This window comes from Balaenoptera acutorostrata, chromosome 3 (genome assembly GCF_949987535.1).
Source record: "Balaenoptera acutorostrata chromosome 3, mBalAcu1.1, whole genome shotgun sequence".
Lineage (NCBI taxonomy): Eukaryota > Metazoa > Chordata > Mammalia > Artiodactyla > Balaenopteridae > Balaenoptera > Balaenoptera acutorostrata.
This window is the reverse complement of record NC_080066.1, coordinates 162,944,416-163,016,504: the sequence shown is the minus strand read 5'-3', so window position 1 is coordinate 163,016,504 and position 72,089 is coordinate 162,944,416.

Genomic DNA, 72,089 nt, shown 5'->3' with positions numbered 1-72,089 from the left:
GATGAGGCAAAACACAAATCAAAATGTTTTATTCTTTATAGCCCATAGAACTGATAGGAACCTCAACTGGCCTTAGCTTTTACTCATTACTCAGTGCCGACATTCTTTGGGAATTATGTCATACAACACTGAGTTGTTACAGAACTTTAGGTAAAAGACTGTTTAGTATTTTTAGTTAGATTAAGCCAGTTGTACTGAAAATAATAAAAATATAATAAATGAGCATTGGTTTTTAATATGAAACTCATTCAAATATGATTTCTTTGTTTAGGGCTTTGATCTACTAGTGTTAACGTAAGTATGTTACATTACATATAAGATAAGCATGTGATAGTAGCAGACAGTGGAGTGGAGTCAATTGCTCTGGGCAGCTCTCTTGATTGATATATTCCAATGTTCAGTACATCCAAATGTAAAACGTCAGCCACCAATCTCTACATATGCTCTAACTGTCAAATCTTTCTTTGGCTCAAAGCAGATAGCTCCATTTGTTTATAGGCTCAACTAACCAATTTTAATTTATTGGATTCTTCCCAAATTTGACTTACTGGGAAATGGTAAAAATCGAGCCCTTATACTAGGACAATATTCAGAATTGAAAAAATGATAAAAGTAAAAAAATAAAAAAAAACAATTTCTCTGTTTAGGCCAAAGTAATCTAGTAATGTCTTTGTCCTACACTCAGATCCTTTAATTGTAATTAACAGCTTATTCTCCTCACTCCATCCTTACTTCCAAATAAATAAATAAATAAATAAAGCATCGTGACCATCTAGTTTCAATATAATCCTACTATGTAGGCTGACATATTATGTCGTAAGAGTTTATGAAAGAATGAGAACCTTTCATTTTTCTGTAACCAGACGTTTGGTCTACTCTATTCCAGTAACCAGATTGTGGGCTAGATGTTTCTGCCATTACAAGCTGTCCCATCATGTTTAGGAGATTGAAAGGTCACATTGTCTTGAACAGTATATATACCAAAGAGTGTTCATGGTCATTGATCATCATCATGACACTGATATTTAAATCAGAGAGAAGTCCAACCAGTAGGTAAATTACAAATCTTGTATACATCACCTTACATACTGAGCGAATAAGGAACTCATTCATGTTCTCAGAAGTGATGGCTACAAGATATTACTGTATCTTTTGGGTCTGACTGAAATATAAAGGCCTTTGCATTTAACATTTTTGGTTTTATTTTTTTTTAATTTATCAGGATCTTTTTGGAGTTCAAGAATCATGGTATCTCATTCCTCTGTTTAGCTCAGAGAAAGGTGATGGGTACATTTACTTCCGAGCTCTTTGACTTCCTGAGAAAGTCCAACTCTTACACATAATAAAATTGGTCATTGTATAAATAAACAAACTGTATAAATTGTGGGGTTATTCCTTCTGATCGTTTTCCTGGCTTCATTTGAACACATCCCACATCTTAATTTAAAGCAATTAGTAGGATCGTGTTAGATGTCTGTGATAACAGATTGTTATTAGTATCAGTGTTGCATCGCATGGAAGTTTCTACTAAGGATATTTATTATAAATTGCCATTCAGTTTGCAGGCTAAAATAACTCACATGTTTTTATTGATTAAATGAGGTATATGTAGCATATTTCAACAGCAGTAAATCTTTATATTTTGTGAGAGTTTCATAGTTTATAAAGCATTTTTATGTGAATTAACTCATCAGATTGATGCTGACATATCTCACATCTCTAGAAGATATGAAATTCCTTTTAACAGGGAAGTGGAAAATAGGGTGTGAAGTTGAATTTAGAAACTAAGGGAAAAAAAGGTGGCAGGAGATTTCTAGAATAAATGCAGAGTCAGCTACAGATGAAGGGCAGAGAAAGCAGAAAGGACCAAATCCAAGTAGGAACTTAACATGGGAACGAGAATCCAAGGCGTGATCTGAGGGCAAATCTGACAATATTCAAAAAAGAGGCAAAGCTGGCCCTCCTACTCATTAGCCACTTGAGCCTGGGAACTGCAGATTTAAAGTGTTGATGCCTCAGTTTCCTCATCTGCAAAGTGTCAGTGATAACTGTTATGTTCATCTCATAGAATTGCTGTCAGTGCACCTGGGGCCCGGGGCAAAGGGTAATTTAAAAAAAAAATTTTTTTTAACGACAGCATCAAAGTTTCTCTTGTAGAGAAACTGAACTGGATGTAGAGAAAGTCCTTAGTAAACTGCTTTCATGGTAGCTGATGGAGTCCCTAGGGAATGATCTGGAATCAGATGGCCAAACAAGAGAGAGCTAGGTGGCTTTGAAAATGACTTTAACAGGCATTGGGGATGAAGGTTAGAGATAAGAAAGAGGAGCAGAGATTAAAGAGGAAAGAGAGGATGAGTATCACAGCAGAGGCTGAGCCTGAAGAGAGAGGCAGCCTCTGAGATACTCCCGGTGGTAATACAGCTAAAGGATTTCTAAAATATGCTGTACAGTATTAGATTTTAAAGTGTTTATGGTTCAGCGATTTAAAACTCGTATGTTGTCTTGATCGTGGAAGCATGATACCCACATTTTTGCTTATAGAGGTGTTCTATCGGGAATATAAAAGGGTCAGAAGGATATTCAATATGGATTTATGCACATAAACACTGGGATAATACATTAGAAAAGCAATTTTTTTGCTAGACATTAGTTTAAGAGATAAAATCTCCTGTAAGAATTGTACAGTTATTATCAAAGATATTGTGTTACCTGCTGGAAGTGGCAAGAGTTTTGAGATTAATTTTGACTTTCAGTGTGAGGGTAACCTCAGTAGTATCTTGGTTAGATGATATAAAGAATTTTTTTTCACCACCTCTGGCGTATAATAAATGATAATGATGATCATCAAAATCATAATTTTATAATTAAGGGTTGATTTCTCTATATCCAAAGCAATTTTATTTTGTAGAAAAGTAGGATTCTAACCATTCTGAAAAGTCAGGTCCCCAAAACTAACATGTGATACTCACAACATCTCTGTAATACAGGTATTATTTCCTATGCTTTATAAAGCAAAGAGATCCTCCAGGATTACAGATCTTGAGTAGCAGAACCAGAGCTAAAATTGTGGTCTTTTTATTCTTGGATATGAGGTACATCTTTAGAAATATTCTATAATGAATAGTAAGTACATATTTAGCTCTAGAAATTAAAGAGTCATAATAGTAATAATGAGTATAGGAATTAAACTATTTAACTGATAATAAAGGCAAGTATGCTGTAATTTTGTTTGTGCCTGTATGGAGATATAAAATAGAACCAATGTTTCAGAATAAGGGAGTAGCTTTCATAGTACTAGTTAACCACAGGTCAGTCAAAATGATGAAGTCAGTTAGGTGGTAGCCATGATCCAGACAGTCATGTTTATTTGGTGACTGGTTCTGAAAATATGTGTTTATATGACCCCATGTCTTAAGGAAAGAAGGGTTCTCTTTGGTTTTCAATGGACTTTCTTCTTTAAAAAGCATTACATTTCCTCAGATTGGTTGAAGTTGCCTCATTAGAGTAAAAGATTTCCAGATTATTTAAGGGTCATTCAGTTATAACGATGTACCTTTATTTTATTAAAGCTATATCTAAGATAATGTTGGATTGCTTTTCAGTTACTCATTTTGTGAAAAATGGACAACATTAAATTCAAACATTAATTCAAATTTTTATTTTCAGAACAACTAACTGATAAAAATCATGTATCATTTGAGGACAAATGAAAACAAAAATCTCTCAGAGAGCAGCATGAAATGCTATTCAAGTAGCTTTAATTTATGTAATTTTATGACATAAAATTGCCTTTCACTTCAGCCATCATTTTGTTTGTCTAAGTTTATTTGGTTTTGTTTGTAGAGTTCATAAATTTGATCGTTCTCCCAAATGTGAGTTAGGACATATCTGTTAAACTCATTGTCTCAGCTCAAAAATACAATGATACTCCCATTTTTTTTTGTTTGGTTTCTGTTTTTGTTTTTTTGCATTCAAGACTGTTGTAGGAGTCAAAGTGCATTAAGAGGTGCATAGCAGTGTAAAACTAAGAAATAATAATTGTGCTGATCATAATGGTGCATGAAAAAATCATATTAATGTTATATGCATGCAGCATTTGTAAGCAACACTCCAGATGTGCAAAAGCAGATAGCATGACTCTTTAACCTTACAGTGATTAGCAAGCCAGAGAACAAAATCTTTTACAAGCTGCCAGCTCTGATCTTTAAATGGAGAGCCATTTATGTGGCCTCAACACAGGATGACTGTGGTTTTTGCTTTCTACTGGGAAGGATGAAAGTGTTGTGCTGAGTTTGTTGATTTAGTCAACAAAGAAACCTGCCTCTTAGAATTCAAAACACTCAAGTACAAGCAATCTCACACCCTTCCTTATATATCCAGAATCACTTCTTCATGGAGGAAAAAAGTACATAGTTTTTTTAAATTTTAAATAAAGTAATGATTAAGCTTTTGCACAGCAAAGGAAACTATAAACAAGACGAAAAGACAACCCTCAGAATGGGAAAAAATATTTGCAAATGAATCAATAGGCAAAGGACTAATCTCCAAAATATATAAACAGCTCATGCAGCTCAATATTAAAAAAACAAACAACCCAATCCAAAAATGGGCAGAAGACCTAAATAGACATTTCTCCAAAGAAGACATACAGATGGCCAAGAGGCACATGAAAAGATGCTCAACATCACTAATTGTTAGAGAAATGCAAATCAAAACTACAATGAGGTATCACCTCACACCAGTCAGAATGGGCATCATCAGAAAATCTACAAAGAACAAATTCTGGAGAGGGTGTGGAGAAAAGGGAACCCTCTTGCACTGTTGGTAGGAATGTAAATTGATACAGCCACTGTGGAGAACAGTATGGAGGTTCCTTAAGAAACTAAGAATAGAATTACCATATGACCCAGCAATCCCACTACTGGGCATATACCCAGAGAAAACCATAATTCAAAATGATACATGCACCCCAATGTTCATTGCAGCACTATTTACAATAGCCAGGTCACGGAAGCAACCTAAATGCCCATCGACAGACGAATGGATAAAGAAGATGTGGTACAATAGGCAATGGAATATTACTCAACCATAAAAAGGAATAAAATTGTATCATTTGTACAGATGTGGATGGACCTAGAGACTGTCATACAGAGTGAAGTAAGTCAGAGAGAGAAAAACAAGTATTGTATATTAACGCATATACGTGGAATCTAGAAAAATGCTACAGATGAACTGGTTTGCAAGGCAGAAAAGGAGACACAGATGTAGAGAGCAAACATATGGACACCAAGGGGGGAAAGCGGAGTGGGGGAATGAATTGGGAGATTGGGATTGACATATAAACACTAATATGTATAAAATAGGTAACTAATAAGAACCTGCTATATAAAAAAAATAAAGAAAATAAATTTCAAAATAAATAAAGTAATGATTAAGTGGAAGAGGGAAGCACTATTCTACAAATAATAGGTCAGAGGCTTAATTTTGATACTTTTTGTAGAAAGCTACTTTCACATTGTAATTGTTTTTTCCACATACTCTGTTAAGAGCTGGATTCTTGTGTGTTTAAATGAGGGGCTAATATAGTCTAATTTCTGGGTAGGGGTTTGTGGCTTTGGCTAAATTCCCAGTGAGACATACTTTAGCTGATTACATGTATTTCTCTTTCATTTAAAGGAAACATGGAACCCTCTGCTTCCTGTTTGTTGTACTATAATACTCTGAACAGCTATAACACATTTACATAGAGATGGCTGCTTTCAGTGCATGCAAGTTAATACCCATAATCATAGGCATTCAGAGACTTTTTAGCCTAAGACAATTATTGAGATTGATTTTCAATGAAAATCATGAAAAATATTTTACACACACTGCAGAATCTCTCAGAATTGAGCATAGAGCTACTTCATAAGTTCCAAAGCCTAATCAAATAAAGAAATAAAGGAGAATATACATTTTAAATACTACCCCCAAATAATGATCATGATAATTGCAAAAATTACAGAACCTCAGTTTTCTGGACCCTTTGGGTATAAAGTGTAGAGGAGTCAAATTTCTGGCTAGGGTTTCCTACTTGGTGGGTTAAAAAAATTACACATTTTGAGATTTTCTAAAATATATCATGTACTATTCTTCTTTCTCAAACTAAATGTGCTGTAAATAATTCAAAATTACACAATTTATATTTATTAACATTGTAGTCTGCTGTAATATGATGTTGCCTCCAATGCCATTAAGACTTGTATGCTGTTTTATTCCTGTGCTCAGTCATTCAGGAATTATACATTAGTTCAACGCACTGCCCTTGGCACTGAAGATGTCATGGTGAACCAGGTAACATCATTTCAGCCCTCATGATCATACAGTCTAGTAGGGGATTGGATGTTAATCATATGTATTTAGTAACCATATTTATTTGGTAATCACAGATACCATTAATACAAAAAAAAAAAAAAACCCTAAAAGGTATGGTTTCTCTGCTTTTGAAGTAGTTTGTTATTTGTAGTTTTCTATTTCTTCCTTTCCTGTCTATAGTATTACTGTTGTTTTATTTTTTCCTATGACTTATAAGATCAATTTTTCTATGCTTAGACATTGAAAATTAGACAAAAATGCTGGGCAGGTTTTGGTATGCAATACCAGGAAAACACAAATCTGATCATATTACCTTCCCCCAAACACCACTCAATGGTTTTCATTATCCTCAGTATGCATTCAAAATTCTTAATGGAGCTTACAAGGTCCTTTATGATGTGGGCCCAGCTTCTTTTTCCAGGTTCAGTTTTCAATACTTCTTACATTCTGTGCTTCCAATTTACTGACGTTCTTTTATCTACTAGTGTGTTTTGCTCTCTTGTCACTTAATGATCTTTGAACATGATCTTCCTTTTCTGAAATTCTCCCCTGTTCCACCTTCATGCCCTCTGCTAACCTGATAAATTCCCTCTTCTCTTTCCTGACTTTTTCCTTCCTCTATCCTTCACATATTTCAGATCATGATTCTAATGTCATATTTTCATAAAACCTTTTGACTCACCCCCTGCTGCTCCTTTCCAGTTAGCTGGCCTGTCTGTGTGTTCCCTTGAACCCTATTACTGAGTCTTTGATGGTATTTTAACTTTTCCAGTACTGTTTCCATTACTAGATTGAAAGTTATATGGAGAGAATACTTATCTTCTTCAAAGACCTATCCCCATCCCTTGCTTTGTGCTTCACACATAATGACACACTCATTAACCACTTGTAGAATGGAAATATCAGAAAATCTAAGATGATACTATCTTATTTATAATTATAATCCCCACTGTCAAGCAGAGAGTGGGTATTCAATTCATATTTGTTGAATGCATGAATATGCAAGTCTGTGGGGAGTAAGGGTCTTTGGGAGTTCTCTCTGAATAATTTATAGGAACTCTGATGACTGTCTGTGGTGGTCAGGAACCTGAGTACTTTTCTTACTTATCACTCATTCCTGGCTCTGTTATATTATAGGTGAGGAAGAAGAAGGCTGTAGGAAGGAAATAATTTTGTGCATGTTTACTAATGACATATATTTGATGTGTGTCTTTGCAGACGTTATCTCTTATAAACTTCAGAATAGCCCTGTGAGGAAGGAACTTGGTTGTACAGAGGAAAACATTAGGGTCCAGTTAGATTAAGTGGCATAGCTGGGATTCTCATTCATGTCTTGTCTCCTACTGTATCAAACTGCTGGTTACCTGTGTTCCGAAAGATAACACCATCTGTAGAGCACTGACAACAGTGGGGTTTATCCTCCATAAAGAAGGGTGGTGATCAGAGAACAGTCTTTAGAATAAAAATTAAATGGTATCTTTTAGTGTAATGTAGTTGCCTTAGTCTGTTCGGGCTGCTATAACAAAATACCATAGACTGGGTGGCTTATAAACAAAAAACATTTCTCTCAGTTCTGGAGGCTAGGCGGTCCAAGGTCAAGGTGCTGGCAGATTTGGTGTCAGGGGAGGGGCTGCTTCCTAGTTCACAGATGACGGTCTTTCCCCTATAACCTCACATGACAGAAGGGCCAAGTAGAGCTCTTTGGGGTCTCTTTTGATAAGGGCACTAATTTCACTCATGAGGGTTCTGTCCTTGTAACCTAATCATCTCCCAAAGGCCCCCATTTCCAAATATCATTACATTAGGGGTTAGGATTTAAGATGTGCATTTGGACACAAACACTCAGTGTACAGCAGTGGGCATCTGAGAGGTCATGATGAAGATGGCTTCCTGAGTCAGGGGTATCACAGGTCAAGGGTATTATCCCAAACTCTTCCAATAAAAAAAGGGCACTGGGTTTAGAGTTGGTAAACCTACTAACAGTCCCATCTATACATGCCATATTAACTTTAATAAGTTTTTTTCTATAGTTTCCTCAACAATAGCATTTTGATATTTATATATTTTCCTGTTTACCACATAAATTGTCTATGAATCTGAATTGAGATTTTTTTAAAAAATTCTAAAGTATTCTAAAAATTTTAAGTGTTATCATCTGTCTCAGAAGCACAACAAGACAAAATGGATTTTGGTTCTGCCATCCATCTCCTGTATGTATATCATAGGTCTCAAGGGGAATAAAGCCAGAAACTCTTGATTGATATGTACACGTGTATCACCATTACTTGAAAATGTATGCTCCACTAAAGGTGAACGAAAACTTGGTAGGCAAGAGGGAACGTGTACTCTTTTTTTTAAACTTTGGATTTTGAAAAAAAATATAGAAAATTACAAAGAAATGCATATGGAACCTTGTGTATGCTTCATTCAGCCACCCTGATGTTAATGACAGGGGTGACTAGACTGCAATATGAACACCAGGAAATTGACCCTGGTACCATCCACAGAGTTTATTGATTTCACCAGTTATACATGTAATCACGTGTGTATGTGTAAACCTCTATGTTAGCACATGTGTAGCTTTGTGCAACCACTCCACAATCAAGACACTTAACCATCACCACAAGGCCCCCTAGTGCTGCATCTTCATTGTCACATTCACCCCTGCCCCCCCATCCCTAGCATAATAACATCATAGTATAATTCTATAATTATTTTATACCATGAATGTTATGTAAATGGAATCATGCAGTGTATATCCTTTTGAGATTGGCTTTTTTTGCTCAGCATAATTTCCTTGAGGTTTATCCACGTTGTTGCATGTACCATTTGTTCATTCCTTTTTATTGCCAAGTATTCTTCCATGGTTTGGTTGTACCACAGTTTGTATAACCATTCACCCATGGAAGGACAGGAGCAGGTATTTATAGTTAGAGCAATTAGGAAATGATACATTTTGAAATTATCTCATGTGACCAGAATAATAAGACAAATCATCAGACCAAAATGTCATTGAAGAATCTTTTAAGCATCTCCACCATAGTTTTCTTCCCTCTGTATCCTTAAGAAAATATAAACCTTGAGCTCTATAAAGCATGATTCAATAAATTTATTTTTATAATTATGCACATATGTACACTTGATTTTATGAAGTGTACACTTTGAAATGCTTGATCCTGATCCATTAGCTTTTCGTTATTAATCATCCTGGTGTGTGTGTGTGTGTGTGTTTCCAAAGTGAACTCTTGGAGGGCAGGGGCTGAAGGAAACTCATCTCTACCCCCAGGGCCTGACACATTTTCTGGCTTCTAGATCACACTTAATAACTTTTGTTGAATAAAATACAACTCCAAAAGTCAAGTGCTCCTGACAGAAGCTATTCGCCACACCTCCATTAGATAATTAGGCAGGTGCTCTGATCCCAGGTTTCTACCCAGAGAAGTAGAAAACCTGCAAGTAAAGTGACTTAGTCAAGGCCCAGAGCTTCCTCCAGGGCAGGCTGTATTCCCCAATAAATTTTGCATACTTTCCCCAAGATTTCCCCACTGTGCTTTAAAAAATGGTTTATAAACTGATAAACTAAGAAAATAAATGTTTTATTTTTGACAGAAATAATAAAAACATAGTTGGTTTATATTGCTTCACTGGGGGGTATGGATATTTTAAAGACACTATCAGCTTTCTTTTTAAACAATTGCATTTAAAGAAGTAACTAACTACAGTTGTTGCCTCACAAAGTCCATTTTAGGGATAGAATTCTATTTCATTGGCATCTTGAAAATAACCAACTCCTTAGTCTAACAAGTACTCTTAATATATTCAGAGTTTTTTCTGGGCACTGTAGGAGTATTAAATGCCAATAAAACTGATATATCCAATTAGACTATTTTTTACATCTAAAGCCCATTACTCTTCTGGAGCAAAGAAAATTACCTTTCTAGATAAAAGGGCCTCATATGCTATATCCCAATGTTTTTGACCCAAACCATAGTGAAGGAAAGTTGTGCCATATTTGAGCATCTTAAAAATAACCAAGGCTACACTGAGGTATCACCTCATACCAGTCAGAACGGCCATCACCAAAAAATCTACAAACAATAAAAGCTGGAGAGGGTGTGGAGAAAAGGGAACCCTCTTGCACTGTTGGTGGGAATGTAAATTGATACAGCCACTATGGAGAACAGGATGGAGGTTCCTTAAAAAACTACAAATAGAACTACCATACGACCCAGCAATCCCACTACTGGGCATATACCCTGAGAAAACCATAATTCAAAAAGAGTCATGTACCAAAATGTTCCTTGCAGCTCTATTTACAATAGCCAGGGCATGGAAGCAACCTAAGTGTCCATCAACAGATGAATGGATAAAGAAGATGAGGCACATATATACAATGGAATATTACTCAGCCATAAAAAGAAACGAAATTGAGTTATTTGTAGTGAGGTGGATGGACCTAGAGTCTGTTATACAGAGTGAAGTAAGTCAGAAAGAGAAAAACAAATACCGTATGCTATGGAATCTAAAAAAAAAAAAAAAAAAAAAAAAAAAGGTCCTGAAGAACCTAGGGGCAGGACAGGAATAAAGATGCAGGCATAGAGAATGGACTTGAGGACACGGGTAGGTGGAAGGGTAAGCTGGGACGAAGTGAGAGAGTGGCATGGACATATATACACTACCAAATGTAAAATAGATAGCTAGTGGGAAGCAGCCGCATAGCACAGGGAGATCAGTTCAGTGCTTTGTGACCACCTAGATGGGTGGGATAGGGAGGGTGGGAGGGAGACACAAGAAGGAGGAGAGGGCTTCCCTGGTGGCGCAGTGGTTGAGAATCTGCCTGCCAATGCAGGGGACACGGGTTCGAGCCCTGGTCTGGGAAGATCCCACATGCCGCAGAGCAACTGGGCCCGTGAGCCACAATTACTGAGCCTGCGCGTCTGGAGCCTGTGCTCCGCAACAAGTGAGGCCGCGACGGTGAGAGCCCCGCGCACCGCGATGAAGAGTGGCCCCCGCTTGCCGCAACTAGAGAAAGCCCTCGCACAGAAACGAAGACCCAACACAGCCATAAATAAATAAAACTAAATAAATTAAAAAAAAAAAAAAAAAGAAGGAGGAGATATGGGGATATATGTATATGTATAGCTGATTCACTTTGTTATAAAGCAGAAACTAACACGCCATTGTGGAGCAATTATACTCCAATACAGATGTTAAAAAATAAAAGCAGGAATTTCAGCATTCTTTTGTGGCTGCTGAATACAGAGGCTACAATAAAAATGACCACTAACTAAAATTCTCAGAAAGCCTTTCCCAGTAGGTTTTGTAAAAGCTTGGAATAGTTTGAGAATGCCAGGCCTGAGTAAGTGGAGGGCAAAAAGTTTCGCTACTCCCATGCAACATTCTTAGTTTTATTTCATCCAATGTAAGAAATGAAATAACAGAAACTAGAGCATTATAGGTTTGCAATCTCCTGTTTCATCAGAGAGGAATATGTCCAAAACATAGATCCTTGGCATGCTAGAAATGCCAGGGCTGAAGGCTGGTGCACTGGACGACGTGCATTGCCAGGGTTTGCAGGCAAGTACATTGCGAAGAAAAGAGTGTCTGCAAAGCGTACTGTAGCAGAATAGGATTCTCTTATTGGTGACCTGTTTATTCCGTGCCTGATTTTTCTGCTACCCAGTAACCCAAAAATAAGGACTTTAACACTTTTAAAGCTACTGGAATATTGACACTTAGACTTTCTTGCCATACTCAAGACCTTTCTATATCTAAGCTTGCAAATTATGGCAACAGGATTTTTCAAGCTTTCTTTTCCTCCCTTCTGCCATCCTTTCACGAAGGTTTTTAACCCTATCCAAGCTGAGCTGTTATCTTTGATATTAACTCTTTCTTAAGTAACTGTTCAAAGGTTTTAAGTGTAAATGAATCACTTGGGTTCACATATGCATATAGATAACATTTTTCTCCAAAATAAATAACACAATTATGATTAAAGGATAAAAGTGTTTGGTTTACATTTACACAGGATGAGATCTGGTCCAAAATGCTTAAAACTAAGCCTGGCCACCAGCCATCTGACAAATTCACACAAGTTCTTCTATTTTAATTCAAAATTTCCTTTTATTGGCAAGAACTTTGGAAAAACTCTTTGGAATGAATTTCTATGAATGATTTGGCATGTTTTTGAATGGTGTCTATTGAATGGGGAAATTATATGAGTATAGTACATTGCACCTATTATGAACTGGCTTAAAAATACCATCAAGAACAGCATGTGATATAAAAAAAGCATTTTACTGAGTCGAAATGCAACTTGAGAAGATATAGTAATATTTACAATTAGTAAAACCGGAATCAAGCATGTGTTGGTATATTAAATGGAGTTAATTCATACAGGTCTAGGTCTATCAATACACCATCCTGGAACATATCACTTCAGATAAAAAGGAATCTTTTCTAAGGCCAAAACCCAATTAATGTCCCATAGCTGGATTTTAGATCTAATATCACCAAATAATTCTGAATAGTTATTCCAGATAGTGTCTATGAATAAGTGGGAATAGTTAACTCTGATTTCAATTAAGGATAGGTGATTGATGTTATTCTACAGGAAATGAATAATATATTAGGATTCTGCCCCATAGCTATGCCACATGGTACTTTCTAATTTGTCCTAAATTAAAAACATGATGAAGATGCATTTTATTAAAAGCTTAAAAGCCTTTTACATAATACAGCATTTATCTCTTGCAGATATGGAAGTTCAGATCCAAAAGGAAAATGATTGCTTGTGGGCAATCTCACTGTGTCCTAGCTGATCCTACATTCCAAACATTCTTCAGATCACTGCCTTTCTTTCCATCTTCTCTTCCACTGCGTTAATTCAAGCTTTGAATAATGTCAGAAGGATTACACCAGTAGCTTTCCTCTTCAGGGCTGCCAAAGAACTCTTTCTAAAATCAGATTCTGTCCCTCCCTGTATTACATCCTTCAGTAGCTTCTTCAACGTCTCCTCCAATATATAACATGTGGACTTTTTACCCTTTGATTTTTGGACCATGCCTATGGTAAACCCAATAATGTTCCCTCAACAATGCCCACATTCTAATCCCCAGAACCTGTGAGTGTGTTATCTTCCATGGCACAAGGGACTTTGCTGCTGTGATTAAGAAGCTTGAGATGATAACATTATCCTGAATTATCCAGGTGAGTTCAATGTAATCTAAAGGATCCTTACAAGAGAGAGGCAATAAGGACAAAATGAGAAAAAGGACATGTGACAATGGGACCAGAGTTTAGAGTGATGTACATCGAAGATGAAGCAAAGAGCCAGAAGCCAAGGAATGCAGGATGCTTCTAGAAGCTGGAAGAGGCAAGGAAATGACTTCTCTCCTGAAACCTCCAGAAGGAATTAAAGTGCTGCTAACACCTCAGTTTTAGACTTCTGACCTCCAGAACTGTAAAGAATAAATTCATGTTGTTTTAAGCAATTAACTGGTGGGAGATTTGTTATAGCAACAATAGGAAATTAATACCATACCTAAGGGTGTACTTGATAAATATCTGATACATAAATTAATGAAAAAGTAAATCAGTATTCATGAAGTCTTGTTTCTTTATGTTTTTCACGTCCATGTTGGTATAATATATTGGAAGGTAATCCTATGACCAGGATTACAATGACACAGAGGCCTCCATCCTTAGAATAATATGGGTTTCCACACTGCGATGTGAACTTAATATGGTAATGCGAGATTATTTATTCACCACAGAGGTGCACAAGGTACAGAAATGCAGCCTTGTGGAGAAGCATGCACCCTCTGGAGTCAGCCTGCCTGGATTCAAATCCCATCTCCACTGCTAACAGGCCATGTGACCCTACACAAGATTTTGCACCAAATTGTGTCCTAGTGTTTTCATCTACTTACTTCCATTTTGAGAAGGATTTTGTGAGAATTAAATAAAATAAAGCATGTAAAGAACATAGAGGTTAAAAAAAAAAAAAGGTTCTGAAGAACCTAGGGGCAGGACAGGAATAAAGAAGCAGATGTAGAGAATGGACTTGAGGACACGGGGAGGGGGACGGGTAAGCTGGGATGAAGTGAGAGAGTTGCATGGAGTTATATACACTACCAGATGTAAAATAGATAGCTAGTGGGAAGCAGCCACATAGCACAGGGAGATCAGCTTGGTGCTTTGTGACCACCTAGAGGGGTGGGATAGGGACGGTGGGAGGGAGATGCAAGAGGGAGGAGATATGGGGATATATGTATATGTATAGCTGATTCATTTTGTTATAAAGCAGAAACTAACACACCATTGTGAAGCAATTATACTCCAATAAAGATGTTAAATAAATAAATAAAGTTTGAAAAAAAAAAAGAACATGGATGTATGCCTGGCCTATAGTAAGTTCTCAATATATTTTACACATTTTTATTATCATTATTGTTATTATTATATGTTAGAGTTTGTTCTATAGGGCTCTAATCACAGATATAAACATTGAAACATCTTGGTTATTAAAAGTGTTAGGAGCTCAGTTGGTCTTATTCGGTGAATGCCCGCACTGGATGTGCTTTCATCTAATGTCCTGGCAGTTGCTTGTATATAGGCCGTGTTCTGATACGATGCTTTCAAAAGTAAAAGATAAAATTTTGACTTTTCCAATTTACCAGTTGCATGCAGTAAAACACGAAATATTTTCCTAGTAATTTATTTATAGTCTTTGTGGTGTGAATTATTCAAAGGAGAAAAACTTGGGTAAATCACAAAGCTAGCATTCATATCTAGTCTTACTGTCTCTGACCAAGTGTACTGACTCAGTGAAAGATTTTTAAATAAGAAGTTGTTTCAAAGGAAAATGAAACCCTTGGTAGTCACAAAGATTTCTTTTTTAAAATTGTTTATTTATTTTTTAAATAGTAATCTTTATTTATTTATTTTTATATTTATTTTTTGGCTGTGTTGGGTCTTCGTTTCTGCGCGAGGGCTTTCTCTAGTTGCGGCAAGCGGGGGCCACTCTTCATCGCGGTGCGCGGGCCTCTTACTGTCGCGGCCTCTCTTGTTGCGGAGCACAGGCTCCAGACGCGCAGGCTCAGTAGTTGTGGCTCACGGGCCCAGTTGCTCTGCGGCATGTGGGATCTTCCCAGACCAGGGCTCGAACCCGTGTCCCCTGCATTGGCAGGCAGATTCTCAACCACTGCACCACCAGGGAAGCCCAGTCACAAAGATTTCGATCAAGGAATCTTCTACAGACAGCTTTTCTTTTGATGAATACAGTGAGACAATATTTTTATTATTGTTTTGACCTAATGTTTGCGAGTTTGGGGCTTGGCAGTTTTCCTGACTATTGTTCTGTTTCTGATTGAAAACCTGGAATTCATCTGCTTTACATGAATTGTTCTATTCCAATATAACAGTCTCTGAAATGCTTGATTTTACTAGCTTAGGTCATTCACAGTGCTGCTGGTGGTGCTGGTATGGCAACATAAAATGAACACATGATTAACTTTTACTAAGTTACAGACATTGACAGTGAAATGGAAACCATTATATATATTACTCAGGTTCACTTGGTTAAAGAAGATCCTATAAAAACAGCTTGAGGTTGTCTGTTATATTTTGTTTTTCTTTCATAGAATAAAAACTTTTAAGAAATACATCAGAAGCCCTAATAGATATGGATATATTTTTGTGTACATATTGGTGTCCTTATGATTATTCTCTGGACCACATTGTAAAAAAAGAAATAGCTGTATCTAAAGTTTCCATATTTTTTAGGATAGAAGCAGAATCATTTTTTTAACTTCATGCACAGAGACTTAAATAGTCTGATATTTAATACAATACCATGTTTTCAAGGGTTATTATATCTATATACATCTGTTGATTAGTAGTTTATTTTTACCTAACATTTTTATAATCACATTAATTTATTCCTCATCCATTTATTCATTCAATCAGTCATTCATTGTTCACTGAACATTTTGGGGGCACTATTTGTTCCGGCTTCACACTAGATGTTAGACATCTACTGACAGTGATACAGAACCCTGAATTCAAAGATTTGGATATAAAACATAGTTCTTTTTTCACTTCATCACCAAAAGCATCATAATTGCTAAGTAAATTTTACTTTTGCTGTGCTGAATCATTGTGGGTCCCAGAGAAGCCATTTGGAAGAAAGTTGGATTAGAGTAATTTTAGGTTTTCTAATCTGCTGGGGACCGAACTATGGAAGACAATTAGCTCCATGAGTCCTGTATATTGTGGGGATATATTTGCCAAAGAAAATAAGCCAAGATGCTTGAAGAAGCAAATATTGTTCCAGTTATCACATTTATCAGCTTGAGATATATTTTGTTCATATTCTTCTCAGCATGAAAATATTCAATGTCCTCTTACTTCTTAAAAGATAAAGTCAATTAAGTTCAATAAACATTTATTAACATCTACTATGTGCAAGGCATTGTGCTAAGAGTTATTTGCCATGGTTACTAAATCACAGAGGAACTTGTAATCTATATGAAGGATTTTGAGGAGGAGTGGCATAAGAACAGTAAAGAAAAGGTTAAAAGGCAAGCTTAAGTAAAATGCTTTGAATTTTCAAATCATTTTTGGCTGGGAAAATCTGAAAAAGCATCTTAGTGACATGGGCCTTCCTGGATAATTAGCATCTTGATGATGGAGATAGGAAAATGTAGTAAATGGTATCATAGTAAAAATATTCACTGCTTCTCCCTGCTGGGCCAGTCCTTGGGAAATAATTATACTTCCCAACCTATAGATGTCAGATGCCGTCAAATAACTTGCTCTCATTAATAAAATGTACACCATTTCCAAGAAGAAGCTTTAAGAGTCATCACATGGTCTCACTATTTCTCTATGCCTTCTGCCAAGAGACTGTTGTGTTCTAGATTGGAGTTGGTCCATTAGCCTTGTTCTGAGAATGACATGGACATGACGCAAAACCACAGGCAAAACACGATGAGCATGAATGTGAGTGGGACATAAACCATTGTTGTTTTAAAACACTAAGATTTGGAGTATGTGTTACTAGAACAAAAATGTAGTTTTAGCCAACTGATGTAGGGACAAGCATCCTGGAAGATGGCACCAAACACACACAAGGCACAGAAACAAAAAATTAAGCAGAAGAAGATAGACTATTGAGTGCCAATTATTGTGAGCTTAAAATTCAAATATGATGGAGAGATTGGAAATGTCCAATAGATAATGGGATATGTAGGTTTGGAAGTGAGGAGAGATCCTACATCTAAAGATAGTGATCTGAAAGTTGAGATGTTGGTTGAACATGAAGCATCTGAGGTAGACTGAGACTTGCAGTTGAACATTTGGTGGGTTGGGGTGGGATGGGGAAGAAATGCATCTGAAAAGTTGTCAGACAAGCAAAAAGAAAAAATCCTGGACAATGGAGAACAGCACTTATTTTGTTAGCCTGTCACTGGGGAAACCAGGTGGTAGAGCCCAAAAATACCGCTTGCTACCATTTGGGTTCTGACACTCATAATCTTTGTGATTTGAACAAGATATTTAACTTCTCCCTCAGTGTCATCATCTGTAAAATAGAGAAAATAAATTGCATCTTGGTTGGGATTTTGGGGGAGAATTAAATGTCATAACTTACTGAAACCTCTCCCATCATACTTGGCACATAGAAGGAATCCAGTGTTGGTTCCTATCTGTAGCATTATTATCCAAACTTCGCTATGTCAACTCACTATACCAACAGTTATCTAGTGACTATATACATATACTTCTGAATCTTGTTGAAATCCTTTCTTAAGATCCAGTTCAAATCCCATCTGGACTATAAAATATTTCCTGACTGTCCTAGCCTTCTCCAAATTGCTGTATCTTAAATTGTATATTTCAGTCATGTGGCTCACAATTTATCTTTAATGTCCTGGTTCCTTTCCCACTTACAAGTCACTTGAGTACAGATATTGTCTTGTTTATTTTGATTTCCAGTACCTTTCAGTGTGTCCCAATTATAGTGGGAATTTAAAATATTTGTATTGATATTTTTAATGCACTAAAAATTCTCTCTTAGAGGTGAAACATATATAAAATGTAACATGTACACCTTACAGTTTATATCAACTTTAAACAACACAATCAGGAAGGTAGTCCTCAGCAAATAAACTGCAACATGGGTGCTGTCAATCTCCTCCAAGTGGTACCTGTGAGTGTCAGCTGAGTTTGAAGAGCTAAGACTGAAGTGTATAAAATATATAATAACACCCTCCATGTCATGGGCTCAGAGTTTCATCATGACTGTGGACTCCTCAATTTTTCCTAATCCCTGCCCCATATCCAATCAATATACATTTCTCTATTTTCTACTTCAGCATCCATTATCCTAATATAGACACTTGTTACCTGACTCTAACACCAACACCACTGCAGAGTGGCTGGACTCCCCACTTCCAGTATCTCCTTCTTATAGTTCATTCTTGACACTAAGGCTTTTTAAATCTTTAAGTACTAGAATTGGTACATCTTCCAGCTCTTCAGCATCTTCCTTGCTTTGAGAACCGGCCTGATACACTGACATGTTCGTACCATGTATCTTTGGACTCTGAGCCAAAGATGGTCGTTAGTTGCTCAAGTGTGGACTTTTGACTCAAACTGGGGTCATCAAGTAACCTCCCCAATATACTTAAAATTGGACAAAGCCATCACAATCCTGAGCCACTTGTGGATGTCATTTTTAATGACAGCCTCCTGGATGAGAAGCTGCACCAATGAAGGCCTTCAGTTGAGACAACCAAACCTGTCTCATTCCTGCTCTTTACTAGGCTTAGTTCTTCAAATCTTCATTTTTTTTTCTCTTAAGGTAGCTAGAGCCAATTTCTGCTATTGCAACCCCCCAAATACTAAGCATTTGTTTATCTGAATAACACAAACATAGTTTTAATGGTGGTGTTCTCATCAAAGGTGTTAAATAAATTTATTGTTGTCTATCTTTAAAATTCCAAATTCTTAGCCCAAATATCGAGACCATCCATCCTCTTCATTAAATCTTTTTTTGTGACATTATACCCTCATCCACCTTCATACATTTCCATTAATCATTATGATGTGTAAGTCTAATATGTCCACTCTCGCCACTATTATTCAACATAGTTTTGGAAGTTTTAGCCACAGCAGTCAGAGAAGAAAAAGAAATAAAAGGAATCCAAATCAGAAAAGAAGTAAACCTGTCACTGTTTGCAGATGACATGATACTATACATAGAGAATCCTAAAACTGGCACCAGAAAACTACTAGAGCTAATCAATGAATTTGGTAAAATACCAGGATACAAAATTAATGCACAGAAATCTCTTGCATTCCTATACACTAATGATGAAAAATCTGAAAATGAAATTAAGGAAACACTCCCATTTACCATTGCAACAAAAAGAAGAAAATACCTAGGAATAAACCTACCTAAGGAGACAAAAGACCTGTATGCAGAAAATTATAAGACACTGTTGAAAGAAATTAAAGATGATACAAATACATGGATAGATATTCCATGTTCTTGGATTGGAAGAATCAACATTGTGAAAATGACTCTACTACCCAAAGCAATCTACAGATTCAATGCAATCCCGCTCAAACTACCACTGGCATTTTTTACAGAAGTAGAACAAAAAATTTCACAATTTGTATGGGAACACAAAAGACCCCGAATAGCCAAAGCAATCTTGAGAAAGAAAAACAGAGCTGGAGGAATCAGGCTCCCTGAATTCAGACTATACTACAAAGCTACAGTAATCAAGACAGTATGGTACTGGCACAAAAACAGAAATATAGATAAATGGGACAGGATAGAAAGCCCAGAGATAAACCCACACACATATGGTCACCTTATCTTTGTTAAAGGAAGCAAGAATATACAATAGAGAAAAGACATCCTCTTCAATAAATGGTGCTGGGGGAAAACTGGACAGGTACATATAAAAGAATGAAATTAGAACACTTCCTAACACCATACACAAAAATAAGTTCAAGATGGATTAAAGACCTAAATGTAAGGCCAGACACTATAAAACCCTTAGAGAAAAACATAGGCAGAACACTCTATGACATAAATCACAGCAAGATACTTTTTGAACCACCTCCTAGAGGAATGGAAATAAAAACAAAAATAAACAAATGGGACCTAATAGAACTTAAAAGCTTTTGCACAGCAAAGGAAACCACAAACAAGATGAAAAGACAACCCTCAGAATGGGAGAATATATTTGCAAATGAAGCAACTGACTAAGGATTAATCTCCAAAATATCCAAGCAGCTCATGCAGCTCAATATCAAAAAAACAAACAACCCAATCCAAAAATGGGCAGAAGACCTAAATAGACATTTCTCCAAAGATATACAGATTGCCAACAAACACATGAAAGGATGCTCAACATCACTAATCATTAGAGAAATGCAAATCAAAACTACAATGAGGTATCACCTCACACCAGTCAGAATGGCCATCATCAAAAAAATCTACAAACCATAAATGCTGGAGAGGGTGTGGAGAAAAGGGAGCACTCTTGCACTGTTGGTGGGAATGTAAATTGATACAGCCACTATGGAGAACAGGACGGAGTTTCCTTAAAAAAATAAAAATAGAACTACCATATGACCCAGCAATCCCACTACTGGGCATACCTTGAGAAAACCATAATTCAAAAAGAGTCATGTACCACAATGTTCATTGCAACTCTATTTACAATAGCCAGGGCATGGAAGCAACCTAAGTGTCCATTGACAGATGAATGGATAAAGAAGATGAGGCACATATATACAACGGAATATTACTCAGCCATAAAAAGAAATGAAATTGAGTTATTTGTAGTTAGGTGGATGGACCTAGAGTCCGTCATACAGAGTGAAGTAATTCAGAAAGAGAAAAACAAATACCGTATGCTAACACATATATATGGAATCTAAAAAAAAAAAAAAAAAATGGTTCTGAACAACCTAGGGGCAGGACAGGAATAAAGATGCAGATGTAGAGAATGGACTTGAGGACACGGGGAGGGGGAAGGGTAAGCTGGGACAAATTGAGAGAGTGGCATGGACATATATACACTATCAAATGTAAAATAGATAGGTAGTGGGAAGCAGCCTCATAGCACAGGGAGATTAGCTCGGTGCTTTGTGACCATCTAGAGGTGTGGGATAGGGAGGGTGGGAGGGAGATGCAAGAGGGAGGGGATATGGGGATAGTATACATATAGCTGATTCACTTTGTTATACAGCAGAAACTAACACAACAATGTAAAGCAATTATACTCCAATAAAGATGTTAAAAAAAAAGAGTGATCTAGAAAGCATAGGCTACTATTTTGTATGAAATATTTAGTATGTATATTGCTTAATACTATCTAAGAAGAAGATATTAGTTTTTGTTTTACTGCTTATGACCCAAAGGTTTCATCGCTTATGACCCAAAGGTTTCATCTCATCAAGAGCATAAAAATTTTATTTTCTGTCTTATTGGAATGTTAATTGTGCGGAAGGAGAGACACAGACCTTAATTGGGTCAGTGTTGGTCAAACATTTTTCTTTTCAGATAACTGACAATATCACTCATCTGGACACTTTGGAGATGCAGAGGGCAGAGGAATAAAATGGATTCAGACCACAAGGGGTTTAAATCTTAATTCTTTTCTTTGATCTCTGTTACATAGTTTTGTTTCTCTGATCCTCAGTTTATCCATCTATAAAATGAGACTATTAAAATGAGCTCTGGGGCTTCCCTGGTGGCGCAGTGGTTGAGAATCTGCAGGGGACACGGGTTCAAGCCCTGGTCTGGGAAGATCCCACATGCCGCGGAGCAGCTGGGTCCGTGAGCCACAATTACTGAGCCTGCGCGTCCGGAGCCTGTGCTCCGCAACAAGAGAGTCCGCGATAGTGAGAGGCCCGCGCACCGCGATGAAGAGTGGCCCCCGCTTGCCACAACTAGAGAAAGCCTTCGCACAGAAACGAAGACCCAACACAGCCATAAATAAAAATAAATAAATAAATTTTAAAAAAAATGAGCTCTGGGTGTTATTCTGATGGTTAAAAAATACACATAAATGTACATGTATATTTGTTTAAGTGAAAGTTTCCTGGGCCCCATTCCTGACCCCACTTATATACACAAACATATAGATACACACACAGACACACGTACACACTTATACACACACACACAACTTCAGCTGCCACCTGAAAGGGTTGCTGCATGCTGGATTCCTCTAGCCCTTCCCCTTATTTCTCTTTCGAAACACCTATTTGAAAGTAATTCACTGGTGAAGCAGGTAGGAATAAATGTGCGAGGAACCCCTTTGCTGTTTCCCCCTGGCTTCCTTCTTTTACCTTCATGTTTCTGAACAGGCCTCTGGTTTCCCAGAGCTTTTTGGAGTCCTTAGTTAGTAGAGTAGTGGTTATTTTCCAAAAGTTGAAATATTTAAATATGAAGGTTAACCCGGAGAGGCACATGATGGATTTCTCGGCAAAACAAGTCTGTAAACTGCCTTTCTTTGGGAGATGTAATTGGTATTCTCTTCAGATTTGTCTGGTACCATTTTATGAATTAAAACCTATGATGGGCAGTTGGGATGCAGATTGAGATCTGGCCTTGCATTACTTTTCACAGGTCTCTGGTGCTGGGGTGTTTCCCTGCAGATGCCAGTGAGGGATAGAGAGTTGCGGATGTCACCTTCATGGTGAAGAATGGGATCTGGTTTTGCTCTTAACAGGAGTCCTGTTATAATAGCTTCATACCTCAGTTGGAACAGCGAGACCACACACAATTATGGAACATTTTAGCAAAGCAGATGTGCCTTTTCAGTATAGAGCTCACTCAGTTCTTTGGAAGCTCAAGAGCAGAAATGACTTTCTCATAGACTTGGAAAATCAAGGCAGTCCATCAGCATTTTTGCCCTGAAAACTTTATGCCAGCTTGTTAGTCTGCAGTGGGAGAAATATTTAGAAATCATGATAGTGCTATTATTACTCACAGAGAAGAAAATGGTTTGGAAAATGGGCAGCATGACAGGGGAGGGCCTGCTCTGTCGGAATATGCTTCCAGAGAAATAGCGGATGAAGTACCCATTTATGAGGGGGACCATAGCCTGTGATCCTAGAGCATGGGATTTGGGGAGAGAGCCATTTCTGCAAATATAATAAAGCATAAGAAGACTGCTATTTCCGTAAAAACTGTGCTAGAGTCTAATGCAGTTTCTGGAATGTGGGATTTAGGCTGGAGTCTGATACTAAAACTTTGCTATGGGATCTTAAAGATAGACTATATATACCCCTCTCTTTTTTGTGTATGACAAAGTGACTTATTGTGGTTTTCCCAGCATTTAACAATCAGCATCCAATACCTGTGCTTCCCTCTGTCTCCATAAACCAAAGAAGCACATCGACTGACAGATTTCTCTCCTAAAGTTTATGAGCTGCAGACTAGCACGCCCTCCTTGCTGAGCTTTTGTTTCCAACAAGAACAGAGTTTCCAACGTTATCTATGTTTAGACACAGTGATCTTCCATGCATTTTGCTTAGGTATGTTTCAAGCATTGAATGGATAATTATTATAGAATTGCAGTTATCTGCTTAGAAATTAATGGTTTTCTCACAAGGAAGGGTGAATGTTTTCAAACTACTTGTGTTTCTTCATTATCATTGTTTGGTAGAAATCCTTCTAAAGCTCTTAGCTGCTAGTTCAGAATAAATTAAGAATATGTTTGCCTCCAAAACTTGACAAAAAATGTTGTTACTAAAGCATGAATATTTGAGATAGGAGAATAAATGTCTAGGAATGACTCTCTATGTTCATCTTTAATAACCTGCTTCTCTAACCTGATGCTTAAGAGCTTTATCAACTACTGTGATGGTCAAACTTGGGAAAGAGTCAATGAATCAATAACCGCAAGAAAGAGAACTGTTTGAACACAGATGTACTCATTCACTGATACATTCATTCATTCAAAAATAAAGAAATGCATCAGTGACTACTGTATACTGGGCAATGTTCTAGGCACCAGGGAAACAATGAATAAAAGAGTCAAATTTCACACCCTGGTGGATTTTACATCCTAACAGATCTGTTCAAGGATCATCTGCACCCATGTTCCTTGGTGTTCCAATATTTCAGTTTTTCCAACAGAAAATTTAAGCTAGCGGCAGATCTTATTTTCTTTCTGTTGAAATGACAGACTCCAGGAAATGTTGAACTAGAAGGAATGTAATAGATTATCCATTTGAAGCATTTTAGTCATTTTACAAGTGAGTACAACAAGGCTCTAGAAAGTGACAGGACTCACCCAAGGTACCCTAGCTCCTCAGCAGCAGATGTTTTGGTAGCAGCCAATGTTCTACAGTCAAATAGTTTCCTTGGGCTGCTGTAACAAAATACCACAAACTGGGTGGTTGAATGCAGCAGAAATTTATTCTTTCATAGTTTTGGCAGCTCGAACTGTGAGATCAAGGAGTTGACAGTGTTGGTTCCTTCTAGAAATTATAAGGGAGAATCTTTTGCATGTCTCTCTCCTAGCTTCCGATGGTTGTGACAATCCCTGGCATTCCTTGGCTTGCAGCTTCATCACTCCACCTCCGCCTCTGCATCCTGTGGCATTATCACTTGTGTCTCTGTGTTCTTGTGTCTTCACATGATGTTCTGAGAAGGACACATGTCATTGGATTTAGAACCCACTCCAATCCAGCACAACTTCATCTTACCTTGATTACATCTGCAAAGACTATTTCCAGTAGTCACATTCACAGGTACTAGGGTTAGAATTTCAACATATCTTTTTTACAGACGCAATTCAACACACAATATACACCAAGTCTTGTGCTCTTTATACAACCCCAAGCTGCTTCCATCCTTGGAGAAGTGTCTGCTATTATTGTTACTAATTTTTGTTGTTGATATTAGAAAGAACTCCGAAGAGTTGAAGGAAACAACGTGGATTTTAAAAATTAATTATTATTTCACTTTTTAAAAACATACTAAAGCTGATTCTGATTTTGAGCAGTGTATGTACAATGTCTGGAAAGTAGACAAGTAAAATAACAGCATATTTCTACTGTACTGTGTTTTCCTTAATTGCATACATAACCCCAATTCTGCCTAGTTTCTTAAACAACTAAAATCTGCCAAATAAAAAAGAAAGAAAAAATATACAGAATGCTAATTAAGATTAGCAGTATTCACTTCTGTACCCTAAGGAAAATGAGTCTTGGTTGCCATTTCCTCAGTGCTTCCTCACCTCTATAAATTCAAGGCCACTAAGTTCCTGTCCAGGAAAGATAGAACTCACTCTTGAGATCCTAGCTCATTTGTAAGGTATTTCCAGAACGAAGTAAAAGCTGTTCCACATGTTGCAAATCATATATGATGTGTGTCATGAGACCCTCAAACGATTTCATTTACAAGCACATAAAACACACTGTAATTTGAACCGCAGTCCTGCAAAGGAGGGATCAGGGCGCCGTTTGCTCTGCTATGGAATGTCGCCCTGGCACAGCCTTATGGAGGTTTTCCTGGTTGCATTTGCTAAGGCTTTTTATTTTATTCTCTTTTCACTTGAAAAAGAAGCCATTTACAATGTTTAATCAGGATGATACAACTGACTATAATATTGTCCTCTGATTGCCGTGGAAAATAAGCTTTAAACATTTCTATCGTAATTTGATTTCCCATAATTATGCAAAAGAACAAAAGAAGTTTACGCTGATTGAGGAAAGGCATAAAGGAATTATTAATATACTAGGGATTAAGACTCTGATTGTCCTAGAGGGAATAAAACAAGAAAGGTAGATTTTAATAAAACAAGACAGATGTATTACAATAAGACCATTTTATTCAATGGCTGAATCAATTTCCCAGAGATGTTAAAATACCATTTCAGACATCTTTTATGTGTCACTTTTATTCTCTTAGCCTCACTAGTCTTTGTTCTAGCTGCTGCTGAGATGACCAGATCTCTGAGTAACTTGATAGTATCTCCAGTTAAATACCTCTCCTCTCCCAGCTGGACCAACTTGTCCTGGTATGCTTGGAACTTTCCTACTTTTAGCACTGAAAGTCTCTCATTCTGGGAAACCCCTCTGTTTCAAGCACCTCAGATAGGTCGGTCACATAACTGGACCCTAAGGCTTGAGGCACCACGGCACCCAGTTTGCTTCCGATACTCGTGGAACCTGAAAATGTGGGGACTTAAGGTTCTATGGGGTGAATTTTTGTCTGAAGGAAGCGGGGAGCTGACAGATCAATTTTTCCTCCTTTTCTTTCTGGGGCTGATTGTCTTGACTTGCAGTTTACTGACTTCTCAGAAGATGGTCCCATAGGGTTATAAACAATTAGTTGCATGTAGGGACAGCACCTAATATTGGTTTTCCCTCCTTCCCTACTTTACTCTCCTGTCCTTCACTCCCATTCCCTGGGTTTTCACTCCAGAATAAGGTAACAGCCCAGAAGCCGTTTGTTTCTGGCTTCTTTCTTAGTGAATACAGGCTACACAGGCTACTTTCCTATGTGAAAGTAGGCACACAGGAATATATCTAGCCAATAAACCTTCAGGATCCGATTTGGGGGCTGAATTACTCATGGCAATAGCCACTTCACTGCTAGTATGAATAGGGTATCTGTTTCCCCAACACGCATTGCAACTACTCAGGTATTCATCCATGGTGAGTTGGGACAAGGTGCAGGAGGAAGGGGAGGCCCTGGGATGTGCGGCAGCCATGGTGCTTGGAATATACGAGGACAATAATCGTTGTAATGATCGTGCAGTGAGCTGGGCTCGATTAGCTGCTCTGGGAGTTTTAGTTATAATGATAGGCTCAGAGCAGTCAGCTGTCAACTCATGTTATGCTGGGAAAGCCAGTATTCCTTTATGGCAGCTTTGAAGGACACTTTTATTTTCTGCAATTGCTGCCCCTACTCTGCTAAAAATCAAGATCAGGATGTAATTATAAGAGTGGTAGAGTTGCAAAAGAGACAGAATGCCCATACTTGGTGGGTCTTGTATGCCAAAGTCAGGAATCATTCAGGGATATGTGAATGGTTGAAACTGTAATTCTTAAAACCTGGATTTCCCTGAATCCTCTGGGCTGGCATAACCGGTTCCTTGCCCTTGACAGAGGAGAGGAGCCTGCCCTTGCTTTAAGACTTCCCTTGAAGCAGGTGACTTGCAGGATTAAGCTTGTCTTCCTCAAGATATGCCCTTGCCATCTCATCCCTCTTGGACATCAGTCTGATAGCCAGCCTGAGGTCTTAGCACAGCACAGGCAGGGAAATATATTTCCTGCTCTTGAAGGAAATTACTTTCATGCTAAAGAAATCGTAGATTCTAGCTAATATGTGCCAGCTAAAATCAACAGGTGTAGGAGTGGACCTTGAGGGCACTGGAGAAGAAGAACAGAAAATAAGGTTGCTTTCTAAGGAATTCGGTCCTAGATAATACAGTATGTTTATAATGTGGTCAGTGGAAAAGTTTAAATGAATATAGAAATTATACAAATTTTCGGGCTTCCCTGGTGGCGCAGTGGTTAAGAATCTGCCTGCCAATGCAGGGGACACGGGTTCGAGCCCTGGTCTGGGAAGATCCCACATGCCGCGGAGCAACTAAGCCCGTGAGCCACAACTACTGAGCCTGCGCGTCTGGAGCCTGTGCTCCGCAACAAGAGAGGCCACGACAGTGAGAGGCCCGTGCACCGTGATGAAGAGTGGCCCCCGCTCGCCACAACTGGAGAAAGCCCTCGCACAGAAACAAAGACCCAACACAGCCAAAAATAAATATAAAATAAATAACTAAATTAAAGAAACGTTTAAAAAAAAAAAGAAATTATACAAATTTTCTTTATGGTGGTAAGAGTAGGGAAAATGAGACGGAAAAAAGAGAAAGGTGAAACAGAGAGAGAGAGAGATGCTGGATGGATTGAAAGAAAAGAAAAAAATTCAACTTGTAAAATTTGTGTATTAGTTAGTAGGCTGTAATGAAAAGAACATGGCTTAAAGAACATTTCAATCCTCTTCCCAACACTTATCAAAAAAGCAACCATAGGCAAAAATTCTTTTGTTCATTCATTCAATCACTCATTCATTCATTCTTACATTCAATTACCATTTACTGCCCTCCTGCTCTAAGGTCAGGCATTTTGCTAGCTCTTCCGAAACTACAAAGGGGCAAATGTCACAGACCTCTGCTCTTAATGAACTCCAACTTCAATGGGAGAAAGATATACAGAAGAAGATATGTTTTTTTTAATTATGCATAAAGGACAACGATAGAAAGGGGCAGAAGGAAGACTGGAAGAGAATGCTGGGGCTCTAGAACTCTTACCAAGCCAGCAGAGCAGAGTTCTCTGTGGGGGGCGGGGGTGGGGGGCACATGGTGCAACAGACCCTGTTCTACGTCCATATCCTCTGAGTCCACCTTAGTTCACCTGCTACCGTGGACAGTTCCAGCACATTGACAGGTTCTCAATGCCAGGCTGGCCATTCTCTTCTCTGTCAGAGGACCTTCTCCAGCACAGAGGGAGCTGTGTATGGATGCAACTCAGGATGGCAGGGTAGTTTGCACTCCAAGGACAAATCCACTAATGTGGAATGAAAGCTGGTAGATAAACTACCCAGTCTCCACAGCCTCTGATGGGATGATTCTGGAGCCGCTTCCTATGGTTTTTCAGATCATGCCCATGGGACTGAGGCCCAGGTGCCCACAGTGGTAACTCACTCACTAAGACACAATTTACTAGCATTTCTCCCTCTTCTGACTTAACACCACTTCATTCTTTAGGGTTTGCTTTCAGAGCAACCCAAATTAAGACACACACCAAGATGTGTGAGGCACTGGGGTGTGCGGCGGCCATGGTGCTTGGAATATACGAGGACAAAATCATTGTAAGGCTCGTGGAGTGAGCTGGGCTCGCTTAGCTGCTCTGGGAGTTTTAGTTATAATGATAGGCTCAGAGCAGTCAGCTGTCAACTCATGTTATGCTGGGAAAGCCAGTATTCCTTTATGGCAGCTTTGAAGGACACTTTTATTTTCTGCAATTGCTGCCCCTACTCTGCTAAAAATCAAGATCAGGATGTAATTATAAGAGTGGTAGAATTGCAAAAGAGACAGAATGCCCATACTTGGTGGGTTTTGTATGCCAAAGTCAGGAATCATTCAGGGGTATATGAATGGTTGAGCATGTGTATGAGCATATCAGTAGGATAATTTCCTGAGAAATAATATCAGAGGATCAAAGGGTATTTTCATGGTTGTTTTTCTATTAATTATCGATTGATGTATTAAGCGCACTAATTCCCAGTGAACGTGTCTGTGACTAACAAGATGTGGCAGCATTTCCTTCTTCAAAGAGGACAGAGGGACATTTTCAGGTGGGAGTGGTCTGCAGAGTCTTTGCAGATAAGCACTGCTGCTGGAGGATGTCTCCTGGAGCGGGTTTAGTTCCTGTCCTCTCCCTGTTCATTGTTCCTTTGCTGGCTCCCCCTGAGCTGTCCCAGGTCCCAGAGGCCGTCACATAAACCGATATAGCAAATACCATAGCATCTCCACGGGGTGCAGGGGACCATTGCCAAGGACGAGATTAATCCAGGAACTGGACACATTCTTGCTGGAGGAACACATGACCTTAAATCCACAGCTTAGCACAGGGTTAAAAATTCAAATATCTGATTTGTGTTGAGAGGGGACTCTAAAAGCAGGCTGAGAGAATGTGTGCTCACTGGATATTCTTTAATTAAAACAAAACAAAAAAAACCCTACTGTGTCAATTGATTTCTTAACTTCTTAGAATGTTCAAAATAACTGCCAAGAACAAATAAATACATTCACGGAGTTTTGACACTTAGAAATAGTATAGTTTTTCCGACTGTGGATTTATTTACAGAACAAAAATCACTTGGCACCTTCAGTTTCTCCTCTTTATCTCAGCCTCTCTGTCTTTCTCTCTCTATCTCTCTCTGTCTCTCTCTCTTATCTCTTAAATTCAGCACCCTAAAGCCCAAATACATTTGATATCTCCAGGCTCCTTAATCTGCCTCTCTCTGACCCTTTGCACAGGCTGCAGGGGAAACCCTTTCCAGGAAAGTAATACTCCTTCTTTCCTCCCCTGGGGCCACCTTTGTGAACTCTCCAAAAATGCAAAGTGAAGACTTCTTTTATGAACTGTGACGCTCTCCAGCCATGACGTTCTCTTTTTCATTTACTAGCTCTGCTTAGCTCGGGCTCCTATTCCACAAGCATCCCAGGGCTGCCAGACAGTCCTCTTCCAAGTCCACTAATGACCTGTCTACTTAGTGTGTTGACTTATTCTCTTATTTAGGTGAAGTTTCCTTAATTGCCTTTATTGGGTTTGAGTTTCTTTTGTTGCTGTTGTTGTTGCTGCTGCTTCCTCCTCAGACTCATTTGATTTCCAGCTACTCAAGAATACATCTCTGCGAGGATCACATGTGAGCTGGGAAGCAGGACAGGGACCCTGTAAATTTCTCCCACACCCTGCTGCCCGAGCACCTCCAATACGCCTGAGTCTGCAGCTGCCTCGCAGTTCTGCCAAAGCGTCTCTGGGCTGATATACAGCCCCAGGAGGCACTGCCAGTTCTGAGACAGCTTAGGAATTTAGAGGAATGTCTGCAACATAGACAAAGCTGCATTACCATCTAGGGATCTGGACAATTTGAACTTGGCAGAAACATCTGCACACTGACAAGTCTCTAACTCTCAGTAGACAGACAGTTGTAAATGTTTGGATTGAAATGAAATATTATGGATGGGCAATTATGACACTAAGGCATGCTCTTATAGAGGTTTACCATTTAGATAACCTCTATATATCCATTAGTTCAGTTATTCAATAAGTATTTCTTATACCCTCCAAGTTGTGTCAGGCACTCAAGATACAGAGGGGCTTCTGCTTTTCGGCACTTTGTGGACCCAACCTGTACCTGAAAATTAAATCTGGTGCTTGAAGTTCATTGGCAGGAAATTTGTATATACACTTTGAAAACAGATAAGCCACTATAAAGGTGATTCTAAATATTAAATTAAATTTGGCATCTACCATCATTTGCCTAAGCTTAAAGGAGTTTTGTAAACTTGTCATTGGGAAGACATAAGTCATGCATGCGTTAACATAGCTTGTATGTCTTAAAATTATTTCAGATTGATTTCACATCATGGTGGTAAAAAAATCACCCCAAATCTCTGCAGTTGTTGCTATAATTGATCAACTTGTCAGGGTGGAAAATGAAATAACTCAGAACTGTTGAGAGGAAGATACTCAAGATACTGTTAGACCTGGTGATGGGGCCATCCATTGAGTAGAAGTGTGCAGACAGTAGTTTTGGGGCCTTGAGTGTCCTTCCTTGGAGACTATTATATCCAAAAGTCATTAATAACTTCAGTTTCCAAGTTTTTCATCCTAGTTATTCACACATAGGATTACTGTTCTTAAGTAAAATAAAATAATGCAAAAACAAAATGAAAGAAAACCAAAACATCAAACTCCCTCCCCTGAGTCCTCACGGAAAATGACAGCAGGAGAAGAAAAGAGAAACGTATTGCTGTAACCCTCATCTTAGAACTTTTTTCATCTTTTTCTCCATCATCTTTAGAAGTATACTGTGGCACTCTGAGATACCTAGATATAAGAGGGAGAGGAGATGCAACTTCTAAAAAGTAAAATAAAATAAAATATTACCAAAAGTAGCTGAGAAAAACATGCAACTCTAAAACATAAAAGAACAAAAACTAGATATTCACCTTCCCCACATATCCCAAATTTACAACCCCTTGGGTGACACTTCAGTGATCTAGCGCCTGCTAATTTCTTTCTGCGAAAATGGGCAGGCATTTGCCATCGGAGACTTACTGTCAGCCAGTCAGGATGAGCCATCCAGGCTGCTTTGATGTAACATAAGTTGGAGAGTAGCAGGTGGCCTTCCCTGCTGTTTAGAGTGCAGCTTGGGCAGTTCTGTCAGATATAGCAGCCCCTCTTTATCTGCATGGAATCTGTGTAAATCACAAAAGAACAGATGGAAAAATAGTCACATACCCCCGTTCACCTCTTAGAAGCAGCTCATAAACCACTGTACACCACCCGCTCATTTTAAAAACAACCATGGGTGGGTTAGTCACCCAGCTGCTACAGGGTACTTGTTTTGTTTACAAAAACATCTAAATACATGAATTAGACAAAGCAAACAAAAACAGCCAACGATTTAAACCATCACAGCTGCTAGATACGTATATTTTACCATGATATTCCAGATTTAGGTTAAATAAACAGAGAAAAATTAGAAATTATTTCTCATCTACCCATTCTAATCACTATCTGTAGAACATATTGGTGACATCAGATGACGTCTGTGCTTTAGTATGTCTGTTTATTTGATTGCTGTTGTTTTTGAAATACAATTATGCAATTACCTCTCAACGTTTTCTTCCTGAAAACTCTAAATAATTTTCTAGGAATCAACTCTATGTAGTTTCACATTGGAAACCAGAAAAGAAAAATTGAAAAAAAAATTGATTTAGAAAGAATTTTACTTGAATTCTCTGTGAGTTGAGGAAATACTTTCTATTTACGCAGACATTTTACTACTTGCATTTGTGTCATTCACCTAAAACATAATGTGTGGTTCATTTGTGTATGTAAATGGAAAAAGGATAAAATACTCAGTCTCAAAAGAGGGAATGGCAGGAACAAAGTCATCAAGGTATGAGAATGAGAAGCGTATGATGTGAACTGCACCGCAACTTTGTTAGAGTGTGATTTGTGAGACAAGGCGTTGAAAGAGATGAAGCTATAAGTTAGCTAGGTCTTGACCACAGAGGACCTTAAAGGTCTTATGAAAAAACTTGGGCTTTGACCTGGATGTGATCAAAGTTGAATACTCAATATTGACTTTATTTATAGCTTTAAAATCTGTACAAATAATACATTTAAAAACACAAAATTTGCCCAAAGACTTAGAGGGCACAAACGTTGCTGATTAGAGTACACTGCTATTCAGAAATGAAACAATTTCTATTTTCTTAGGGAAGGCTATAGAATACAGGAATGTTGTTATGGAAAATCCTTATTGTGCAGTGATGAATTTATAAAACAGGGACAAGAACATCTTGGAAACAATGAAATAATGAAGTTCAGTGTGAGTAGAAGTAAATATCCTTACAAAAGTGTTGCAAACATCTCCTTTTCCGTAAACTCCAAGAGGCCAGGAAGCACACAGAAATTGATTCCAGAACTCCATAAATGAATTCTCCATAAATTCATGTCTAGAGAGGACAATAAGACCAGCAGCTCTCAACTGAGGACAATATTTCCCTCCAGGGGACACTTGGCAATGTCTGGAGACATTTCTGTTGTCACAACTGGTGGGAAAGTGTGTTAGTGAAATCTAGTGGGTAGAGCCCAAGGATACTGCTAAACACAGGACAGCCCTGTACAACAATTACCCAGCGCAAAATGTCAATAGTTTTGAAATTGAGAACCCTGCTTTAGACATCCCAAACATCTGATCGTATTCCGTATTCTCAAGAGAATGAGACTCCAAAGTTTCCTCATGTCTCATCATGTACATTTGGACATATCAGTCAAGAGGTTATTCTTAAGGTCATTGAATACATGACTTTCTCATGTAATGAATTCTTCTTCCTTGCACAGAATCTTACAAAAACTTATTGTTTTGCTTTGAGTTGTTGTTTTTTTTTTTTTTTGCATTTAAATCCTTTTGGAAAGTTGCTAGTGAAAAATAATTAATTGTTAATTAAACTAATTTATGCTTGAAATAAAAGTGTTTTTTAAATAAAGTTCCAAAAAAAGTTCTCCATTTTTAAATTTTGTTTTGAATTAAAGAGTGGTCAAAGCATTTCATCAGAAGCCAAATATTATTTATACAATGGATAAACAAAAAGGTCCTAGTATATAGCAGAGGGATAGGATGTTTAATTTAATATCCTATGATAAACCAAAATGGAAAAGAATATGAAAAAGAATGTATATTTATATGTATAACAATCACTTTGCTGTACAGCAGAAGTTAATACACTGTAAATCAACTACACTTCAATTAAAAATTTTTTTTAAAAATCAAATCATTTCCTCAGAGCAAGTGTGAAGCAATCAAACATTTTATTTCCAGATACCCATAATAAAATACCTTTGGTAGCAAAACATTAATGGGCATGGGACCAGATTTTTTTTTTTTTAAATAAATCTATTTATTTATTTATTTAATTTTTGGCTGCATGGGATCTTCCCTGTTGCGCGCGGGCCCTCTCTAGCTGTGGCAAGCGGGGGCCACTCCTCGCCGCAGTGCGCGGGCCCCTCATGGTGGTGGCCTCTCCTGTTGTGGAGCATAGGCTCTAGGCACGCGGGCTTCAGTAGCTGTGGCCCGCGGGCTCCAGAGTGCAGGCCCAGTAGTTGTGGCGCGCAGGCCCAGTAGTTGTGGCGCACAGGCCCAGCGGCTCCGAGGCATGTGGGATCCTCCCGGACCAGGGATCGAGCCTGTGTACCCCGCATTGGCAGGTGGGTTCCTAACCACTGTGCCAACAGGTAAGTCCCAGGACCGGATTTTTTTAAATGAGATTAAGCTTCTCTAAACATTTATTTTTAGATTTTGGTAGGCAGATATGTTTTTCTGGTGGGTCTTGGGCCAGGAGGAATATTTACTTTGTTAGTTCTCTGTGACACAAAATTAAAAGAACAATTTCAAAGCGAAAATTTCTCTTTCTTTAGTCATTCATTCACTTTTGATAATCTCTGTTAATTAAAGTTCTTTAGTCACAACACAGATTACCACAAGGAAACCTAGTAATTTATCTCTACTGGAAGATTTTACTTAAGATTGCTTTTACTTTTTCTTCATCATGCCAAAAGGTTAAAAAAAAAAAAGGACAGGGATCTGTGTTCTGTTTATAGAAGTAATATTAAGTAACCAAAACATGGAGAAAGATCGACACTGACTATCAGAAGTAACTATCAAAAATCAAATTAGCTAACATAGCAATGGCGTCTGGGATTATCTTTTATATTTTCATTGTTGATAAATGGGATTAGTGAATTTCTGATGTCCACTCTAGACTCTTGTCTCGGGTGTCTGACAGAGAATATGAGGTAACTGCAACTTTCGGACTTAATCCGGAATTTGGATCTTTTAAAAATATCTTATTAAAACAATATTGAACATCTAATAAGTAAAGAACTTTCCTTAATACTTGTTTGCTAAGGGATTATAAATGAGATTTTTAAATACGTAGCTGTGTGGAAATAAGATGATGACCCCAGAATCTTTAAAAGTTGGTTATCCTTTTAATACTTAAAACTTGAGTCATTAGTTCTGCAAGATGCTCCCTGGAAAAAAAAGATTACATGGACATGTGATATTTAGAAAAGCTACTCAGTTTATCATTCTCTTGGAGAACCTCAATACACACGGTAAAAAGAAACCAACAGAAACTTCCTTGATTTATCCCAGCATGTCTCAAAGTTATTAACATCTAGTGAATCTAATGCTCCAAGCAACACATTTTGAAAAAAAAGTAGTTTAGAATATCTAGTCTCACTCTTCTATTTGATTTTTGTTTTGATTTAATTGCATCTTACATCTTGTTTCCTAACTACCAGCTACTTTCTTCTTAGCACTTCCGTCAGAGGTGAAAACAGGACAGAAGGTTGAATTCAGACTTGTCTCCATTATTTTTTATAAATGGTTTAGAAAGAATAAGTCACCTTTGAATTTTTCTTACTTCCCTAGGACCCATATCTTGAGACAGAAATGGTGAGGAATATGCACAACCAAAAACAAACAGCATCACTCAGTGCAACGTTTCAACCTCCTTTGTGTAAAAATAACACACCTCATTTAAGATCTGAGTTACATTTCACTTTTGATAACTCAACACACATTGCACCAAATATCTGTTGGGCAATTTTATGACCAAATTTAATGGTCACCTAGAGTCACACTATTCTTGTTCCTGATGGATGAAGATGATGCTTTTTCTTTTTATTCAAGTTTGATTGAAATATTTAGTACTGCATCTGCAGTCTTTCTTACACTTTCTTCTGAGGACCACAGTTTAGGGGTCTGCCTCCTTGTCTTAAAAAAAATTGTGGGGATTTGAGTCTCATGGGGCAAAACTAAGAATAAGAATTCGTCTAAAGCCAAACCATTCTACAGCCCTGCCATCCAGTTTTCCTGCACAGGAAATGGATGAACAAACATGTCAGATCAGAGTGTAAATTGGCATGAACCTTCATCTGAAATGCAATAAAGTTAGAGAAGAGTCGATGATTTTTAAAAATGTATCATTATTCATATTCAATGCTTCCTCTGCACTTCTGTGTACCATCTGGTCCTGATGGTCGAAGTGCCAAAATACCATAAGGAAAGTTGTTTTTGTGGTATTTCCAGTCCAGCCAGAATCAGAAAGTACCAGAAATCTCTTGAGAAAAGCTGTTTTCATAGGACACAAAGCCCAGTTTGTCAACCCAAAGAGTTTAATAAGAAAAGTAGCTGAAATTAAACTATCATACAGATTTAAATACTGAGCAAAGAGAGGACAGTCCGGGTTTGGGGTTTATCAGATATCTTTCACAGTAAAAAAAAAAAAAAAAAAATACACCCTACCAACTCCGCATAAATGCATTCCATTTCTTTATAAACTACAATTCCCTTTATACTCCTTAATTTGTTTATCTCTATTCTGCTTATAAGTCGATTTTTTAAGGAAAACATTTATAGATAAGTAGAGTCAGGAAATTTCTAGTGAGAAATGATTGAGAAAAAGAAGCATTATGCAAACCCATTGAGTGGATGACACCAAATTTAAAAGCCTTTAAAGAGTACATGTAATACGTACAAAACTACCTGAGGTGGTCCTGTTTATGAGCCTTTTGATGTCCAAAGAATTCTTTTATGTGCCTTTCTACTTCTAGACAGGACTGCACAGCTTGTCAAATACAAGGAATCTTGAATCTTAAAAGACTCAATCTGCGCTGTAAACCTACTGCCCAGAAGGTTTAGAGTGGGCTGTTAAACTTGGAAAGATTTCCACTTCCATTCAATCCCCAAACCTTCTGAGATTTATTTGACATTGAGTTTTATTCAGCTGAATTTAGTTCAATTAAAAAAAAAAACAACTCTAAGTAGGAGATGAGTTTAAGTGACGGATACTGTTTTATGACAGTTAGTATGTTAAAGACAGAAATTTAGCACACATTCTGTGCTAAAGGAAGTGTCCTATAGTGCATGGAATACAAGATTTTGTGTCGGACTTAGATTCAAATCTTAGCTCTATACCTGATGGTTGTGACCTAAGAATAGTTACTAACTGTTCCGATCTTAAGTTTCTTTGTCTAAAAATATAAAATCAATTATTTTACCAGGTTGAAAGGATCCATAAGCTACTGAATAGAAAATCTTAGAGAATAACACATGCTCAATCTTCTCACCAGATCTGGCTGTATATGAGGATCGTAAAATGAGAGACAGCTGCAGGGCTGATGCTTAAGAGGCTGGCTATTACAAAAGCACATTGTGATTTTTACGTAAGTTATTTTTTTACCCAATGAAAGAGGAAAGAATAACTCTGGAGATATAACTCACATAAGCTTGAGACGTAATGATGATATTCTCCATTAGTAATATTACCTATTCAGTTCCCATAGACAATGTTCTGAAATCTTTTATTTCATGAAATAGTAATGCTTTGAGAGGGGCATGATCCGACCTGAGATGTATCTGAATCTGTGTAGAAATCTATCTGTTATATGGGCATTAGTGGCTCACTCCCTATGACCTTGACCCAGATCCAAAGAGGATCTTCTCCCAAAGACAACCAAAAAAAGGTAGAACAATTCAGGCCAGTTTTTAACTGAAAATAAAAGTCCTCTCTTTGAATTTTAGGGCTGTATTATCTGTGTCTCCTATGTGCACTATTGTGTAGTTTGCTCAAACACGATATCTGTTCCTAAGACAAATAGTCCAACTAGTTATTTTTCTTGGGATATTCACTTTCTGTTCTCAAATCATAGCCCCAAGAAGAGTGTCATAAAAACTTGAACCTCACAGTTGTTCAGGGAAGCATGACATTGACAGACCCAGGGTCTAGTCCTGAGATCCAAAGCTTTTAGATCCCAGACTAATGGGATTTAATCTCAAAGTTGTTACTGTCCTGGTTCTGATTCCTTTCGTTTACATAATTTAACTTTTCTGCTCTCTTACTCCCTTGAATCACTTGAATTGAATTGAATCACTTAAATCACTCACACTCCCTTTAAACTGTTTTTTCTTTATATCATTTCCACATAACCCACTTAGAAAAGCAATTAATGTGTCATTCTATGAAGCACCAGAGGAATGCCAAACGCTGCCTTTTGGAGAACTTTGCCTGAACCTTCCTCCTTCGACACTGCAGTGCAGCAGCTGGCAGTGCTTTCTTAACTCCTGTCACCCAGAACCGGAGTTCCCTGCCCCAGCCGAACTCATATGAGTGGGTTTTTCTTTTGGAATGATAAAACACATATACTGCTCTGCCTTGAGTTTAAGACACTGTCTTATTAGGAATGCAATCTGTCAAGAAAAGCAAAGTGCATGCAAAGAGAACTCCATTGTCTCTGGGTTATGTTACAATACTTTTATTAGATGGTGACATTCCCGAGACAGCACCTGCTGCGTGGCTTTGGGCGGCTGCCCAGAAATGAAAGGAAAAAGCAACGTGGGGTTTAAATCCGAGCGGTGCAGCCTTGCATCGCTGTAAGGAATACCAGGGCCTGAACAGTTGGGAGGGTTGAGGGAATCTCAGTGTGGGGACACTTGAGTTCAGAGTGGATGTGAATGCCCCAGTCATCGTCAGAAATGTATGGGCAGGCAGATGGTAGAAATACTTTCCTTTTTGCTGGGTGCATATATCTGACATAACTTTGTACTTTTCCTACCCCATACTTGTGGGGAGATGGCTTTTTCAAAATTTGAGGGAGCCTTTGTAGCTGGTGGCTTCTAGTGTAGACTCTTACTAGTACAAAATGTATACTAAACCATTGGAATTTGTGAAACTTCAATTGAAGAAAGATAGTTAAAAGAGAAAAAATGTGTTATATATATGTGTGTGTGTGTGTGTGTGTGTGATTCTTATTAACGGGCTAGTATAGATTGTTCCTCTAGAAATATTTTGATTTTTAAAAATTTTCCCCTTCATCAGTTTTTGTTGCAGATATTGTAGAGTATACAGAAGCTAAAACCTCTTGAATTTATGGTTGTTTTTGAGATGGCCAGACGGTCAAATTCCATAAATTTAACTCACTGTTCTCTTTAGACTCTTCAGTAGCCACATGGTGGGGAAAAGGAAAAAAGAAGGTAGCTAGAAAACCAATCCAAAGACGATGGCATTGGTTAAAACTGTGAACTGCTATTTCTTGATAATTAAACTTCAGAGAAATAGTACCTGTTTGGGAAAATCAATGGCATCTATTAAAAGCAAAAACTATCAATCCAATTAGGTAGTGCTCTTTTTTTTCATTAAAGTGAGGCTTAATTCAGTGAAAACCATTGTTCAGAAATTGGACACGAAGTCATTCTTTTTTTTCTAACTAAATTGATGGTGCAGTGCTGTTGCTTTCTGGTTAAAGAATTCAGTAAGAAAGCTTCTTGGCCTTTCCCCCATATATCTGATGACCTTAGAAAGTGATGACTTTATAGGATGTGACCACATGGTCAAACCACTGAGAGGTGAGTGCCGAGCCCCCAAAAGTCCCAGTGGGAGATCAGAAAGCACCATCATTCAGGAAGAGTTACTGGGTCCCCATTGAACATGATTTCAAAACATTTCCCCTCAGACTCAAATGAAAATTCAACTTGTTTCATGTAAGTTATTGACTATGTTCCAGTCCGTACACTGTTGTTTCTGTGTTTGTGTATGGATGTGTTTGTGATTTTATGAAAGAATAGAGATTTGATTTCATTTGAACATGCAAACCTCATTATATTCTGTTTTGCATAACTTATACTCTGAGGCTATGAAAAAACAAGGTTTCATGTCATGAATGTAGAATTCTGAGCACAGTAAATGCTGTGTTTCATTTCTTTTGGGAATTCTTATCAATCTGATGGTCTTGCTTATGGAGCTAAGTCAGAGTCTTAAAAGCCTCTGTATGCTTTACTGAAACGTGGAGTGCTTCTTAACTTTAAAATCAATTGCATCGATTCAATTATAGAACATAAGTGAAGACTAATGGTTCTTATGTTCATTAACTTCTAATTTACATAAAATAGAAGATGTTAATATGGTCCCAGAGTTTTTGTGGAAAACCATTATAGTTGAGCTAGAGAAAATGGAACTTTTGTTATCATTTGCATAGATCGATATTCCAAAAATTAAAATGTATGATCTTCAGCTCAAATTCCATGATTTTCCCATCTTTTCTGTTGCCTAAGAAAATTTGTGAACTCTGGGTTGAATCAGTGTAGCCTCCTTATCAGCTGCTCAGTTGCTTTTGTAAACAACATGGGTTTTTCTGTTAAGTTTTACCAGACGTTTTAAAAAAATTGGCATCAATTTTGGATTTTTCTGAAGTGCAGAAAAGTCAACAGCCAAAATCAGGACTTAAGATAAAGGCAAACCTTGGTATATTTCCAATTTGAATTGCATTCAAATAAATCTTAAATATTTCAGGTTTTTTCCCCTGTGAATTAATAGTTACTTTGTTTCTTTCTTTTTTTTTTTTTTGTCTTTTATTGAATACTAGCAATCATATTAATGTGATGTGTAATTAGAAATAATACTGTTTGGGGAACCTCATGGAAAGATTGACTGGGGTGTTAGAAGAATCTTAATTATTTGTTCATCAAGCCCTGGATGTGATTTTTCCAGTGTGCTTGGTTCGTTTGTTTGTTGGTTTGCTTGGGTTTTTTGTTTTTGTTTTTAGAAAACAAGATAGGAATTATTCTCATCCTCAAAGTGAGCCTTTATTTGGAAAGTGCCTTGTGATCATATTTCTTTTTTTATTCAACATTTCCTTTCTTTATTGTTGTTGAGGTAGTATTGTTTTCTGAGTCATATTTGTTTATGGAATAGTTTTAGACACGTTCAGCATGGTTTCTAAACAAATTTGGATTCAAAGTAAAACTCTCCTACAGTTTTCGTGACTTTGGGCTGTTTAATCATTCTAAGACTCAATTTTCCCACCTATAAAATGACAACGATATTTCTACATCTTGGTTTTTTTGGAGGAGAATTATGTAAGATATTATTTGCAAATAAGCGAATTCAATGACTGATATGGAGAAGATTCTTAATAAGTTATGGGATCTCATTTCTTGGTCTCCTTACACCTACCTTTGCCCTGAACTCTTCTTTCCCTACCGCAACCATTTTCCTTTACATGGAAGACAAGTGTTTGTCTTATTTTCCATTTTGGTTTAATTCTGTGTATCCTCTGTAATTACTTAGGATTAAGTTTGGCTGCATAAGACAAGGTTCTACTCCTGGAACTACAGCACATAGTGAGTCATAAAATAGGAAACTGGAAATGAGCCCATCTACAAAATAGAGGTTTGGAGTAGAATAGACGTTCTCTCAAAGCCTTCAGTTTTTAACAAAATAGCAACAAAACAGAACAAAACAGTTCACTGTTTCTTTAAGTGCCATGTATTATATTTGACTTTAGAGAGGAATTAAAATTTTAAATATCCCATGATAAATAGAGTAACCTAGTTCTCTACTTGTCCAGAAACTATCTCATCCATTATAGTATTAATACACAGAAAGCTATATACTGTCATATTTTTAATGTTTATGTAATTCTTCTTTGCCAGCTCCCACACAGTTGCTTTGATAGATTATAATAAGGTTTCTTAAAAGCACTTGAGCTCATTACTTACAGATACAAGGTTGCTGTCTGAAAATAAACCTTAATGTCAAATAATAAGAAAAAATATTAACTTTTTTCACTTTGTTACTGATATGCATGATCAGAGTCAAGCTGACAAAGGTCACATTTTCAAGTCTCCAATCCATTTTGCCCATAAGGCTATCCTGACTGGAGATGTTTCTGGGGAGTGCAGAGAGCTCTCTAAGACCAAGGAAATGAAGGAAAAGGATTGAAGAAAGGACTAGGGTTTGGGCACATAGAATGCTATTGGAGACTTCAAGTTGAAAAAGAAGGGGAAGAAAAAAACTAGAGAAGAGAGAAAATTAAATGAGATAAAGAATCCATATGACAGATATTCATTATGGATATGACTGGGGAAAGAGACTAGGAGGATTGTTGAACTATAGGATAGCAGATGATAGCCTTCTCTTTAGCCTGAGAAAGAGAAGTCTTCCTATTGCTATTAATCTTCCATGCCCTTCCATCACTAGCTACTAGTTCTGCAGCTGCTGCTGCTTCAACTAATTACCAGGACCTCTACCGTCCACTTATTATGGGTTTACTTTAAGACACTTCACTAAGCTCTTTTAATGTGTTTTCTTAAACTTTTTCTTCATATATATATATATTTTAAGACCTTTATTAGAGTATAATTGCTTTACAATGGTGTGTCAGTTTCTGCTCTACAACAAAGCGAATCAGCTATACATACACGCACGTCCCCATATCTCCTCCCTCCCGTATCTCCCTCCCTCCCACCGTCCCCATTCCACCCCTCCAGGCGGTCACAAAACACGGAGCTGATCTCCCTGTGCTATGCGGCTGCTTCCCACTAGCTATCTACTTTACGTTTGGTAGTGTGTATATGTCCATGCCACTCTCTCACTTTGTCCCAGCTTACCCTTCCCCCTCCCCATATCCTCAAGTCCATTCTCTAGAAGGTCTGCATCTTTATTCCTGTCTTGCCCCTAGGTTCTTCTGACCATTTTCTTTTCTTTTCTTTTCTTTTTTAGATTCCATATATATGTGTTAGCATACGGTATTTGTTTTTCTCTTTCTGACTTACTTCACTCTGTATGACCGTCTCTGGGTCCATCCACCTCACTACAAATAACTCAGTTTCGTTTCTTTTTATGGCTGAGTAATATTCCATTGTATATATGTGCCACATCTTCTTTATCCATTTATCTGTTGATGGACACTTAGGTTTCTTCCATGTCCTGGCTGTTGTAAATAGAGATGCAATGAACATTTTGGTACATGAATCCTTTTGAATTATGGTTTTCTCAGGGTATATGCCCAGTAGTCGGATTGCTGGGTAGTTGTATTTTTAGTTTTTTAAGGAACCTCCATATTGTTCTCCATAGTGCCTGTATCAATTTATATTCCCACCAACAGTGCAAGAGGGTTCCCTTTTCTCCACCCCCTCTCCAGTATTTATGGTTTGTAGATTTTTTGATGATGGCCATTCTGACTGGTGTGAGATGATATCACATTGTAGCTTTGATTTGCATTTCTCTAATGATTAATGATGTTGAGCATTCTTTCATGCGTTTTTTGGCAACCTGTATATCTTCTTTGGAGAAATGTCTATTTAGGTCTTCTGCCCATTTTTTGATTGGGTTGTTTGTTTTTTTGGTATTGAGCTGCATGAGTTGCTTGTATGTTATGGAGATTAATCCTTTGTCAGTTGCTTCATTTGCAAATATTTTCTCCCATTCTAAGTGTTGTCTTTTCATCGTGTTTATGGTTTCCTTTGCTGTGCAAAAGCTTTTAAGTTTCATTAGGTCCCATTTGTTTATTTTTGTTTTTATTTCCATTTCTCTAGGAGGTGGGTCAAAAAGGATCTTGCTGTGATTTATGTCATAGAGTGTTCTGCCTATGTTTTCCTCTAGGAGTTTAATGGTGTCTGGCCTTACATTTAGGTCTTTAATCCATTTTGAGTTTATTTTTGTGTATGGTGTTAGGGAGTGTTCTAATTTCACTCTTTTACATGTAGCTGTCCAGTTTTCCCAGCACCACTTATTGAAGAGGCTGTCTTTCTCCACTGTATATTCTTGCCTCCTTTATCAAAGATAAGGTGACCATATGTGCATGGGTTTATCTCTGGGTTTTCTATCCTGTTCCATTGATCTATATTATGTTTTTGTGCCAGTACTATAGTGTCTTGATAACTGTAGCTTTGTAGTATAGTCTGAAGTCAGGGAGCCTGATTCCTCCAGCTCTGTTTTTCTTTCTCAAGATTGCTTTGGCTATTCAGGGTCTTTTGTGTTTCCATACAAATTGTGAAATTTTTTGTTCTAGTTCTGTGAAAAATGCCAGTGGTACTTTGACAGGAATTGCACTGAACCTGTAGACTGCTTTGGGTAGTAGAGTCATTTTCACAATGTTGATTCTTCCGATCCAAGAACATGGAATATCTCTCTATCTATTTGTATCATCTTTAATTTCTTTCATCAGTGTCTTATAATTTTCTGCATACCGGTCTTTTGTCTCCTTAGGTAGGTTTATTCCTAGATATTTTATTCTTTTTGTTGCAGTGGTAAATGGGAGTGTTTTCTTAATTTCACTTTCAGATGTTTCATCATTAGTGTATAGGAATGCAAGAGATTTCTGTGCATTAATTTTGTATCCTGCTACTTTACCAAATTCATTGATTAGCTCTAGTAGTTTTCTGGTAGCATCTTTAGGACTCTCTATGTATAATATCATGTCATCTGCAATCAGTGACAGGTTTACTTCTTCTTTTCCAATTTGGATTCCTTTTATTTCTTTTTATTCTCTGACTGCTGTGGCTAAAACTTCCAAAAGTATGTTGAATAATAATGGTGAGAGTGGGCAACATTGTCTTGTTCCTGATCATAGTGGGAATGGTTTCAGTTTTTCACCATTGAGAATGATGTTGGCTGTGGGTTTGTCATATATGGCCTTTATTATGTTGAGGAAAGTTCCCTCTATGCCTACATTCTGGAAGGTTTTTATCATAAATGGGTGTTGAATTTTGTTGAAAGCTTTCTCTGCATCTATTGAGATGATCATATGGTTTTTTCTCCTTCAATTTGTTAATATGGTGTATCACATTGATTGATTTGCATATATTGAAGAATCCTTGCATTCCTGGGACTTGATCTCACTTGATCATAGTGTATGATTCTTTTAATGTGCTGTTGGATTCTGTTTGCTAGTATTCTGTTGAGGATTTTTGTATCTATGTTCATCAGTGATATTGGCCTGTAGTTTTCTTTCTATGTGACATCTTTGTCTGGTTTTGGTATCAGAGGGATGGTGGCCTCGTAGAATGAATTTGGGAGTTTTCCTCCATCTGCTACATTTTGGAAGAGTTTGAGAAGGATAGGTGTTAGCTCTTCTTTAAATGTTTGATAGAATTCACCTGTGAAGCCATCTGGTCCTGGGCTTTTGTTTGTTGGAAGATTTTTAATCACAGTTTCAATTTCATTACTTGTGATTGGTCTGTTCATATTTTCTATTTCTTCCTGGCTCAGTCTCGGAAGGTGTGCATTTCTAAGAATTTGTCCATTTCTTCCAGGTTGTCCATTTTATTGGCATATAGTTGCTTGTAGTAATCTCCTATGATCCTTTGTATTTCTGCTGTGTCAGTTGTTACTTCTCCATTTTCATTCTGAATTCTATTGATTTGAGTCTTCTCCCTTTTTTCTTGATGAGTCTGGCTAATGGTTTATCAATTTTGTTTAGTTTCTCAAAGAACCAACTTTTAGTTTTATTGATCTTTGCTATCATTTCCCATTTCTTTTTCATTTATTTCTGGTCTGATCTTTATGATTTCTTTCCTTCTGCTAACTTTGGGGTTTTTTTGTTCTTCTTTCTCTAATTGCTTTAGGTGTAAGGTTAGGTTGTTTATTTGAGGTGTTTCTTGTTACTTAAGGTAGGCTTGTATAGCTATAAACTTCTCCCTTAGAACTGCTTTTGCTACATCCCATAGGTTTTGGGTCGTCGTGTTTTCATTGTCATTTGTTTCTAGGTATTTTTGGATTTCCTCTTTGATTTCTTCAGTGATCTCTTGGTTATTAAGTAGTGTGTTGTTTAGCCTCCATGTGTTTGTATTTTTTACAGATTTTTTCCTGTAATTGATATCTAGTCTCATAGCGTTGTGGTCGGAAAAGATACTTGATGCGATTTCAATTTTCTTAAATTTACCAAGGCTTGATTTGTGACCCAAGATATGATCTATCCTGGAGAACGTTCCATGAGCACTTGAGAAGAATGTGTATTCTGTTGTTTTTGGATGGAATGTCCTATAAATATCAATTAAGTCCATCTTGTTTAATGTATCATTTAAAGCTTGTGTTTCCTTATTTATTTTCATTTTGGATGATCTGTCCATTGGTGAAAGTGGGGTGTTAAAGTCCCCCACTATGATTGTGTTACTGTTGATTTCCCCTTTTATGGCTGTTAGTATTTGCCTTATGTATTGAGGTGCTCCTATGTTGGGTGCATAAATATTTACAATTGTTATATCTTCTTCTTGGATTGATCCCTTGATCATTATATAGTGTCCTTCTTTGTCTCTTGTAATAGTCTTTGTTTTAAAGTCTATTTTGTCTGATATGAGAATTGCTACTCCAGCTCTCTTTTGATTTCCATTTGCATGGAATATCTTTTTCCAACCCCTCACTTTCAGTCTGTATGTGTCCCTAGGTCTGAATTGGGTCTCTTGTAGACAGCGTATATATGGGTCTTGTTTTGTATCCATTCAGCCAGTCTATGTCTTTTGGCTGGAGCATTTAATCCATTTACATTTAAGGTGATTATCGATATGTATGTTCCTATTACCATTTTCTGAATTGTTTTGGGTTTATTATTGTAGGTCTTTTCCTTCTATTGTGTTTCCTGCCTAAAGATGTTCCTTTAGCATTTGTTGTAAAGCTGGTTTGGTGGTGCTGAATTCTCTTAGCTTTTGCTTGTCTGTAAAGCTTTTAATTTCTCCGTCAAATCTGAATGAGATCCTTGCTGGGTAGAGAAATCTTGGTTGTAGGTTTTTCTCCTTCATCACTTTAAATATGTCCTGCCACTCCCTTCTGGCTGGCAGAGTTTCTGCTGAAAGATCAACTGTTAACCTTATGGGGATTCCCTTGTGTGTTATTTGTTGTTTTTCCCTTGCTGTTTTTAATATTTGTTTTTTGTATTTAATTTTTGATAGTTTGATTAATATGTGTCTTGGCATGTTTCTCCTTGGATTTATCCTGTATAGGACTCTCTGTGCTTCCTGGACTTGATTAACTATTTCCTTTCCCATATTTGGGATGTTTTCAACTATAATCTCTTCAAATATTTTCTCAGTCCCTTTCTTTTTCTCTTCTTCTGGGATCCCTATAATTTGAATGTTGGTGCATTTAATGTTGTCCCAGAGGCCTCTGAGACTGTCCTCAAATCTTTTCATTTTTTTTTCTTTATTCTGCTCTGCAGTAGTTATTTCCACTATTTTATCTTCCGGGTCACTTATCCGTTCTTCTGCCTCAGTTATTCTGCTATTGATCCTGTCTAGAGTATTTTTAATTTCATTTATTGTGTTGTTCATCACAGTATGTTTGCTCTTTAGTTCTTATAGGTCCTTGTTAAACATTTATTGTATTTTCTCCATTCTATTTCCAAGATTTTGGATCATCTTTGCTATCGTTATTCTGAATTCTTTTTCAGGTAGACTGCCTATTTTCTCTTCATTTGTTTGGTCTGGAGGGTTTTTGCCTTGCTCCTTCATCTGCTGTGTGTTTCTCTGTCTTCTCATTTTGCTTAACTTACTGTGTTTGGGGTCTCCTTTTTGCAGGCTGCAGGTTTGTAGTTCCCATTGTTTTTGGTGTCTGTACCCAGTGGCTAAGGTTGGTTCAGTGGGTTGTGTAGGCTTCCTGGTGGAGGGGACTAGTGCCTGTGTTCTGCTGGATGAGGCTGGATCTTGTCTTTCTGGTGGGCAGGTCCACGTCTGGTGGTGTGTTTTGGGGTGTCTGTGGCCTTATTATGATTTTAGGCAGCCTCTGTTCTAATGGATGGGGCTGTGTTCCTGTCTTGCTAGTTGTTTGGCATAGGGTGTCCTGCACTGTAGCTTGCTGGTCATTGAGTGGAGCTGGGTGTTGGTGTTGAGATGGAGATCTCTGGGAGATTTTCGCCATTTGATATTACGTGGAGGTGGGAGGTCTCTTATGGACCAGTGTCCTGAACTTGGCTCTCCCACCTCAGTGGCATAGCCCTGACGCCTGGCTGGAGCACCAAGAACCTGTCCTGCACATGGCTCAGAATAAAAGGGAGAAAAAAGAGAAAGAAAGAGAGAAGAAGATAAAATAAAATAAAATAAAATAAAGTAAAATAAAGTAAAATAGTTATTAAAATAAAAAATAATTATTAAGAAAAAAAATTTTTAAGTAAAAAAAAAAAAAAAAAGGACAGACAGAACCCTAGGACCAATGGTGAAACCAAAGCTATACAGACAAAATCACACACAGAAGCATACACATAAACACTCACAAAAAGAGAAAAAGGGGAAAAAATGTATATATCATTGCTCCCAAAGTCCACCTCCTCAATTTGGGATGATTTGTTGTCTATTCAGGTATTCCACAGATGCAGATACATCAAGTTGATTGTGGAGATTTAATCCACTGCTCCTGAGGCTGCTGGGAGAGATTTCCCTTTCTCTTCTTTGTTCGCACAGCTCCTGGGGTTCAGCTTTGGCTTTGGCCCCGCCTCTGTGTGTAGGTCACCTGAGTGTGTCTGTTCCCCGCCCAGACAGGACGGGGTTAAAGGAGCAGCTGCTTCAGGGGCTCTGGCTCACTCAGGCCGGGGGGAGGGAGGGGTACGGATGCGGGGCAAGCCTGCGGCGGCAGAGGCCGGCGTGACGTTGCACCAGCCCGAGGCGCGCCGTGCGTTCTCCCAGGTAAGTTGTCCCCGGATCACGGGACCCTGGCGGTGTCGGGCTGCACAGGCTCCCAGGAGGGGCAGTGTGGATAGTGACCTGCGCTCGTACACAGGCTTCTTGGTGGTGGCAGCAGCAGCCTTAGCGTCTCATGCCCGTCTCTGGGGTCCGCGCTGATAGCCGCGGCTCGCACCCGTCTCTGGAGCTCCTTTAAACGGCACTCTGAATCCCCTCTCCTCGCGCACCAGGAAACAAAGAGGCAAGAAAAAGTCTCTTGCCTCTTCGGCAACTGCAGACCTTTTCCCGGACTCCCTCCCGGCTAGCTGTGGTGCGCTAACCCCTTCAGGCTGTGTTCACGCCGCCAACCCCAGCCCTCTCCCTGCATCCAACCAAAGCCTGAGCCTCAGCTCCCAGCCCCGCCCGACCAGGCGGCTGAGCAGACAGGCCTCTCAGGCTGGTGAGTGCTGGTCAGCGCCGAGCCTCTGTGCGGGAATCTCTCCGCTTTGCCCTCCGCATCCCTGTGGCTGCGCTCTCCTCCGTGGCTCCGAAGCTTTCCCCTCCGCCACCCGCAGTCTCCGCCGGCGAAGGGCCTTCCTAGTGTGTGGACACCTTTCCTCCTTCACAGCTCCCTCCCACTGGTGCAGGTCCCCTCCCTATTCTTTTGTCTCTGTTTTTCCTTTTTTCTTTTGCCTTACCCAGGTATGTGGGGAGTTTCTTGCCTTTTGGGAGGTCTGAGGTCTTCTGCCAGCGTTCAGTAGGTGTTCTGTAGGAGTTGTTCCACATGTAGACGTATTTCTGATGTATTTGTGGCGAGGAAGGTGATCTCCGCGTCTTACTCTTCCTCCATCTTGAAGCTCCTCCCCCTTATTTAAACTTTTGAATAAGACTTTGAGATAGGTATTAGCATCCCAATTTTATTGATGTAGAAGTAGGCTTAGAGAAATAAAGTAGTTGCCCAAGATAATGTAATCCTGTGATGATTTCCACATAGGTTGCTTTGACCTCATAAACTGATGTACTTGAAAAGGAGAGAAAGAGTGAGAGAACGAGAGAGAGAAAACTCAAAATTCATCATAAATTTATCTAAATTAACTTTTATTAATGTCTGTGTTTAAATCTAGCTCACAAAATTTCTGAAAATTTTATAGTCATTACTCACGAACTCATATGAGCTCATATCAGCACACCACTAGTGGTCTTCTGAGTCAGTAACACTTCCTGGAGAAGGTGAACTCTTAGGTGAGTCTTAACAGGTAAGTAAGAATCAACTGCCAACATGCCTTGGGGATGAAAAGGTAGATAAGCACATTAAGGCACTGGGTCATATAATTGTGAGGGGCGTATGATGTGTGAATAGAAATATAAGTGGTTCTGTGTTTGAGCTTGGGATGAAATTCTCAGAAAGCAAGGACCATGGTAGGAAAGATCCTGCCAATTACATTAAGGGGCTTGGAATTTATCCTACAGGCCCAGGGTGCTGTTGAAGGATTTAAAGTGAGTGAATTATTCAGATTTATGGCTGAGGCATGATCTTCTGGCCAATCCTCATAGAATGAATTTGAGAAGAAACAAGGCTAGAGACACATAAACCAGTTAGGAGCCTGTTGCAGTGGTTCAGGGAAGTGATGATATAAACTTATTCGGGACTGTTGTATTTTAAGAAGACGTGACAGATTCCAGAAATATTTAGGAGGTAAAATCAGCAGAACTGGTGATTGATTAGAAGTGGGCAGGGGTGAGGGAGAGGGAAATTAATGATGGCTTCCAGGTTTCTAGCTCAGCTTATGGATTTGGGGATCACGGCCAAGAAATGGAGTCAAGAAGGACGATTAGATTTCTGGGGTATGCTGATTAATGCAAAGTCGGTAAGTAGAGTATCAGTTATTGTGGGGTAACTGTGTGGAAATATCTTGCAGGTCTAGCTAAAGATAAAATCTAGAGTACCACTAATATATAGATGATAGTTATAACCTCAGTAGTGGATGAACCTTAGAGGGAAAAGTGTGGGGCTGTAAAGGGTATGGACCAAAGCAGAAAATGAGGCGCCATCAGCATCTAAAGGATTGGCAGAGGAACAAGGGCCAGTTCTGGAAACAGAAGGACTGAGCAGAGAGGTGGGAAGCAAATAGGAGAACACGAAGCATGCAGTCCAGGAAGAGAGACCTTTAAGAATCAAGGGTTGGGAAAAAAAAAGTCAATAATGCCAAATGAAATACAGTTGCCATTTTGTAATTTTTTTGCCTAAAATTAAAATATGATATTTTTCCCATGCTACAAGATATTTTAAAAATACCATCTCAATTGGTGTTCTTACGTTCAGAAAATTTTAGTGTACAAATAGTGTGGATGGACTTTTCATGGAATCATGATAAAATCTAGAAATAAATAAACATATATTATTTTTTCATCATAACTATCATTTATTTTTAAAAATATGTCTCCTTGGATGGAACTCAGGTAAACCAACTAGTGTCATGCTTACTTTGAATCTTTTTATTCCACTTCCTAGAGTTAATAGCTGTTAGCATTTCAAATTTTTATGATTTTAGGACTTTTCTGTATGTGTGGATATGTGTGTACACATATAAATTAATAGGTATTTCATTAATAAGGAAGTGCACTGTACTACTTATAAAATCTTTCAATGACTGCATACTATTCAGCATCTGGCTACATTATAATTTGTGTATTCAATACCCATTACTGGATACTTTAAATTACTGTCATTATTTTTATCTATTTTAAGAATTGTTATAAAAAATTCTTTGTACTTAAAACTTTTGTATGTAATTTGCATTTTCCCCCCTTTTGGAACATATTCCAAACGTAAAATTAACAGATATGAACACTTAAGGATTTTGACACATTTTATCAACATGTTTTCCAGAAATACAGGTCTGGTTAGATTTCCACCAGCACTCTAAAACATGCTCATTTCCGAAGACTTCAGCAGTGTGTCATGTTCCCCAATTTCATCTGTATTGTAAAATAGTTTTCATACTCCAATTTAAAAAACATTGCTGTACACCTGAAACTAACACAACATTGTAAATCAACTATACTCCAATAAAAATATAAATAAATAAATAAATAAATAAAATAGTTTTCATAGGTCTTTCACCTACAATTCAAAGCAGATTTTAAAGCCAAACTTTATTTATTTTATTTTATTTTTTTTAATTTATTTTATTTTTGGCTGTGTTGGTTCTTTGTTGCCTCACGCGGGCTTTTCTCTAGTTGCAGCGAGCGGGGACTACTCTTCATTGCAGTGTGTAGGCTTCTTATTGCAATGGCTTCTCTCATAGTGGAGCACAGGCTCTAGGCACACGGGTTTCAGTAGTTGCAGCACACGGGCTCAGTAGTTGTGGCTCATGGGCTCTAGAGTGTAGGCTCAGTAGTTGTGGCACACAGGCTTAGTTGCTCCGTGGCATGTGGGATCCTCCTAGACCAGGGCACGAACCTGTGTCTCCTACATTGGCAGGTAGACTCCTAACCACTGTGCCTCCAGGGAAGCCCAAACCAAATGTTTTTACATCATGTTATAAACTAGATGTAAACCCAGCATGAACTGAGACAACAGGTGACACCTTATTTTGACCAGTCAGATTATCACAGCTTCTTGTTGAGTTGTTACCCCAACTGTGCCTTGCTTCCACTCTTTGCTTGTATTCAAACCACTGTATGTACCCATTGCTTGGACAACCTCCTTCCCTCTCTTCTCCTTGTCCAAATTGTAAATTTCTTCCAGTTATTTCTGAAAGCTCTGGTGCCTATTACACAATACACAATTTTTGTTTTTAGACTGTTGCTTTTTTTTTTTTTAATTTTTATTTATTTATTTATTTATTTATGGCTGTGTTGGGTCTTCGTTTCTGTGCGAGGGTTTTCTCCAGTTGCGGCAAGCGGGAGCCACTCTTCATCGCGGTGCGCGGGCCTCTCACTGTCGCGGCCTCTCTTGTTGCGGAGCACAGGCTCCAGATGCGCAGGCTCAGTAGCTGTGGCTCACGGGCTTAGTTGCTCCGCGGCATGTGGGATCTTCCCAGACCAGGGCTCGAACCCGTGCCCCTGCATTGGCAGGCAGATTCTCAACCACTGCGCCACTAGGGAAGCCCCCACAATACACAATTTAACATTCAGTTACATGCTTTCCTGGATTTCTTCCTTGGGCAGCAAGATCTTGAGGGTAAAGACAACGTCATTTAGTCTGTTCCAGTTGTCATCTGTGAAACAGGTCCTTGCATGGGATTGGATAGGCACTTGGGAAATACAGAGGGGAATAGCACAGAATCATAAGCCTACCGGCTTTGTGCTAACTAATTGCCTATTCTAATAAAAAAAGCAGAAGTTGGCTGCAAAAATTTTATGAACATTTTATATACGGTTACATATAGTTTTTTAATTGAATTTCTTGAAGAATGAATTTAGAAAGGGGAGCTATGACCAATGTTGTGTGTACGTGTATGTGGTGTGTGTGTTATGTTGTAGAGGGGTGGGTAGTATGTGGGTAAGAAAAAAGACAGATCTAGATGACCTATTTTACCTATTTATGAAAGCTAATTAAAGAAATACTGAGTTGCTTCAAACACAAAGCTGATAGGAGAAAGATTGACATAGAACTTAGATCTGCTGACTTTCTGGTCAATACTAGTTTTACACCACCAGACTCCACCTTTAAAATCTATATATTTTCAATTCTATTTCTTCATGTACAATGTACTCAGAAAATATTTATAAAAGCTATAATTTAGTCTCAAACTTGAAGTGTAAACATTTCTGTAATCTTAAGTGGTTGAAGCCAGAGAGAAACTTAGGGGACTTCACAAGTTTTCCATTTTTCATTATTTCTTCCAAAGCAAATAACTTCTCTATCTAAATGTACATCTTGTTTTTTCTTCATACGTCTTCTTTTTCATAATCACCTTCATTCAAAAATGTTATTCCTATTTAAATACCTAGGTAATATGACTTTGGGTTATTATTACACTCTTGTTATATCTTCTGTGACAATATATTGCATTTGCTCTAGGTGTCCCTATACTGTATCTTTGTGAAAAAACCCCCACAAGTATCAGAAAATCTGTTTATAAAAGAATGCCCGCAGCTTCTCTGAGTAGAGCTTAATATGTGTATGTGTGTGTGAATGTTTGTGTTTATACCTGTAACCTCTTATGCAGCACGTTATAGAATTAAAGATGTTTTAATGATGTTATGGGTGATTGATGATGTTACTCTTTGCTATATTGGTTATAATTTTACAGCCTTGAGTAACTTTGTTAAATTTTGGTCCATCTGCATTTTCATGCTTTGTGCCTATATATATGGATATGTGTTTGTATAAGCATCTTTATATGCACACACGCACACCACATGAATTTGTGGATATATATGATGTAATGAGATGAACACTTAGGGGGAAATCTCTATTCCTTTAATGACCATCCAGTGATAAAATCTGATAGTTCTCAAAAGTACATTAAGACAGCTTTGACTTCTAAGTTTGCCAGGCAGAGGTATCTCTTTGTAAGTTTAATTTTATCAGCAATTAGACCTCCAGAGGAGTTGCAACAAATGTATTCAGCTCTGTGACTGGTGTTTCTCATCCTTCTGGAACACCTTTCCAGCCCTCTGCGCTCTGAGCTGCATGAACACATCCCCATGGGTGCCCTGGCAGCGATTAGTGGGGTCCACATAATTGAGTAAAATCTGGATGTCAAGGGTTTTTCAGTCTGACCTCCAACCCCAACTTTCTTGGTGGAGAAACACAGAGCTCCCATCTCCTCCACCTGCCTACTTGGATACCGTTTCCATAACGAAGGAGCTCTTGTAAAAGGAAGGACTCCTGTTTCAAGCTGGGTTCTCTTTCTTTCTTTATATCCCCAGGATGTAATTATCTCATGATAACCACCTTTGTGTCTAATGACTTAATTAGGTAATCACATAAGTGCTGTAAGTGATGTTTTGTGTGATGAAAATGCGTAGAGTGTGGTAAATCATCAAAGTTCCTAAGTGCTGGACAAAAAAGCATATACACCCAGTCTAGGAATTAACTTCTCACCTGTGCTCCCCCATCCTGCTCCCCCTGCAGCGGATCTTGTTTTTTCTTTTTTTTTTGGAGGAGAGAAGGAGGTGGGAGAAAAAAAAAAAAAAAAAAAACTTCTTTATGCTGAACAGCTGGGGGAGGGTATAGTGGCATTCTTCTGAGCTCTGACACTTTTGAATCTGCCCTATACACATACATGCAGAGTTTAAAGTATAATTGCTACTTTTTCTCAAAATAAGGCCCATTAGCCAGAAAGCAGCAACAGCTGTCTGAGGGCTGCATTTTCTTTTTTTTCTTTGCTTTCCCTTTTCCTTTACTGTATTTATTTGTGTTGTGGGTATGTTTCCCAGGTAAAAATTGGTATTTCTGGAACCATAACATTTCAGTTTTGTTCCGGCCTTCAGATGTACACACTTAAGTGAAAGTGCCTCAAGATGTTATTTTGCCAAAGGTTGTTAAGCAATTTGAAATGACTTTCTCTACAAGTGCAATATGACTGTTAGTGAAACAAGAGACCCATTACTGTCTTGTCTCCCTCAACTGGTTTACGTACGAAGGGTTTTGTTGGGAACTTTGACGAATGATATTTTTAAAATGTTTGCTCTGCCACAGTGTGTTAACCCAAAAACAAAATTAAGAAAGGAAAATGTTGTAGGTTGAAAAAAACCTGTCTTTGCGTTTTCTAATTCTCTGCTCAGGTCTCCTTGGATGCAAATATTCAATGGCTATTTTCCATTCATTAAATAAGTGAACGCTACAAGAAATTGGCCAAGTCTTAACTAGTCCTACAATAATTTTGTATAATTATATAATATTTTAACCTATCCTCCCCTATTACTTTGCATTTTTTCCATTTCCCTTTCTGACTTTTCCAGAAAGCTTTTTGGAATCATGGGAGCCTGAAATAATATTTTCTTACTCCAAAATTCTATAACCTCATCTCTACTATTGATTTGTCAGCTTACCTCCAGCTGTTCATTCAATCATATACTTGCTCATTTTCACTTAATAGACTTTTATAAAATGCCTACTATATTTTTGGTTCCAGGACATCTTTTGTTGTATTGAATTTTGTGGTGGTTGTTGTTTTTAAACATGCCATTTTGTTTACTTATTTATTGTGTCATGAAATAAGGTGCTAAACTTCTTCAGGGTCAAGCCCTTACACAGTACGAACAAGCAATATTTAATAGGTTTTTTTTTGAACATGTGACTTTTCCAAAGACCAACTATCCAACGGACATATTTCCTTTTATTCTTGATGTTACTACAAATAACACATTTTACACTGAATATTTGTACACTTTCTCTATCCTTCTTCTGGAAGAAGTCTAACAGCAGACCTGAATGAAATGTAGCAAAGCATGCTGTTCAGGAACATTGGTGTGTGGCTCAAGCCCAAAAGTTTGCAGAGAAGCACTTATTTCTTATAACATGAAGGGATGAGGGTGAGATGTAGACAGGGATTTACAGACTGGAGGACAGGAGTGATGGACACTTTCACTTGCCCAGCTGAACCAGAAGAGTGGTGATTTCTGGCACAAAATGGTAGGACATCCTCAAATACTGTAACAAAACTTTATATGTTCGTTTCTATTGAGTCATATTTTATTTTTTATTTATTTTTTTGGGGGGCTGTGTTGCGTCTTCATTGCTGCCCACGGGCTTTCTCTAGTTGTGATGAGCAAGGACTACTCTTCGTTGTGGTGTGCAGGCTTCTCATTGCGGTGGCTTCTCTTGTTGCGGAGCACTGGTTCTAGGCGGGTAGGCTTCAGTAGTTGCAGCATGCGGGCTCAGTAGTTGTGGCTCGCGGGCATGTGGACTCTTCCCGGACCGGGGCTCGAACCCGTGTCCCCTGCATTGGCAGGCGGATTCTCAACCACTGTGCCAGCAGTGAAGTTCTTGAGTCATATTTTAAAAGGCTCATGATCAATGACAAGTTCCTTAGCCTCAGTTTATTAACCTGGAGTGAGTCTCAGAATCTCCTAGGAAACTTGTTAGGCATTTGAGTGTGCATTTGAGTGCACCACATTTCCAGAAGCACAGCTGTAATTGTTGGTGTGCTTTATTGCAGGGGTCCCCCACCCCCAGGCCGCAGGCCAGTACCAGTCCCCAGCCTGTTAGGGACCGGGCTGCACAGCAGGAGGTGAGCAGCTGGTGAGAGAGAGAGAAGCTTCATCTGCAGCCCCCCATCGCTCACATTACTTCCTGAACCATCCCCACCCCCTTCCATCCGTGGACAAATTGTCTTCCACAAAAACCAGTCCCTGGTGCCAAAAATGTTGGGGACCGCTGCCTTGATGGATTACCAGAACTGGGAAAGACTCTAGAGACAATAGAAATCCAGCGATGTTAAAAGGTCCTGGATGTTACCTTAATTCTGAAAATTCTAAAAAGTTGGAATCATTCCAGAGATTTGGTCTAGGTTCTTAAGAGTGAATGGCTGCGGTTTAACTTCAAAAGAGAGGCATTTTGTAGATATGGACGCAAAAGGTGGGGGAAATAAAAACCCTAACCCTGAGCAAGGCAATCAGAGGAGGGAGTATTTTCAGGTATACAAACAAAAGCACCCACTCGAAGCCCCTCGTGAGTCATGCCTGTGATCCAGTCTGGCCCAGATTATTAGATGATCCCCAGCCTGTCATGTTGTGCACTCCTGGAACAAAGAATCCATCCTTTCAGCCACAAACGTGTATAAGGCAGAACTGGAAGAGACAGAATGCTTTTTGATAGTGGTAGATTTAATCAGAATTTTCTAAAAAACAAAGCAAGACTTTTGATAGAGAGGAGCAAAGTCTCTCTATATGGTAATGAACTATTCACCACTTTGACTTGCCTTAGTGAGAGGGACCGTATCTGCCTTAGGGGTGCTAGAAAGAACATTAGCATAACAGCTCCATCGACCTCATAGATGATACTCCTTCGGGTCACTTAAAGAAATAGGTTTTACTGATTTCTGAGAGTTGGTTTGATGCAATTTTTACAGGTAATTTTCTAGAAGAAAATGGACATATATCCAGCCTAGTTCTCAGATGCCATAGGTGATAGATACTAAATCCTCAAAAAGATTTTCTGAATTCACATGAATTGATAAAAGACCCTAAAATGAGAGCAGAAAAATAGAAAGGTGGAGAGTCAGAGAATGTTCTTCTGCAGAGATTGGGGATCTACTAAATTAAGAGCTAAGCTCCTAATAAATGCTTACAAATTTATATAGGATAAAAATAAATGATAGAAGAATTTTCAATTAAGGTAACTAAAGAATGGCATCACAACTTAATATAATTTTTTATTAGCACTTTTCACCCAGTGCCTAGGACCATATGTGCTTTGCTTGGGGAATATCTTTTAAATTTTACATGAATAAATAAAGAATATCTTTTAAATGAATGAATAAAATGAATGAAAAATATCTGGTAGCACAATGCTTTCTTTTTAAATTATTATTTTGTGACACGGTATGCTTAAAATAAGTCCCACGTTAATTGGCTCCAAGGACAGATAGATACCTTGTCTTATTCAGCTCTTATATCCTAAGCACAAAATCAGTACTTGAAGCAGAAAAGTAAAAGAGTACAAAGGGGGAGGTGCAGGGACCAGATGGAGAAATGGGAGGAGCCGAAGGTGGAAGTTCAGAGTGTCCAAGTCAGCTTCAGTCTTTGTTTATATCACCTGGAAAACAGATGATCTTGGACATCGTTGCTGTTAACCAGTTGAAAACCTGAGTCGCTCAAGAGTTCAATATTCCTATTCAACCAAAGGAAATCAAGAATATGAGATTGAATTCATGTTATTCCATATTTGCCATTTGTATGGAGACTGCTATAAGCTAATTCCATAAGGAAATTTTTTTTTTTTTTTTGCCTAACTCTGATCTCTTGTGCTGTGATTGACACTCATATCCATGATTTCTGTCCTCAGTAGAGATTAAAAACAGCTGGTTGCAATTTGCAGCACTAAGATGTTAACAGAACATTTAGCATAATTGGAGACCATTATTAAGCTGTCCTTCAGACTTCACATTCTCAGGCTAAATAATTTCTGTTCTTTAACCTTCCTTATTATGCTCATTCTTTAATCTGTGAACCAGCCTCATGGTTCTCTGAAGGTGTCTGCACAAGGTGTGAAATAAGGCAGGCCAGGAACAGAGCTATTTCCGTATACACTCCATGAGTCTGAGTCAAGCGCCCATTTCAGCCAGGAGAGCAAAACAGACCCAACAACAGGCCTAGGAGTCTGAGGAAGGGAGAGCTGGCTTTGGGACCAAAGAGAACCAATCAGAGTGGTCTGAGGTCAGAGGGACCCAATCAGAGTGGCTTCAAGTTCAGAGGCAATCAATCAGAGTGACCTCAAGGTCAGACTCATGCACGCTGGGAAAGCCTGTCATCTGAGCATGGTGAACTCTGGACAGCAAACCACAAAGCCTCGTGTCACTTGTTCAGGGCTCAGGAGCACAATCAAGAAGGCTGAGCATCAGGGCAGCTGGATATCCAGACCAGGTGAGCTAACCAAACATGATTAACAAAAGGCTAGAAAACAAGAGAAAAGGCAAATGCTTATACTGAGCCAATGTTGTGCTTCCCAGCAGGAGGATCTCCCTGTTTCCTGTCCAGGAGACAGTTTCTGAGACTCACACTGTCCCTCCCTCCTCTAGCATAAGTAAGTTTGCACAAGTGACTGGGGTAGACAGTGTGAAGAGCAACAGCTTTTTCAAAAGTCCACAAATCTATTAGCAATTATTTTTGAGCATTCCTTTTTAACAAATATCTATTGTACGTCTACCATGAACCAAATGCTAAATCATTATTTCCGTTCTGGACTATTCCCCCAAATTAAGTCCTCTATTCATTTTTGTGGTGAGAGCAATATGTCCTGGCAGAACATGAAAAAAGTTAGAGGGAAGTGTATATGCCTTGCTTAACAAGAAAAAGTTTTTTTCATTTATTCTGCAAATACTGTTGATTACTTATTACAGTCTATTACTAAATCAAATTTTATATCTGAACTCCAGCTTACAATAGGAAAGGAAGTTTGCAATTAAAATATGCTGGTACAATTCTGCAAAGCACAGAGGAATAAAGTATAATTCTTAAATAAAAGTTAATCAATGAATCCTCAACCTCTTTATAGGCTAAATATATACATGGAAATTTTACGTGGCTGGCACTGGGAACATTTTTTTAAAACTCTTTTGCTTTATATAACACTTTACAACTTTAAAAGTTCTTTTACATTATTTCTCACATAAAAGGAATGAGTTTTATGAGACAAGTAGTGTTGGGTTTTCATAGAGCAAGTATAGCCTTTCCACTTGCATTTTTTTTTTTTAACTGCAAGTTTAGTAAGCTGTTTCTCAGATTAGCCCTCAGTTTACATGTAGTCTACATGTACTTGTGACAGTGAAATCAGGCAGTTTTTGAGCCTAATTGTTGTAGTTTTAAAAGTGGTAAATGCAGTACTTTACTAAAGTTATTCATACTTTATTAGGATAAATTATGGTTGTTTATTTGCATCTTTCTTGTCTTCCACAACACTCATGATGCTATTATGTTAATAGTGAACTTTTTATAATAAAGGTATTTTAAAATAGAACAGAAGAAGAAGATTAGAATCAGTAAGAAAGGTAAGAGAAATAAAAATAAAAGCACAAAATGTGGATAACAGGTAACATAACTTAAAATTTAACAATGCTAATTAGAAGACCAGACCCAGAAAGTTTTGGTTTAGTTCCACCTGTATTTAGAGCCTTTTCAAATAAATATTCAAAGGTATATTAATAATATATGGTTTTAAATTGTCAGAGGTAGCCGTTCTTCCCAGGGAAAAATAAAATTCAGAGTAGTAGGGTCTGTATCTTACCCAATCGGGGAAGTTCAGAAATACTGCTGCCAAGAGAAAGTTTCCTATTTTCCTTTGAGTGACAGAATCAGATATCAACATTGTCATACAAACAGCCAGGTCTGGGATTAATTCCTTGACCAAGATGAACAGACACAAAAGACTTTTCAGAAAAGCTGTGCTTTACTACTCTCCCTGTGGTGCTGGTCTTTAAAACAAACAAACCAACCAAAAAGGAGGGGAAAGCATTTTCAAACAGATGAAAACTAAACCAATAAAAGCCTACAATTATTCATTTTAAAGAGGAAATGGGCAAACTATTCCGTAATAATACCTCTCTACTCTATGGCTTATATTTTCTTTAGGCCATTGTTATTCAGTGATAATTCCCTTGCTTAAAAGCAAGCAATCCAAGCCTATTAAAAAGCATTGTTTTATACAATAGAAAAGGTTTAGATCTATTATTCTAGTCTCTTTTATGAATTGTGGATGTAAAAATTGGTGTATGTTAATTAATTTATTCAGCATAAGCTGTTTCCAGTGTTAAAATGCAAAGTTACAAATTGCTTGAACAGAATTTAATGCATCAGCTGAGCAGCTCCACTTCCTCACGCATTCCCAGTCTCTACCCGCAGCCCTAGCCCCAACCTGGCACAGGGTACACTTACTGCTTTGAAAGATTCCATTCCTCTTTAATGAATTATCTACTTTTTAAAATTTTGTGTGTGTGTGCATGAATTCAGTGGGTGAATTTTTTTTCCTTAAGAAATATATATAAACATGTATAAATATATTAAAAAAAAATACACACTTACAAATCTTTTTACCATAGGATGATATAATGAGAGGATGCCTGTCTTGATTAATCTTGTTTCAGAGAAAGCACGGCAACCTTGACGGTTGCTACTCTAATCTAATAATTTAATGTGAAAATGTATTTCCAAATTCTATCCAGGTCCTTCCTTAAAAAAAAATCAAACATTAAATGATCAATCAGACCAAAGTATACTTGATGTTTTAAATGCTGTCACAAATCTTAAGGACTTCAATGAGGTGCAAAATGAAGGGGAAAAGAAGAAAGAAAATTGAACATGTGCCAGTGACTAAATTATGACCTGAAGTTTGCTTATGTTTAAGTTTTCAGATAGATGCCATGACCCAAATTATAAAGATAAAGATATTTTTAAGAAAGGCCGATTAATAAATAGAATCTTTGATGTAGGATGATTAAATAGGATTTTAAGTCTACACTTTGTGATAATATCATTGCTGTTTTATTTATTAGACTCTCAAAGAGGCCAAATTCTATAATTAAGAGAAATAATTTTGGAGTCAAAGTTATCAGGACTCAAATCCTAGCTGCATCAGCTTAGTAGCTGTGTGATTTGGGCCAATTAATTAACCTCTTGGTGCCTCACTTTCTTCATACATTAAATGCAGGCAATTATAGTACCTATCATTATAAGCTTGTTGTGAAGATTAAATAAATCCATATGCGTGAAGTGTTTCAAAATGTGCTTGTTATCTAGTGTTGTATAAAGGTCTGCTGTTGTTCTTAAAATATGTAGCTATAAATCTAAGTATATAAATATTGAAATACATTTCTGAATACTGATTCAGAATTTTAACTTATAATTTAGACAGGTAAAGAAAAAGAACTTATGGGACTTCCCTGGTGGTCCAGTGGTTAAGACTTCACCTTCAAATGCAGGGGGTGCAGATTTGATCCCTGGTTGGGGAGCTAAAAATCCCACATGCCTCGTGGCCAAAAAAACAAAACATAAAACAGAAGCAATATTGTAAAAAATTCAATAAAGACTTTAAAAATGGTCCACATCAAAAAAAAATCTAAAAAGAAAAAAAAGAAACAGAACTTAAAAAATAGAAAAACAAAAAGAAAGGACACAGGAGGAAAGTTAATTGAAATAGTATTTATTAATTATATCAAATAATGTATGGTTATTACAGTTACACAATAAAGATACTGTTTTAATGAAGCAATAAAGATCTTGGAATACTTTGGTGGTAGTAAGGCAAATCATACCTGTGAATGATTTGAAACAAGATAACAATATTTGTAATATTTGCCCAGCTCTCCTGTGCCAGGTCTCGTCACGAGATTCCCTTCGGAGGTGTTTGTACCTCCTTGACCTTTGAAAAGATGCTTGTTTCTTCTAGATCTCAATGACCACATTGACAAATAATTGAAAAATATTTGTGCTAAGGCAGTGTGGTTTTGGACAGTAATTGTATGATAACTCTGTGTAACAATGACTAGAGAGAACACGTGCAGGTGCATGATGAGAAACTAGAGGTCTACTCAATCCTTCATCAACTAGCACAACCACTTTGCCCCTGCCATGACTGTTCTCACTCATTATCCCTTCCTGTTGTCATAAACCTCAGTGACTCCCAGGAAGCTTGTTGCAGCCAACATGTTTGTGAATGTGCTTCAGTGTTCATCCAGAGAAGGCAATACGTCAAGAAGAATCATGAATTACATGACTTTTCTATTACACGTAAGATAAATTCTTGGATTTTATATTATTTGAATTTTTTTAAATCAAGTAGACGTTCTTATTTATTAGTAACATTTCATTGTCAGTACTCTCACCACAACACAACAGTATTGCAGCATCCTGTAGGAATAAGGTAAACAGTACATATTGTTGGCTTGTTGTTTCTATTTCAATTTGATTTGAATTTATTGAAGTGAGCTTACATTTATTTGGAGAAAACATCTTTCCAAAACCAAATCTGATCATGTTATCCTCCTGTTTACAATTTTGGGCTAGGTTATGCTCTGGTAACAAATAAATTCCAAAATCCCAGTGACTTAACAAGCAAAATACAGATTTATCACAAATGTCACAGTCTAACATGGGTCAGATCAGTCTCCTCTGTAAGTCCCTGCTCCAAGCAGTGACTCAGGGACCCAGATTCTTTCCACTTTGCAATTCTACCTCTAAAGTTCTTTGCTTCAAACTATATGGCTGGAGAAGTTACACCAACTCTTATTTGCCTCAGACTATTGATAGAATGGCATTACTCTGACATTCCATTTGTGAAAATTAGTTGCATTTTACCTAGCTAAGTGTAATACAGAAAATTGCACACATGTTTTGATGATCTCTAAGAGTTTCTGCCATATTCTCCATATTAGTTAAAGTTAACTCAAGTTCCTTTAGAGGGCATGTGAAACAGTTTGTGATCGAGCCCCTGATGATTTCTTTCTGATTCAACTCTTGATTGTCCCCAATTCATACTATGCTGCAGACACAGGGAATTGTCATATGTTCTTAATGGTGTGATGCATGTTGCTTTGTGTTCTCTAATTTTCTGAAATAAGGGATATCTTTAAAAATTCATGTCAAAATAGGTGTAAGTTGGGAAGGACGGTTGGTGCCCATGGTTTGTGCAAGTGCTAACCCAGCAATGTGTGGGAGGTACCTTTGCTGTTGATTTCCACCTCTGCTGAGCAGTTCAAGTAGATAGCTGATCTAGTTATCAAATGATTGTCCCTCAGATCACAATCAGCCCTTTTATTACCTACACTGTGATGTTGAGCTGGACGCTTCAAGTGTATATTCTTTTCAAGGAACGCAATGTTAAGCTTGCAGTAGAGGTACTGAGGGGGCTTGCAAGTTTTCTTTCTGGTTATAGTATGCTACCATTTTCTGTTTTCCCTTGCTTTTGCTGTACCCCTGCCAGAGTTGCTGTGTTCTAGAGTGTGCAATCCCTCAAAGAGCTTACAGCCCGGGCCCCAGCCTAGTGATCCCTCTCTGTGATCCTCCCCAAACAGACACCCTGCATACCAGGTCTTGCAACATCCCATGGGTGAGCAGACTTCCAACACCCAGAATCCTGCTGTGTGCACACCTATGGGCCTCGGCCTGCCTGCACCCCTGAAGGAAGATTCCTACTTGCCATTGACTTGACTAGTTCTGGCCTGGGTAACCCAGAGAACTCCTTCACAATCTAGTGCAGCTGCAATCACATCTTCTACAATAAGATCTGAATCCCACCCTTGGGGATCCCCTCGGCCCCCCATTCTGCCTTCCAAGTTGTTCCTCCCTTGGATATTCTCCCTTAGCCCTCAAATATTCCTTAGAGTTGTCTTTTTCTCTTTTATAATTACTTCATCATTATAGTTAATAATTCTTTATATTCAGCTATTCCTGTTCTATGTAGTTTCCCTCTCCTGATGGGACCTTGACTAATAAAATAACAGCACCCAGTTAAATTGGACCTGGAATTTGGAGCTCCTGTTTTTGAATAAAACCCTTCTGAAAGATCATACAGCATTGAAACAAAAAGTTATTTGGTTTATAGAGGAGTGTCTTATCACATGACAATCATGCAACTAAATAAAGTAGTGTCTCAAATAAATCAGAATTTCCTCAGCTTGGAAAGTTTGGTATGAACAATTGATATGCTGAAATGGACCGTCACTCAGGCATGAATAGCTATCAATCTAAAGCTTCTAGCTGATTTTTCAAGAGAAGCCCTTCAACTTCCACAGATACATAATTTAAGTAAAGAAACAAATGTAAGTATAAGTTTTAACAAACAAGAAACAGAAAAAGCACTAACATTCTTCTGTGTGCCTCCACATTATACACTCGGTCTTAAAAGTGGTAAAGATGCTGTGATCATAAGCAAGGGCTTTGCAAAGCAATGTGTGATCCTTAGGATATGTATAACCGGAGCTGTCCACAGTGATTTTCGGTGTGTGAATGTTGTAAAGGGATAGACTTAAATGTTGACTGCGATCCTGAATAAGAAAGCAGAAAGTGATTGAATGAATAAATGTATGCTATAGTCCAATATTAAAAAAAATAGAAAGTGAAAACAACATATATTTAATAATAGTTACTCTAGCAAATTGTTGCAAATTTACTGTACCTTTTTCTTATTGGTAACTTAAAGGAAAGGAAATCCGGTGTTTGAAAAGGGTCATGCTCTTTCTTTTTTTTTTTTTTTTTTTATATTTTATTTGTTTATTTATTTATTTTTGGCTGTGTTGGGTCTCCGTTTCTGTGCGAGGGCTTTTCTCTAAGTTGCGGCAAGCGGGGGCCACTCTGCATCGCGGTGCGCAGGCCTCTCACTATCGCGGCCTCTCTTGTTGCGGAGCACAGGCTCCAGACGCGCAGGCTCAGTAGTTGTGGCTCACGGGCCCAGTTGCTCCGCGGCACGTGGGATCTTCCCAGACCAGGGCTCGAACCCGTGTCCCCTGCATTGGCAGGCAGATTCTCAACCACTGCGCCACCAGGGAAGCCCCATGCTCTTTCTTATCTCAGGGTTTTCACATATCTGTTAGTTCCACCTGGAGAAGCTCTCCCTGCCCACGCCACCTCCCCACTCAAAGCTCCCACTACCAGAAAAAAAGAACAGTCTATAGATCACTCCCTTTTCTCCTCCTAATTCTTAAGGATTCAATTCAGCTGCTTCCTCCTTTGCAAAAGCTGTGCCTCACCCACCTCCTCCCCACCTATCCACGCCCGCACCCTTACCCTCACTGTCCCACAGGCATAGCCACCAACACACACCAACAAAGTGAACTAGCTTTTTAGCCTGTTTCTCCCAAAGTACCATGTTCATTTTCTTTTATATTTTCATTTTACACTTTTCATTTACATTTGTTCCATCTCATTATTTTGGTCCATTTACTTTCTGTCTCTTCCATTTATTGTGAACTTCACAAGGGCACATATTTTTTCACCTTCTTTTTTTAAACATGTAGAATAGAGCTGGCACATAGGAGCTCAATGAATGTTGTTTTATACGAAAGATGCAATATTTTAGACTTTGAGCAAGATGCTGGAGTAAAAAAGGAAAGAATCCTTAATCAAATAATCGTCATGGAGTTTTACAGTCTAAATGTGGGAATGTCTGGCAATTACCTGTTTATACATCTGGGAAAATTGTTCAGAATGCTTTGGGAATTATGGCTAATCTATATAGCATTTATTGTGTCACATTTTATTCTGTGTACTTCAGCTATGTTAAGTCCTTTAATATTTACAGTGAATGCCTGTGGTGGGAACACACATTATCTCCACTTGATGATAAAGAACCTACACACAAGAGGAATCAAGTGTTGTATCTGATGACAACTCGTAAGGGGCAGAGAGCTAGGACTGGGTCCAAGGCAGCCTAACCCTAGGCTCAGTGAGCTTAATGATCATACTGCATGTTTGGCAAGATGAAGGAAAGGGCTAGGAAGTGGCCAGGGATGACTTTCCAAAGGGAATGTTTGAACTGAGGTACCATGTAACATTTTGGAAACAAAAAGGTAAAATATAAATCTATCATTGTTAATGCTTTTAATTTTGTATGCATTTTCTCAATGATTTTTTCCATGTGAGGCAAGGTTTTATACTGGAAGCCAGAGGGTCAGAAGAATTACATTTTTTTTTTTTCAATTGGGATAATTCATTTCAGGCACTACTTAATTGTGCTTCAAATATTTGCCAAACACTGTGCTTGGAATTAAAGAATCACACATTAACCAACATCAGTCTTGTCCTCTAAGGCAGCAGTCCCCAACCGTTTTGGCACCAGGGACCGGTTTCCTGGAAGACAATTCTTCCACGGACAGGTGGGGGCGGGGCGATGGTTCAGGCGGTAATGCGAGCGATGGGGAGCAGCTATAAATACAGATGAAGCTTCGCTCCCACGCCCGCCGCTCACCTAGCGCTGTGCGGCCTGGTTCCTAACAGGCGGCAGACTGGTACCGGTCCACGACCCAGGGGTTGGGGACCCCTGCTCTAAGGACCCAACACTAAGTGGCAGATTCAGATTCATTCATTTAACAGATAATTTTTTGAGTGCTATTTTGACTTAGGCACTGGTGTGAATGAGAGCTGAGCTATTCAGCTGGGTGTCTGAGAATTCAACTCAGTTCAATTCAATTCTGAAACTACCTATCCAGAGAGAGCATCAGATCCCACAGGTAAAGGGCTCAGTCCCACAGAGCCCACCACTTCAATGGCAAATTTCAAGCCCAGGTTGTTAATAACTTCTGCAGAGAACTGCTTGCAAATAATTAGGGAGAGGTAACTTATTGGAAGAGAGACTACTAAGTAGACTTATTGCAGACATGTGTTATAGATGAATAATCAATATGTTTGTATAAAGGCTGGCATACAGCTAAAATATAGGTCACTTATTTTTTTAATATAAATGACTAGAGATTATTCAGGAGCCACTCTCAGAAAAGAAGAGGAAATTCATCCTGCTCTCTCTCCTTAATTTGACAAGTTGAAACTTGGACCCTGGCTCACGAGAGGCTAGGAAATGAGGGAATGTGTTCAAACGTGTGGAATCTATGCTGTTTCTGCCTCTACAGGACGGGAGACTCTTACATCTATATAATTTTAATATAATGGAAAGTACAAGGTCACCAAAGCTCAGGAAATTCAGATCAGAGACCAAAATCTTCTGAAACTTCCAATAGTACAATTTGGTTGAGATACAGTCTTCTTTGAACAACTAATTTACATAGTTTTGGGCTCCATGAGGCCAAGGAAGAGTGGGTATGGAAGTTCACATCATGGGCACTAGTTATCCATTTCTCTCCCCTGCACAGGAAGCCAAAAAAGAAGAGATAAGAAAAGAGTGATACGGTGATTTATGTGAGTTTCATTAAGGAAAACCTTCTAGAGAATCACATCCCATACTCCTAATGTTTTGAGAAGGTTTGCTTTCCTTTCTCAATTCATCTTTCTTAAATTTGAGATGTTTGCTTTACATTTTTTGAAATATATCATTAGCAGCAGGTCTATAAATTAGCCTATGATCCCTTCTGTATTCACCTTCATTAGATGAATTGAGAGAACATTGAGGATATGGCGTATAACTCAATCCCTTTAATTTATCATAAATGTTTTTAAAAAGCTGGTAAATTAGTCATTTTCAGAGATGCTTAACAAATTGAGAGAACACGATGGAGTTCATTCCTTTTAAAAATATTGAGGATTGTAAATAGAATATCTGAACCACCCTCAAGAATGAACAAAGCAAATAGTAGTTCCAATTATTAAATAAAAGAGCACTAGAAAGGGAGTCAAGAGACAAGGGATATAGGATTGGGTTCAACATCATGGAGTGTGACTTAACCTCACTGAACTTCTACACACTCATTTATAAAACAAAATCATTCGGAAGCATGTCTCCACCTAGACACTATTGTCAGCTGGGGGAAATTCTTTGTTATGGGGGCTGCCCTGTGCATTGTAGGATGTTTAGCAGCAACCCTGGGCTGTACAAACTGGACGCTACTACCACTCCCACTCAATTGTGTTTCCAAATTGTGACTCAAAAATACCCCCAGACTTTGCTAAATGTTCCCTGGGGGGCAAAATCACCCCCATGGAGAATCACTAAACTAACAGCCCCTCTAGCTCAAAGTTCCTATAATTCTAAATTACTGAACCACAGCCTGAAAGCACCTGAAAACCCTCATTCAGAGTCTCTCTCCTTGGGAAATATGACAAGAAGACATTATGTTCTGATTCAGAAAGTACTGGGGCTAAAAGGGGTGAAGGAAAACAAGGATTTTCCACTAGAATCTGCAAAGGGAAAGAAAAAAGATGTCTTCCCAATAGAGATGCTTTTAGTTTCTGCAAAAGCATTGGAAAAGTGAGCATAAAAGGGCAAACACCTTTCTATCTGTTGACCTTCACAGATAGTCATCCACTGATAACTAAGAATGTCTTTTCCCTTAGCTGCATGGAATCTACCAAGGAGTTCATTAAGACCCCAGCCACCAGATCCTACTCAGAATCTCTTTCAAACAAAGTTCTTTGCATTCAGCACCCAATCACATTTGCATAGTTTTGACTTCCTCTTAGATAATTTTCCTGCTGTGTCTGAGGAGAAAATCATCCTATTCTAGTTTTTCTCTCTTGTATTTACAGCCAAGAGCTACCTTTGCATTTTTCCTGACTGTGAACATTATTTTCTTCTCCTTATGGCTCTGATTACTTGATATATTCATGACATTGGTACTTGGATTTTTTTTTTTTTTTTTTTGAATAAAAGATAAAGGAGAGAAAGGCTCAGTAAACTGGGAAACACAATTCCTGGTTCCGGACTAGTCAATACGTAGCTGCTTGACTCATCTCAGTTTCCCCCTTTAAAAACATGTTGCGTTTGGACAAAAAGACCTCAATCTGAGATCACCATATGTCTGGAATTTTCTTTTTTTTTTTTTTTTTTTTTTCACACACACACACACACACACACACACACACACACACACACACTGTATTTTATTTTTACAAGAGATAGACTGACACCAAGCATTGTACATGGATGACCACAACAAAAATGGAATTTTCTTGCATAGCCCTGTGTTTGTCGACTTATTTTTAACAAACAATGTATTTCTAATTTTGAGTTAGTAAAGCATGGTCGGTATATCACTAATCTGTCTTCCCAGCCAGGTCTAAAGGCATGAGATTCTTGGGAGACTAGAATGGTTGGGACATTGTTTTTGTCTCATTTTAAAACAAAGAAAAAGCATGCATCTCTTTTGGAGCAGTACTGCTTTTTTTTTTTTTGTACCATTTTGTTTTGTTTGTTTGATCATTACCTTGGGTGCCTGTTGGTTCTGGTATTCATGAAAATGTTTTAGGATCTGTCAAGAGGATTTCGGATAGTAATGCTCTCGTGCCACCAAAGCTAATGGGACAGTAGTTATTACCAGCCAATATTTGTCTGCAAGTCCTACCAGATTCAAACATGGAGTGTTGAGGTCTGGAATGGTTCCACATAGATATCCATGTTGAGGAAATTCCCTTCTTTTGAACAAAGCCTCATTCTGTTGGTTTTAATGGTAAAATCCATATAGTTAAATCTATCTGTCTCCCACTCCAGGTAAGGCAATTAATCTGTTTAGTAGTAAATGGATGTGTTTCTGAGAGCCAGGAAGTTTAGCCAGTGGGTCCATTTTCCAGTTTTAATCATGAAATATAGATACAGGGATTGAAGCCATCTAGTGGCATGTGGAAAGCCAAAATCATTTTTCTTTTTAGAAAGAAAGAAATACCTGTGCTACTGTTACTCTGCCCACCCCCCTCCCACTGTTGAATGTTTTATTCATTTATCATGCTAATAAACATATATGTATAGTCTGTAGATAACAGTGGAAACATCAATCTGTTTAGCTAATCCTTGCTTTCTTCCTAGTGAAAAAAATTTTTTTTTCTCTGTTTTATCAGCAACAGAGCAATCCTGTCTCTCAACAGCTCCTTCCCAGCACTTATTTCTCTTCACCTCCCTCCTTAATAAATAGACTCGGTGTTGAACATATGACTTTTACACCTCTATTAATCTCAGCAGACTGTGGGGATGCTGAAACATGCTGGCTAGTGGGAAAGAAGATGTTTTTCATGTGGCTTTGCAATGCAAACATTTTGGGAGTGTGCAATGCCTCTGTCACGTTGAACTTATTGGAGTTCCAATGGCTTTGTTTCCAAGGGGAAACTGGTGCTTTAGTGAAGACATTGGTACGTGGTAAAAACATATTCTAAAAGCTCCTGTGAGTGAAGAAAGAGGTTTTTCCCCCCTGATCTGGGGGGAAAAATGCCAACCTACTTTAAAAATGGATTAAAATGACTTTCTAATCCTCTCCATAGAAAGCTAAGTGTTGTTTAGAAAATTGAGTTTAATACAGTCACTTAAAGCTAAAATGTCCATTGTGTGATAGAATAGTAAGGTTGAGAGAAGGAATGAATTTTCTGGGAAAACATGAGATTTTTAACCAAAATTACAAGAATTTTTATTAATTAAGGTGATTATACAATTTTCAATCCAAAGTAGGATTTTTTGATAATGGGAGGGAACACTATGAATAAATAGGCTGAGACAGCAGGTGTAATCCAAGACAGTCCTTGGCAAATCTGGAAATATGACAGCTCTGGAATAACTCACTTGCTGACTAGGCAGAGGGGAAGTCCCTATTCATAGGCAGTCAGGTGAAAGGCAGTTTAAAGGCATACAAGAATCTTCAAGGTGAAGGTAACATATATAACTTGTTCCAGTGTATTTTTGTTTTCTAGTCATCTTCTT